We start from the raw sequence: 72,089 nt of genomic DNA on the forward strand, positions 1-72,089 counted from the left end.
AAAGTTATCCTCCAACACCAAATTGTTCTATATGGTCCACATAATGTTCAGAAAAGTCACACCATTTTGAGCCTCAGGTTTGGGGGAGAGGGGGGACAAATCGGTAAATTCGTAGTTTTTTACGTTTGTCGTCAATATTTCTAAAACTATGCAGTTTAGCATGAACAACCTTTTATACAAAAATATTCTACATAAAATTTGAAATAAAAAAGGCCCTATGCATAATCCTTCTAAAATGAACGGTTCCAAAGTAACGGAGATAGTATATTATAGTCGGTCTCGTCTCGCAAATAAATGTCATGTAGTACCTATGCGAAGCCCGGATTTTCACCACTAAATTTAAAGCAAATCAATGCCCCCACTCTCCCGCGCCCGTACTCACCTTCTTCGTCTTAACATCCATTAGTCTATTGCTTAGTGCCGGTGTGTTCACGGCACCGCTACACCCGTTTATCGGCATTTCGGTTTTTGTGTGTTTATCGTGTGTTATTTTTCCCCAGGATGTCGTCCTCGTTACGAAGACACTCTTCCACCGACCAGGATGTATTATCGGAGATTCTAAGGTCGGTAAAATAATTTGATATAAGATTAAAACGAATTGAAAACGAAAGACGTTCTTTTTCGCCACGCCATCGTAGCCGATCCAGGCATAGATCGCAAACACGGCGGGATCGTTCGTTCTCTCGCCGTTTGAGTTCATCTGACCGCAGCGGCTGTGGCGCCAGCAACGACCGCCGAGGTAATCGTGCGAGAGTGAGACGGATGAAGGGCTTACGTCACCGTCGCCGTGTGCTGTCGTCTTCTTCGTCCTCTGTTAGTTCTCCGTCAAGGGGAAGAGAGGAGTTAGCGCAATCGAAGGTAAATAAACATAAACAATGAGGGGACCAGATTCTGGTGGATAATGTTGATAGTAAGTTGAACTTTATAACGGTTTTTAGTTATTGACATATTGTATAATGCTCTCGCGCTAATAATTAGGGAGGTAGGCAGGAGTTTTCAATCACATAGGGAGCGTGAAAAACCGCTATATTACTCAGCCGTTTTTAACCTTGATTATTGGCTTTAGATATAAAGCACTAATATGCAGAGTGATTCGTACCAGTATACAAGATATATTGCAAGATTATGCCCTAGTGACGGGGCCGTGATAAAGACAGTGAGTTCTTATCACTACAGAGTTTATTTTGCTTTGTTTTGCCCTCGGGTTTGCCCTAGTGATGGGGCCGTGATATAGACAGTGGGTTCTTATCACTACAGGGTTAATTTTGCAATATTCCGCCCCAGGATGGGGTGGTGATTTTGGGCAGTGGATTCGTATCACCTGCGCTTTGCATATTTATGCTGTTTCTTGGCCTTTAGTGCTAGGGTAGTATAAACACTGTGTTTTATTGTAGTTTGGCAAGGGTTGCCTTTTATTTTATTTGCAATATTATTACCTTAGTGAAGAAATTCAGTAAGGCTGCTAAGCAGTATTATTTTAAATTATATCGAGAGCATTATATATTCGGGCATTCTCTTGTGGTTTAAATATGAAAATGGTCTATCGACTGCTTCTTTTTGCAGATGTACATATGATCTCAAAACGATTTGCATCCAGTTGGTGGTGTGGATCTCCAAGAGCTCCCAAACAAACAGCTGCAGGCTCTTTTGGGCGATGAGTGTGAAACTCCGATTCTTTTTGCGCCATCATTACATAATGATATTGCCAGCCGCTGGAATGTTATTTTAAGGAAGGTTTTGGACTTAGACAAAAGGAAGGAGGTTATAGCTAAGTATGCTCCACCGGAAAACTGTAAAAATGTTTTGCCTCCTAACCTTAACCTTCATGTTAAAGGAGCATTATCAGACTCGAATGAGAGAAGGGATGCTCGTCTTTCCAGTTTACAGAGCCAGGTGGGTGCAGAAATTGCAGCTATTGGCAAGGTCTTATCTAGCCTTTATGAAAAAGGCGAGGAAAGAGATAAGGAGAATATTCAAGCGCTTAGTGATGCAGGTCGCATTCTGGCGGACGTTCATTACCAGGAGACTATATCTCGTAGAGATCTGGTGTTGTTAAACATCAAAAAAGATGTAAGGGACACGCTTTCAAAATCCCCTCCCGATGAATGGCTTTTTGGTGGTAATTTGGAGGAGGCAATTAAGGCCAAGAAGACCATTGACATTTCCAGCCAGCCGCTAAGATCCAAGAAAGGGGTTATAAAACCCCTTCAGCTTATCAAGAATCAGTCTTTAAACTCTGTGCGTCCACTCAGGTTGTCAAATCGGGGAGCTTACAGGAGTGGACCGCCGCAGCCTCGACAAGCTCCGCGACCAAAGACCCAGTTCCGGAAAAAACCAGATCAGTGGCAGACGAGAAAGGACATGCGTCATTAGAGGCAAGTAAATATGCAGGTCGCTTAAAATTTTTTATAAATAGGTGGAAAAATATTACCAAGGATAAAGTTGTTTTATCTTGGCTGGAAGGTTATTCCATTCCCCTTATAAGTATGCCTAATCAAACCTATGTATGCGCTGAACATAAATGGTCTCCCTTGGAGAGGCTTGTAATAAAACACTCTGTAAATGACCTTTTGTTATCTGGTGCAATTAGTTCTGCATCTCCATGTGAGAATCAATTTGTGTCAAACATTTTTCTAGTGCCAAGAACCGATGGGTCATATAGGCTTGTTTTAAACTTAAAAAATTTTAATAGGTTTGTGAAAACTAAACACTTCAAAATTGAGGACAGGAAAACTGTCTCTAGTTTAATTATACCCAATTGCTACATGGCCACGGTGGACCTTAAGGATGCATACCTGCTTGTCCCGATAAGAGAAGGTCATAGGAAATATTTAAGGTTCTTATTTGAGGGCTCTTTATACCAATATAATTCCTTGCCTTTTGGTTTAAGCTCCGCTCCTTTCGTATTTACAAAAATAATGAGACCTGTTGTATCATTCTTACGAGAGAGAGGCTATACTTCTGTAATTTATTTAGACGATATCTGGCTGCTGGGCAACTCATTTGATGAGTGTTTAAAAAATGTTCAGGCAACCGTTGGGCTATTAGAATTTCTTGGATTTGTGATTAATTATAAAAAATGTTGTTTAATACCATCTCAGCGCTGCACATATTTGGGATTTACATATAATTCTCTCTCTATGTTGTTGGGCCCTACAGATAGGAAACGCAAATATCTAATGGACTGTGTTTTTAAGTTTACTAAGAAAAAATCTTGTAAAATCCGGGAATTTTCTCAGTTGGTCGGCAAACTCGTTGCTGTTTGTCCGGGCATTAAATATGGTTTTCTTTACACTAAAATCTTGAAACGTGCAAAATTTTTAGCTCTTAAAAAATCAGGAGGTAATTATAACTCCTTTATGACCTTGCCCGAATCTATTTTTATTGACTTAAGATGGTGGACTGACCACTTACCTCTGGCGACCACTTAACACTTAACTCGCCAGAGGTATTGAATTGGTTCGTTTTTTCTGATGCGTCCTTGACAGGATGGGGTATATATCGAAAAGACTCCAAGTGCAGCTATGGGTTTTGGTCGGAGGCTAAGGCTCACTTCCACATTAGTTACTTGGAATTGCTGGCATTATTTTTTGGTTTAAAATGTTACGCGGGACATTTAAAAGATTGCCATATATTGTGCACAGTTGATAACACAACGGCAATGGCCTATGTTAATCGGATGGGTAGTATTCAACATCCTAACCTTAATGCTCTTGCCAGAGAAATTTGGCCGTGGTGCGAGCAGAAAAATATTTATATTCGTGCTGCGTACATTCCATCAGTGGATAATGTGGAAGCGGATATAGCCTCTCGACAACTTAAAATAGAAACGGAGTGGAGCTTGTCTAATTATGCATTTCATAAAATTGTAGAAACTTTTGGTGTTCCAACCATTGACCTTTTTGCTAGTCGATTAAATAAAAAATGCAAAACATTTGTATCTTGATTGAGGGATCCAGAGGCATGCTCCGTTGATGCTTCGCCATATGTTGGCAAGGCCTGGAATTTTATGCTTTTCCGCCTTTTTCTTTAGTACTTAAAGTTTTGCAAAAAAATGTTTGTGATCAAGCGGAGGGTATTGTTGTGGCACCCTTCTAGCCCTCTCAGCCATGGTATCCCCTGTTTTTATCTCTATTAGTTGGAACACCTCTAATTTTCGAGCCATCTAACGACTTAATTTCTTTTAACAGAACTCCTCACCCACTATCCATGACCTTTCCCTGGTGGTCGGGAGGTTTTCCTGGAAGCGCTCAGGTTGAAAAAAGTACCAACCCAGTCATTGGATATATGTGTCGCCTCCGTTACAACTGCAACCATTAATCAGTATGCGTCTGGTTTAAAGGCTTGGTGGGAGTTCTGTTAGGCAAAGAAACTGGATCCTTATACTGTGGACGTCGCGAACGTCTTAATATTTTTATCCGAGCTTTTTAATAAGGGGGCCTCTTATAGCTTTTTAAACACCTATAGATCGGCTGTCGCACACATTTCTGGCCCAAGATTTTCGCTTAAAACGATTTTGTAAGGATGTTTTAGGTCTGAGACCTACGCGTCCCACGTACGAGTTCTCTTGGGATCCTGCGCAAGTTTTGGATTTTGTCCGTAGCTTAGAGAGCAGCTCAATATCATTGGAGTTACTTTCGCTAAAGTGTTGCATATTATTGGCGTTAGCTACAGGACAGCGCATTCAGACATTACATAATATTGAGATTTTGAATATTCAGGTTTTGGACAAACAAATTTGTATTAAGGTCCCCAGTCGCTTAAAGACTTCAGGTTATTATAATAAGTCCCAGCCTTTGTTAATTATTCCATTTTTTGACAATGATATAAATATTTGTGTAGCTAGAACGCTAATTGCTTACTTGGCAAGAACCCGAGAATTAAGAGGTTCTTGCCAGTACTTATTCATAACTTTTAAGAAACCTTATCATAGAGCCACAAGACAGACCATAGGGCGTTGGTTAAAAAATATCTTAAACTAGTGGGATAGATAAGCAGAGTATGGGTCGTTGGGGCCAGACGGGCAAACTCCAACTCAGACGTCCATAGCACTCCAAGCCCCGCCCACCACAAAGCCACGCCCATCGACCAAAGCCACGCCCACCGACCAAGCCCACCACAAAGCCACGCCCACCGACCAAAGCCACGCCCGCCCGACCAATGATCGCCCACCACAAAGCCACGCCCACAGACCAATGGGAACAAAACCACCGGCAAATGATCGCCCACCGACCAATGGGAACATAGTCACCGACCAATGATCACTCATCGACCAATATCCCGCAGCATCGCCCAAGGATCAATGAGATGAGCACTTACCGAACAATGAGAACGTCACAAAGGTCTCATCTAGCCTGTCTCTTCTTCTTATAACACGGATGTAGTCCAGAAAGCCAAATAAAGTGTCCTCTTATCCATCGGTCTACCCGATCCATGTAGCACCTATCTGCCATCTGCGCTGTTATTGGTTCGTTTATTACATGTAAGACATTAGCAAAAGAGCAGCAATCACAAAGACATTAGCAAAAGAGCATTATAGCATGTCTCCGACCTGACTGATTATATATTGTTGGAAAGCGGAAGGAATATGTTAACATGAAAAACAAACGCAAAGACATTGCCAAAACGACACTATATCGTATCTTCGTGTCTATTGGTCCAATTCGTGTGAATATGGTCTCGTTGGGAAAAAGAGGGGACAGTGAATATGTTACCATAAAAACAAAGATGTCAGCAATGCCAAAACAGCACTATATCTTCGTTGCTATTGATTTTAGCGCAACAGACGTTGAAGGAAAGGAGAAACATGGCAACACTGCCAAAACGGTGATATATTTGTTGCTATTGGAGATATTTTGACCTGTCAAATTAATGAGGATTCCACGTCTATTACAGTTCTTCATCGTATCATACAAATCGCCACCTGTCGGCTGCAACATGTAACTATGCCCGAGCCATCTAGAAGAGCGTATACCATTCTTACAGTATGACCAATCCATCAAACATCCGATCACAGTTGATAATCTCGTCATACAAATCGCCACCTGTCGGCTGCAACACGTAACTATGCCCAAGCCATCTAGAAGAACGTATACCATTTTTACAGTATGACCAACAAACATCCTCGATCTCCCTCTAATCATACATTCCTACAATGAACATATACCATTCTTACGCTGTGGCCAAACCTGCAAACATCTCATGTACAAGTCTTTTCAGAAAAATGCGTATTATTTTTATGTAATTGACTGAATAGTTGCATACAATATTTTATCTACGGCAAGCCGGGTAATATTATTGTTTTTTTTTTACAGTTGATATTTTACTTTTATAGTTAAATAATCGTCTATTCAATATATAGGAGGCTACATTTGTCATCTAGTTTTATGTTTATATGATATATAAACCTTCGGTGTAGACTACTATGACGTTCCTCCACTCATGCAAAATTCACAGATACACGATAGAATACTATGACGTTCCCCCACTCCTGCAAAATTCACAGATACACGATAGAATACTATGACGTTCCCCCACTCCTGCAAAATTCGCAGATACATGATAGAATGAATAAAGCAAAAATCAGTATCATTCAATCAATCGATGAAGCAAGATGGAAAAAATTGAGTTGTTCAGAGGTCCGAACGCAGTCAGAAAAATTAAGCAGTTAAATGTATATGATATACTTATTGATCAATGGATGACAAACACAAAAGTTACCTGCTACATCCTTTATGTCAGCGGAGTACCAGCATCATTTGTACTCCTATCGAAACGTGACTTTGATCCACTTGGACAACATGATGTACCAAGAGTATTAGAATACGTATACACTTTACCTAATCATCGGAGAAGAGGATATGCATGCAAACTTATACATCACATAAAGAAAAATAATGAATTCACTGCGTTCTGCTCCAACGAAGAATCTGAACGGCTTTTTTTAAAAAGCAAATGTATTAATCATGGCTTAATGAATTATAATGTAATGTTTAGATATCCATAATAAATTTATATAAAATATATCTTGTCTTATTTCTTACACGGTTAATGTACTTGTAAATAATAGATGGTGTAGCTTACAGTGACAATACATAAAGATGCATGAATCTCCCTCCAATCATACATGAAACTGTCATGGTTATTAATCCTATTTGATATCGCCCAATAGAAATATGGGGTATAATAAAATGAATGAAGAGATAAAGAAATGATAAAAATAAAACTTCTTTCATTTATCCACTCACTTATGCGGTTAAAAAAAACCTTAAAAAGGAAAAGCCGTCGGTTGCTGCTATAAAACGCAGGAGTAGCATACACATGAAAAACACCTCCATCATTGTTTACATACAAAAATAGACTAACCTATATTTGTGTAAGCATCAATTTATATATAATCCCATAAAACATACGATATAGTGCCAAAGAGGCCTTATACATAACATGTTGTTAAAACAGACGTCATAACGTAATTTGTCATTCAAAATCCTGTAATTTGAGGTGTCATACGATAAGATTCACCATACAATGCTAAAAATATAAGATAGAGGGCCAAAGGGGCCTTATACATAACATGGTGTTAAAACAGACATCTTAACGTAATTTGTCATTCAAAATCCTGTAATTTGAGGTGCTACATGATAAGATTCAACATATCAGGCAAATAATATAAGATATGACGCCAAAAAGGCGTTATACGTGACATGTTGTTAAAACAAACATCATAACGTAATTTGACATTCTAAATCCTGTAATTTGAGGTGCTACATGATAAGATTTGACATATAATGCGAATAATATAAGATAGAGGGTCAAAAAGACGTTATACGTGACATGTTGTTAAAACAGACATCATAACGTAATTTGTCATTCAAAATTCTGTAATTTGAGGTGCTACATGATAAGATTCTACATATAATGCGAATAATATAAGATAGAGGGTCAAAAAGGCGTTATACGTGACATGTTGTTAAAACAGACATCATAACGTAATTTGTCATTCAAAATCCTGTAATTTGAGGTGCTACATGATAAGATTCTACATATAATGCGAATAATATAAGATAGAGGGTCAAAGAGGCCTTATACATAACATGTTGTTAAAACAGACATCACAACGTAATTTGTCATTCAAATCCTGTAATTTGAGGTGCTACATGATAAGATTTGACATATAATGCGAATAATATAAGATATAATGCCAACAGGCCTTATACATGACATGGTGTTAAAGCAGACATCATAACGTAATTCATCATTCAAAATCCTTTAATTTGATGGGTCACACAGTGATTTCTGATTATCCGTTCAAAAGATACATGGTGCATTGCCATAACGGCCTAAGGGATAACTTGGTTGAACTGTAAATGCTTATTTATTGTTATTGACGTTAAAACAAAACCATTGGCATAGAAAAATCTCTTATCGCAGTTTGATCTCTAGCAAATCCTAATTCGCTCAATTTTGCACCAAGTGCTCCGTGCAATATATCATTAGAAAGGTATTTTCATGTATATTAAGAAAATCACTGACCAAGTGTGTTACGGTCATTATTTATGGCTGAAAACAACAAAAAACGACAAATTCTCAATGTACTATATTGATACAAAATGTACTTTTATGGTACCAAAAAGGCCTTATACATGACATGGTGTTAAAGCAGACATCATAACGTAATTCATCATTCAAAATCCTTTAATTTGATGGGTCATACATTGATTTCTGATTATCCGTTCCAAAGATACAAATATTTGTACAAAATTACGAAAAATCAAATATTTTGAAATATTTACAAAAATATTTTAAGTTGTTAACATGCCGGATGCGTATGGTTGATAAGAAAGAATGTAGACGTTATTTTTGCAACAACAATAAGCCGCTAAAGATATAACAAGCCACAATGCTAAAAGGCCGGATGGAGTTGGTTGATAATATATACCCACAACTGTTATTTGTGTAAATGTTATCGTATATTTTTAAAACCACAAGGTCTTGTGTTTTGCAAAAACACATTCAAACATTTGATCACGTTCATGCTGCGTGAATTTCGCCTATAAATGCTGAAACAGACGAGCATATACCATAGTCGACATCTGACAGTTTCTACAGTATAGTTGCAGTGTTCAGTGAAAGATATTCAATTAAGGTAAGCGATTTTGTTGTTTATTTTACATATGGTTTTTTGTGAATTTATTGGTTTGCTATTTTGTTAAATAATTCTGATGTACATGTGTTTCTTTTTATCTATGGGTAATACTGGTTTTAATTCTCTCTTCCCAACTTGTTTGCAGGTCTTCTAGGTATTTATGATTCTTGTATCTATATATACTTCTCTTAAAATAAAATGTGTGTACTATAGGTGATTTTATTCTTATATTCAATGTGATTTATTATAAGTAATTTTATTACTTGTTTTTAAATATCATAGGATGTATCTGTCGCTAATATTTTTAACTGATTTTACGTTTTATCCCTAAAATAATAATAGCTGTTTATGACTCATTTCTACTGTACTTTTTTCATCTTTTAATATTTCCTTGTTACATAAATAAATGAGGTAGGTTTTTACATTAAGATAATCATATTTTACTATTTAGTTCTTATTTTCTAATACTTTCATGGTCTAGAATCCGCATATGGCCCAGAATCGGTATGCCGATACGTGGCCACTTTCATGCACCAGAATAGCCATGTGGCGCAGAATCGGTATGCCGATACGTGGTCACTTTCATGCACCAGAATCCGCATATGGCCCAGAATCGGTATGCCGATACGTGGTCACTTTCATGCACCAGAATCGCCATGTGGCTCAGAATAGGTATGCCGATACGGGGGCCACTTTCATGCACCAAAATCGCCATGTGGCCCCGAATCGGTGGTATGCCTAACCCCGGACACTTTCGTTTTCAAGAATAGTAACTTTTTATGATACATTTAGCGCGGTACTCCGTCTTCTTTTAGCACATTTTTCTTGTTATCTGCAATAGGATAATAGTATTTTACCGTTTAGTTCTTATTTTCTAATTTGAATTATAAATATGTTTTATTTCATGTTTTTTTTTCAGGCATGTATGATGCAACACCTGTCCGTATATTTCTGAACAATTTTATGATTTATTTCAGTATCTTTTTATGCCGCATTCTACCGTACTTTTGTTTTTCAACAATATACAATCAAGCGTAGCTGTCATATATATTTTATATACGACCAAGCGCAGCTGGTATTTATTTTTAACAGTGTGATAATAATCGTGTTGCATTTTCTATTTTATGTACGACCCAACTTAGTTTTATTTTTAAAAATATATTGACAATCTTTGTACTGCATTGGGTTAGTAAATAAGAAACAGTATGCGTTATTTTTATTTCATACTAGTACATTATTACAGTTTTTAATTAAAAACTAAATGCCCTAGTCGATTTATTTTAACATTTTTATCCATGGGTTCAACGGCATAATGGTTAAACGATGATGTCTCGTAATCTATGCTTGTGCGCTGTTTAAATTGTCGGTCAGAGCGTTCATCACTCTTACGATGTTTTTTCTCAGTTTTCCGAACATTTTCACAGGGGCTTCGACGCATGTTTGAGTTATTTTTAAACAAAGGTTTTATGATCTTATTAAATTTATCCGGGAATGCTTGATGCCTCAAATATCCTCGGGAATCTCTATGAACACCTGTGACTTCTAATATTTTTTTTTATAGTTTAGGCTATCATTTGGTGTAAAGTCTTGAGGATACATATAAAATTATAAAAGTAAATAGCCCACAAGTAGCCTTGTACTTGCTATCGTTAATCAGTATATTCTTAGGAGCAAATTTGATTTCCGTATCACCCATTAGCCATTTATCAGTTTTCCAAACATAGTGTGGACCATAAGCTCTATCAAGGTCTGGTGAATGATGCCAATATTTTTGAAGGTGTTCATCTTCTTCTTCATCTGTGCTTTCTTCATCCTTCTGGCGCATATTTCTCAAACGATTGTTTTGGTGTCCGCTGGTCTCTTCATGCTTCTCTGTCTGATGTGAAGTTTTCAGATAATTGTTTAGTTCTCCAAGAGGTTCAGTACTAGGTGTTAAAACTGTTTTGAGTTGTTGTTCACGTTGCATTATTATTTTGAGTGAATTATACTTTTTCTAATAACTTAGCAAGCTGCTTAACACGATGTTCACCGTTAATTTTCTTATATCTGAATGCCGTTTCTCTAGTTAACACCTTTATCTATATCCGCTGACTCGCATCTGACATATAGCTAACATGCATCTGGCATACATCTGACTTATAGCTGACATACATCTGACTTGCATCTGACTTGGCGCTAACCGTTAAATTATCGCTGTATAACCTCATGACATAACGCTGAATCATAGTTTACTTCATGCAGTAATCACGTGACAGTACTCAACAGAACGTCACAGTAACTAACAGAACGTGACAGTAACTAACAGAGCGTTACGTGAATGACGTAAATCACGTGACAGTACTCAACAGAACGTGACAGAACGTGACGTAAATCACGTGACAGTACTCAACAGAACGTGACGTAAATCACGTGACAGTACTCAACAGAACGTGACAGAACGTGTCAGCACCTAACAGAACGTGTCAGCACCTAACAGATCGTGACGTAAAATAACGTGACAGAACGTGACGTAAATCACGTGACAGTACTCAACAGAACGTGACGTAAAATAACGTGACGTAAATCACGTGACAGTACTCAAAAGAACGTGACGTAAAATAACGTGACGTAAAATAACGTGACAGAACGTGTCAGCACCTAACAGAACGCGACAGAACGTGTCAGCACCTAACAGATCGTGACGTAAAATAACGTGACGTAAAATAACGTGACGTAAAATACCGTGACGTAAAATAACGTGACGTGAACGACGTAAATAACGTAACAGTACCTAACTCTCTCTATCTCTCTCTCTCTCTTTCTCTGCTATCACACTTTCTTTGCGCTCAACAACCTTTTTGCTACAAGCATCAATGACGTACTTCCTATTAACAAGTGATATATTGTTTGTAACAATATAACCTAATTCTTTAATTATTCGTTTTATAGCTAAGTAGGTCATTGTCAATAACTGAGTTGTATATAAAAAACAATTACTTCAAAAATTTATTTATTTTTTCCTAAGTATCTTTGCTACAGTAATAAAAATATTTTTTCGTATTTCCAACAGACCTGCAGGAGCCTCTTTAAAATAGGCAGTCGTCGATTTGATTTTCTGAAAATCATGATAAATATTCTACATTTTTATGTCTTCGCCGCTTTTACACATAAACATTCCTTTTTTCATCGTAAATTCTATTTGATGAGGTAGATGATGTTTTGTAATTGCATCTGTTGGGTCGTATACTATTTCATTATGTTCATTCCAGAAATGGGGCGTAATTACAATTCCATTTGAGTAGAACTTTGCACCTACTACCACCTCTGTCGTTATCCCATACTGGCTGGCAACTTCATGAAATATTAAACTAGCCGGTAAACACGCGCCTGCGTAGCTGGCTCGGATAAATTCTTGCTCGATACATGTCTTAATCAAGTTTAACTGAATGTGCTGTTTCATACTGGAGCAACTGCTGTGCCTGCTTTGACTGTTATTCGATGAATGAAAACTTGTTGTGTTATCGAGTGTGGTAGTGATGAATGTGGTGGGAGGTAATCAAGAATTTTAAGTGTTTCCATATAAAATTTAATATAAGTTGGTAGACAGTGTTTATAGTACTTGTTATATCGGTATTATGTTGGTAGTACTGATACTTTCATGTATCTCTCGTAGCATAAGTAGGGAAAAATGTATCCAAGTTCAATAAATGTCTTAAATGCAGCATTTTTACATTGATTCTTATGGAAGAACAAGCACAAATTCACACATTTCAGGGGCCTTTTAAGCTACCATTTAGTTTTCCGTCCGACTAGAAGTATATTTAATACCTGACTGTCATCGCAGCTCACGCTTGCGATGTGCATCGCCCCGCCTTCTCTCCTCTGACGCGAGTCAGAGGCTCCACCCGTCGAGGTTTTGGAATTCCCAGCTTGCCGCACGCGTCACAGCGACGCTTCTATAAAAGCTGGCGGTTCCAATCCTCGACATCTCAGTCCGCAGTCGTCCTCCGGCCTGCACGGGCTTGCCCGTCAGCCTGGGGCGCTGCACCTGCCTTCCCCGACTCTGTGGTCTGGGGTCACTCTACAGAAAGCAGTTGTTTTATTTAATAGCAGTAGTGTTCTCTTTTAGGGTTCAGTTTTAAAATGTAAGAAAGCACTAGCTTTGGCCTGGTTCTTTTCAGATCCAGCCAAAGTCTCTAGAAGTAGCGTAGCAGTATTTTATTTTTAGGTACAATTATTTTAATGTAAGAAACGACACTGAGTTATTGTTAGAACTCAGTGTCCCCCTTTGCACTCGTCTTTTTCAAGGCCTGGTGCATTTTCCCATTACCTTAGCCCTGGAGGGCTGAGGCGTAGCTGATGACCAGCGAAGCCGTGCCATATTTTGTAAATGGACGAGGATACGGATAGGCCGGGGGTGAATTGAGTAGCTCCTTGTATGGAATAAGTTAGAGACCCAGACCTTTGCCTAACTTATTCCCCCTATCCGTAACATGGCGCCTAACTAGTGGATCAACCCTCACACCCGACCCTTGAGATTGAGAGTCACACCAAGCCATCCGGCTGAGTTCACCTGGAGGTGGACTCAAAGATGACAGCGGGGAGGCCATGTTAGAGTGCCTGGTAGGCCAACATTCCGCCTCATCAATGGATCCTGCGGGAACCAGATGTCTTCGGTGTGCCAGGTCGCCGACGAGCCAGACTTCGCCCGAAGTCGGATGTCCCCCAGAAGCCAACGAGAGTCCTCGGAGTAGCCGTTGAGTCATATCTCCTGGCCAGGCGCCGGTCACACAGCACCAAATGCCGCAGGCAGGACTCACCTACAACAACCCGTTGGAACATGGTAGATGGGAGAACAGAGGACCTAGGAGGAGCTGAACTTCGAGGGAGCTGGTACATTGACGGAGCGTTTACGTAGGAGCAAGAGATGACGTTCAGACCAACGACGACCCCAGAAAGCTGTCTCATGTGAGTTTGTGATTTTCAAAGACTTTTTTTAATTGTATTTTCTCTTTTACGTTTTTTTACATGTATTTTAAAATTATTTTCGACTTAATAAATTTTATTCTAGCCACAGAGTCTCCAAAGGAGGGGGGATGTCATCGCAGCTCACGCTTGCGATGTGCATCGCCCCGCCTTCTCTCCTCTGACGCGAGTCAGAGGCTCCACCCGTCGAGGTTTTGGAATTCCCAGCTTGCCGCACGCGTCACAGCGACGCTTCTATAAAAGCTGGCGGTTCCAATCCTCGACATCTCAGTCCGCAGTCGTCCTCCGGCCTGCACGGGCTTCCCCGACTCTGTGGTCTGGGGTCACTCTGCAGAAAGCAGTTGTTTTATTTAATAGCAGTAGTGTTCTCTTTTAGGGTTCAGTTTTAAAATGTAAGAAAGCAATAGCTTTGTCATTCAAATCCTGTAATTTGAGGTGCTACATGATAAGATTTGACATATAATGCGAATAATATAAGATATAATGCCAACAGGCCTTATACATGACATGGTGTTAAAGCAGACATCATAACGTAATTCATCATTCAAAATCCTTTAATTTGATGGGTCACACAGTGATTTCTGATTATCCGTTCAAAAGATACATGGTGCATTGCCATAACGGCCTAAGGGATAACTTGGTTGAACTGTAAATGCTTATTTATTGTTATTGACGTTAAAACAAAACCATTGGCATAGAAAAATCTCTTATCGCAGTTTGATCTCTAGCAAATCCTAATTCGCTCAATTTTGCACCAAGTGCTCCGTGCAATATATCATTAGAAAGGTATTTTCATGTATATTAAGAAAATCACTGACCAAGTGTGTTACGGTCATTATTTATGGCTGAAAACAACAAAAAACGACAAATTCTCAATGTACTATATTGATACAAAATGTACTTTTATGGTACCAAAAAGGCCTTATACATGACATGGTGTTAAAGCAGACATCATAACGTAATTCATCATTCAAAATCCTTTAATTTGATGGGTCATACATTGATTTCTGATTATCCGTTCCAAAGATACAAATATTTGTACAAAATTACGAAAAATCAAATATTTTGAAATATTTACAAAAATATTTTAAGTTGTTAACATGCCGGATGCGTATGGTTGATAAGAAAGAATGTAGACGTTATTTTTGCAACAACAATAAGCCGCTAAAGATATAACAAGCCACAATGCTAAAAGGCCGGATGGAGTTGGTTGATAATATATACCCACAACTGTTATTTGTGTAAATGTTATCGTATATTTTTAAAACCACAAGGTCTTGTGTTTTGCAAAAACACATTCAAACATTTGATCACGTTCATGCTGCGTGAATTTCGCCTATAAATGCTGAAACAGACGAGCATATACCATAGTCGACATCTGACAGTTTCTACAGTATAGTTGCAGTGTTCAGTGAAAGATATTCAATTAAGGTAAGCGATTTTGTTGTTTATTTTACATATGGTTTTTTGTGAATTTATTGGTTTGCTATTTTGTTAAATAATTCTGATGTACATGTGTTTCTTTTTATCTATGGGTAATACTGGTTTTAATTCTCTCTTCCCAACTTGTTTGCAGGTCTTCTAGGTATTTATGATTCTTGTATCTATATATACTTCTCTTAAAATAAAATGTGTGTACTATAGGTGATTTTATTCTTATATTCAATGTGATTTATTATAAGTAATTTTATTACTTGTTTTTAAATATCATAGGATGTATCTGTCGCTAATATTTTTAACTGATTTTACGTTTTATCCCTAAAATAATAATAGCTGTTTATGACTCATTTCTACTGTACTTTTTTCATCTTTTAATATTTCCTTGTTACATAAATAAATGAGGTAGGTTTTTACATTAAGATAATCATATTTTACTATTTAGTTCTTATTTTCTAATACTTTCATGGTCTAGAATCCGCATATGGCCCAGAATCGGTATGCCGATACGTGGCCACTTTCATGCACCAGAATAGCCATGTGGCGCAGAATCGGTATGCCGATACGTGGTCACTTTCATGCACCAGAATCCGCATATGGCCCAGAATCGGTATGCCGATACGTGGTCACTTTCATGCACCAGAATCGCCATGTGGCTCAGAATAGGTATGCCGATACGGGGGCCACTTTCATGCACCAAAATCGCCATGTGGCCCCGAATCGGTGGTATGCCTAACCCCGGACACTTTCGTTTTCAAGAATAGTAACTTTTTATGATACATTTAGCGCGGTACTCCGTCTTCTTTTAGCACATTTTTCTTGTTATCTGCAATAGGATAATAGTATTTTACCGTTTAGTTCTTATTTTCTAATTTGAATTATAAATATGTTTTATTTCATGTTTTTTTTTTCAGGCATGTATGATGCAACACCTGTCCGTATATTTCTGAACAATTTTATGATTTATTTCAGTATCTTTTTATGCCGCATTCTACCGTACTTTTGTTTTTCAACAATATACAATCAAGCGTAGCTGTCATATATATTTTATATACGACCAAGCGCAGCTGGTATTTATTTTTAACAGTGTGATAATAATCGTGTTGCATTTTCTATTTTATGTACGACCCAACTTAGTTTTATTTTTAAAAATATATTGACAATCTTTGTACTGCATTGGGTTAGTAAATAAGAAACAGTATGCGTTATTTTTATTTCATACTAGTACATTATTACAGTTTTTAATTAAAAACTAAATGCCCTAGTCGATTTATTTTAACATTTTTATCCATGGGTTCAACGGCATAATGGTTAAACGATGATGTCTCGTAATCTATGCTTGTGCGCTGTTTAAATTGTCGGTCAGAGCGTTCATCACTCTTACGATGTTTTTTCTCAGTTTTCCGAACATTTTCACAGGGGCTTCGACGCATGTTTGAGTTATTTTTAAACAAAGGTTTTATGATCTTATTAAATTTATCCGGGAATGCTTGATGCCTCAAATATCCTCGGGAATCTCTATGAACACCTGTGACTTCTAATATTTTTTTTTATAGTTTAGGCTATCATTTGGTGTAAAGTCTTGAGGATACATATAAAATTATAAAAGTAAATAGCCCACAAGTAGCCTTGTACTTGCTATCGTTAATCAGTATATTCTTAGGAGCAAATTTGATTTCCGTATCACCCATTAGCCATTTATCAGTTTTCCAAACATAGTGTGGACCATAAGCTCTATCAAGGTCTGGTGAATGATGCCAATATTTTTGAAGGTGTTCATCTTCTTCTTCATCTGTGCTTTCTTCATCCTTCTGGCGCATATTTCTCAAACGATTGTTTTGGTGTCCGCTGGTCTCTTCATGCTTCTCTGTCTGATGTGAAGTTTTCAGATAATTGTTTAGTTCTCCAAGAGGTTCAGTACTAGGTGTTAAAACTGTTTTGAGTTGTTGTTCACGTTGCATTATTATTTTGAGTGAATTATACTTTTTCTAATAACTTAGCAAGCTGCTTAACACGATGTTCACCGTTAATTTTCTTATATCTGAATGCCGTTTCTCTAGTTAACACCTTTATCTATATCCGCTGACTCGCATCTGACATATAGCTAACATGCATCTGGCATACATCTGACTTATAGCTGACATACATCTGACTTGCATCTGACTTGGCGCTAACCGTTAAATTATCGCTGTATAACCTCAGACATAACGCTGAATCATAGTTTACTTCATGCAGTAATCACGTGACAGTACTCAACAGAACGTCACAGTAACTAACAGAACGTGACAGTAACTAACAGAGCGTTACGTGAATGACGTAAATCACGTGACAGTACTCAACAGAACGTGACAGAACGTGACGTAAATCACGTGACAGTACTCAACAGAACGTGACGTAAATCACGTGACAGTACTCAACAGAACGTGACAGAACGTGTCAGCACCTAACAGAACGTGTCAGCACCTAACAGATCGTGACGTAAAATAACGTGACAGAACGTGACGTAAATCACGTGACAGTACTCAACAGAACGTGACGTAAAATAACGTGACGTAAATCACGTGACAGTACTCAACAGAACGTGACGTAAAATAACGTGACGTAAAATAACGTGACAGAACGTGTCAGCACCTAACAGAACGCGACAGAACGTGTCAGCACCTAACAGATCGTGACGTAAAATAACGTGACGTAAAATAACGTGACGTAAAATACCGTGACGTAAAATAACGTGACGTGAACGACGTAAATAACGTAACAGTACCTAACTCTCTCTATCTCTCTCTCTCTCTTTCTCTGCTATCACACTTTCTTTGCGCTCAACAACCTTTTTGCTACAAGCATCAATGACGTACTTCCTATTAACAAGTGATATATTGTTTGTAACAATATAACCTAATTCTTTAATTATTCGTTTTATAGCTAAGTAGGTCATTGTCAATAACTGAGTTGTATATAAAAAACAATTACTTCAAAAATTTATTTATTTTTTCCTAAGTATCTTTGCTACAGTAATAAAAATATTTTTTCGTATTTCCAACAGACCTGCAGGAGCCTCTTTAAAATAGGCAGTCGTCGATTTGATTTTCTGAAAATCATGATAAATATTCTACATTTTTATGTCTTCGCCGCTTTTACACATAAACATTCCTTTTTTCATCGTAAATTCTATTTGATGAGGTAGATGATGTTTTGTAATTGCATCTGTTGGGTCGTATACTATTTCATTATGTTCATTCCAGAAATGGGGCGTAATTACAATTCCATTTGAGTAGAACTTTGCACCTACTACCACCTCTGTCGTTATCCCATACTGGCTGGCAACTTCATGAAATATTAAACTAGCCGGTAAACACGCGCCTGCGTAGCTGGCTCGGATAAATTCTTGCTCGATACATGTCTTAATCAAGTTTAACTGAATGTGCTGTTTCATACTGGAGCAACTGCTGTGCCTGCTTTGACTGTTATTCGATGAATGAAAACTTGTTGTGTTATCGAGTGTGGTAGTGATGAATGTGGTGGGAGGTAATCAAGAATTTTAAGTGTTTCCATATAAAATTTAATATAAGTTGGTAGACAGTGTTTATAGTACTTGTTATATCGGTATTATGTTGGTAGTACTGATACTTTCATGTATCTCTCGTAGCATAAGTAGGGAAAAATGTATCCAAGTTCAATAAATGTCTTAAATGCAGCATTTTTACATTGATTCTTATGGAAGAACAAGCACAAATTCACACATTTCAGGGGCCTTTTAAGCTACCATTTAGTTTTCCGTCCGACTAGAAGTATATTTAATACCTGACTGTCATCGCAGCTCACGCTTGCGATGTGCATCGCCCCGCCTTCTCTCCTCTGACGCGAGTCAGAGGCTCCACCCGTCGAGGTTTTGGAATTCCCAGCTTGCCGCACGCGTCACAGCGACGCTTCTATAAAAGCTGGCGGTTCCAATCCTCGACATCTCAGTCCGCAGTCGTCCTCCGGCCTGCACGGGCTTGCCCGTCAGCCTGGGGCGCTGCACCTGCCTTCCCCGACTCTGTGGTCTGGGGTCACTCTACAGAAAGCAGTTGTTTTATTTAATAGCAGTAGTGTTCTCTTTTAGGGTTCAGTTTTAAAATGTAAGAAAGCACTAGCTTTGGCCTGGTTCTTTTCAGATCCAGCCAAAGTCTCTAGAAGTAGCGTAGCAGTATTTTATTTTTAGGTACAATTATTTTAATGTAAGAAACGACACTGAGTTATTGTTAGAACTCAGTGTCCCCCTTTGCACTCGTCTTTTTCAAGGCCTGGTGCATTTTCCCATTACCTTAGCCCTGGAGGGCTGAGGCGTAGCTGATGACCAGCGAAGCCGTGCCATATTTTGTAAATGGACGAGGATACGGATAGGCCGGGGGTGAATTGAGTAGCTCCTTGTATGGAATAAGTTAGAGACCCAGACCTTTGCCTAACTTATTCCCCCTATCCGTAACATGGCGCCTAACTAGTGGATCAACCCTCACACCCGACCCTTGAGATTGAGAGTCACACCAAGCCATCCGGCTGAGTTCACCTGGAGGTGGACTCAAAGATGACAGCGGGGAGGCCATGTTAGAGTGCCTGGTAGGCCAACATTCCGCCTCATCAATGGATCCTGCGGGAACCAGATGTCTTCGGTGTGCCAGGTCGCCGACGAGCCAGACTTCGCCCGAAGTCGGATGTCCCCCAGAAGCCAACGAGAGTCCTCGGAGTAGCCGTTGAGTCATATCTCCTGGCCAGGCGCCGGTCACACAGCACCAAATGCCGCAGGCAGGACTCACCTACAACAACCCGTTGGAACATGGTAGATGGGAGAACAGAGGACCTAGGAGGAGCTGAACTTCGAGGGAGCTGGTACATTGACGGAGCGTTTACGTAGGAGCAAGAGATGACGTTCAGACCAACGACGACCCCAGAAAGCTGTCTCATGTGAGTTTGTGATTTTCAAAGACTTTTTTAATTGTATTTTCTCTTTTACGTTTTTTTACATGTATTTTAAAATTATTTTCGACTTAATAAATTTTATTCTAGCCACAGAGTCTCCAAAGGAGGGGGGATGTCATCGCAGCTCACGCTTGCGATGTGCATCGCCCCGCCTTCTCTCCTCTGACGCGAGTCAGAGGCTCCACCCGTCGAGGTTTTGGAATTCCCAGCTTGCCGCACGCGTCACAGCGACGCTTCTATAAAAGCTGGCGGTTCCAATCCTCGACATCTCAGTCCGCAGTCGTCCTCCGGCCTGCACGGGCTTCCCCGACTCTGTGGTCTGGGGTCACTCTGCAGAAAGCAGTTGTTTTATTTAATAGCAGTAGTGTTCTCTTTTAGGGTTCAGTTTTAAAATGTAAGAAAGCAATAGCTTTGGCCTGGTTCTTTTCAGAACCAGCCAAAGTCTCTAGAAGTAGCGTAGCAGTATTTTATTTTTAGGTACAATTATTTTAATGTAAGAAACGACACTGAGTTCTTGTTAGAACTCAGTGTCCCCCTTTGCACTCGTCTTTTTCAAGGCCTGGTGCATTTTCCCATTGCCTTAGCCCTGGAGGGCTGAGGCGTAGCTGATGACCAGCGAAGCCGTGCCATATTTTGTAAATGGACGAGGATACGGATAGGCCGGGGGTGAATTGAGTAGCTCCTTGTATGGAATAAGTTAGAGACCCAGACCTTTGCCTAACTTATTCCCCCTATCCGTAACATGACATTACGGTATTTTCTTCATTCTGTTTCAGATATTCCTAGCGTTCAGACGTGTGCCCTGGTAAGTTTTATATCGTTCAGAAGTGTGCTCTGTTGAGTGATAAATTTGAATATTTTTGATTTTGTCGAAAACAATTTTTTGAAATTTTTAAAACATATTTAGAGTTTGGGTTCTAAATTTTTGAATTCTAAGTTTTGAATATTTATTATTATTTTATTACTTAGTGTTGTTTGATTTGGTCAGTTTTTTTTTAATAATTTCTCATCCTTTAATAACGAAAACATGAACAAATTCTTAGTCACTAAAGATACATCTAAGAAAATTCGTAAATTTGGCCTCCAGGGACGAACTCTGGAATTTAAAATCAGGGATGTGCCGCAGAGTGAGGAACCTGTGGGATGGGTAAAGAAGGCCATCGAGGGGATTGTACTTAAGGGAACAGAAGGTTTGGAACCAACCGATCAGGTCGGTTTCACTTTTTGCTCGAAAGACTTTGCCAGAGGTCAGGGTTGGATGAGGTTCAGGCCTGCCTGTGAAGTGACCGTTGATGATATATGGGATAAGATTAGTTCCATATATCAGAGTAATAGCGCTGGCCTCAATACCGAGACATTTTGTTTGGGTATTACGACGGTAAAAATGCCCGCAGGAAAAGGTCGGGGATATAATTATAACTCCTTTAACGAAGAGTGTTTGAAACGACGAGGAATTATTGTTATTAAAAACAAGGATAACCTTTGTTTACCTCGTGCTCTTGTGGTTGCTAAAGCTCACGTAGATAAGGACCAAGAATGGAAGCAGGTACGTCAAGATATTGGAAAAAAACAAGGACAAAGAGCCCATCAACTGATTGAAGCCTCTAACGTAACAATTCCTGCCGAAGGGGCTGGAATACCCGAACTTCAACAGTTTCAGGGATACCTCATAGATTACAAAATTGTGGTGTATTGTTATGGCAGCAAGGGTCGTGACGTTATGTTCTGTGGTAATACTAATGGTCCCGCATTAAATCTTTTGTATCACGAAGGACACTTCAACGTGATCACCTCGTTGACAGCTGCTTTTTGTTGTATTTATTATTGTGAGGAGTGCCACCAGCCGTTTAACAACAAAAACGACCACAGGTGTGGTGGTACATGTTTTAGTTGTCGGCGTTCACCAGCTTGTTCCAAGGATGTTGTTAAAATTCCTTGTAGTGAGTGTGGGCGAACCTTTTACGGTGGGGCATGTTTCAATGCTCACCTAGGATCGGTCTGTGAGAAAATCAAAAGGTGTAAGACCTGTTACAAGATCTACACCAAAAGTCATGTCTGTGGTGAGGTCTTCTGTAAAACTTGTAAGAAAAATTGTCCGTCAGATCATCTTTGTTACATACAGCCCGATTCTGGTAGGCCACCGTCAAAAGATTTTCTATTTATATTTTATGATTTGGAAACTCGTCAAGAAACGGTAATGCCTGATGGTTCACTTCTTCAAGAACCTAACCTGTGTGTTTTTAAACAGTGCTGCGACAAATGTTTGGAATCCGATACCCGCATGTGTACACAATGTGGTGTTCACCTGCAAGTTTTAAAAAACAACCCTATTGAACGGTTTATGGAGTTTGTACTTAATCAACGTAAGTTATTCAAAAGAGTCGTTGTTATGGCCCATAACGGTGGTGGCTTCGACCATCAGTTTGTGTTAAATTATATTCTAACAAAGACTGATATTACTTCCGATTTGATTATGCGTGGTACAAAGTTGGTGTCAATGGCTGTTGGTAACGTTCGTTTTCTTGATAGTCTTAATTACTTTCCAATGGCGTTGTCTGCTCTACCTAAAGCTTTTGGGTTGACAGAGTTGAAAAAGGGATATTTTCCACATTTGTTTAACAGAGAGGAAAATCAATCTTATGTTGGACCTATGCCTGATCTTAAATTTTACGATCCCGATAATTTAAAAGATGATGCACGTGACAAGCTGATCGCGTGGCACGTTGAAAGAGTAGATGAGGGATACGTTTTTGATTTTCAAAAGGAAATTGTTAAATATTGTATTAGCGATGTTGAGATTTTGACTAAGGCTTGTCTCACTTTCAGAAAACAGCTGATGGATACTTCAAATGTCTGCCCGTTTTTCGAGGCAACAACTGTTGCATCGACTTGCAACAAGGTATTCAGGCGTAATTTCTTACAGCCTGACACTATAAGCCTCATTCCAAAAGATGGCTATCGTTTTAAGGATAATCAGTCTAAAATCGCTTTGCAGTGGTTATTGTGGGAAGAAAAGCAACGCTGTATTGAAATTCAGCATGCTGCCAGAGGACCTGAAGCTCTTATTGGAAATTGTAGGGTGGACGGTCTTTACGAAAACACTATCTTTGATTTTCAAGGTTGTTATTATCACGGTTGTCCTACTTGTTACCCTACAGATAGAACTGCACCCCTTCATGACGATCCTTCAGATTGTATGGAAAATCGTTATGAAAAAACAATTGCTAAGGTTAAGCATCTCAGATCAATAGGATATGACGTGGTTGAAATATGGGAATGTCAATTCCGTAAAATGCTGACGGCCGAGATAAAGTCGTATACCGAGGGGCATCCTCTTATGGCTAGCTTACCTTTAAATCCGCGACAAGCTCTGTATGGTGGTCGTACAGGCAATACTGTAGATATTACAAGTGTAAAGATGGTGAAAAAATTAAATACGTTGATGTTTGTTCGCTTTATCCGTGGGTATGCAAGTACGGAAAGTTCCCAATCGGACATCCAAAGAAAATATATATTGGACAGGAATGCAATGCTGTAGACATTACTGAGTTATCTGGATTAATAAAGTGTAAAGTGCTTCCTCCTACAAACCTCTATCATCCTGTTCTTCCTACCAAGATGAACAGTAAATGTATGTTCGTTTTATGCCGAAAGTGTGGAGAGGACTTTGAGGAAGAAGAGTGTGAGCATTCGAATGATGAACGGGCTCTAACAGGTACTTGGGTGATTGAGGAGGTAGTGAAAGCTTTATCAAAGGGTTATAAAATAATTGAGACCTATGAGATATGGTCCTATGATACTTTACAGTTATCGAAATCTCAGAAAGGTCTTTTTTCCGATATGATGAACAAATTTATCAAAGTGAAACAACAAGCTTCAGGGTGGCCGCGAGGATGTGCATCGGATGAGGAAAAGAGCCGGTACATCGAGGAGTTTCTTCAGAGGGAGGATGTCAGGCTGGAGTTTTCCGACATAACGGAGAACCCTGGTCTGAGGTCGTTGGCTAAGCTTATGCTCAATTCTTTCTGGAGTAAGTTCGCTCAGCGAGAGAACCTCCCTAAAACATCCATAATAAACAAGCCTGGAGAATTTTTTGCTATGTTGATTAATCCATCCATTCATGTTAATACGGTGATCCCTGTAAATGAGGACACACTGGTTGTTACGTGGGAGTATGTGGAGGAGGCGTACTCAATGTCGTCAACAGTTAATGTTGTTCTGGCATCATACGTTACGGCTCTGGCTCGTCTCAAATTGTACTCTTATCTGGAGATTATTGGGTCTCGGGCAAAATATTACGACACAGATTCGTGTATTTACCTTTCCAAGGCTGGCTTACCTGATCTCCCAATAGGTGAGTGTATAGGTGACTTAACTGATGAGTTGGGTGGGGGGTATATTTCAGAGTTTGTTTCTGGAGGGCCTAAAAATTACGCATATAAATACACTTTGCCTAACGGTGAAGAAAAAATTTGTTGTAAGGTTAAAGGTATTTGTCTAAATTATGAGGCATCTAAATTAGTTAATTTCGATACCATTAAGAAGATGGTACTTATGAAGTCTGACCCTGTTTCTGTGGTGACTAAACAAATACAACGGACACAGGATCATTGTGTTATCACAAAAACCCTTGAAAAAAAATATAGACCAAACTCAGCAAAAAGAAATTTTTTTGACGATTTTACATCCTTACCTTATGGTTATAAAAAACTTAAAATTTAAACTATGGCCCAGACTCAGCTTTTTTTTATTTTATAACACTATACCTTTTTAACACACACAATCAACATTTTTAACTAGTAAGTTATATATTAATAGATTACTTTTGTTTTGTCAACAGTGGATGCTTTTTCCTCTGCGATACAACCGATCGTCTGTCACACTGAAAAGTGGGTTACTAAAAAGTTGTAGTGAGTTGTCGTTTGTCCTACATGATTAAACATCTTTAAAAGATGTTCAGTTAAGACCATTAAAAGATATCTGATATAGCCCACTGGCAAATTAATGAGCCGTTCTGGTTAAGTCCGTTGCTCGTGTAGCCGCTCATTATAAAATATGGCAATCAGATCATAAAAAGATGTCTGCTGAACCACATAGATTTAGTTAGTTTAAAAAGATGTTCAGTTAAGGTCACTAAAAGATATTCGTTATAAAAATTGTACTATAAATAATGTTAATAAAAAGATACCTGCTGAACCATTTCCGGTATTTTTAAAATACAATAAACAGTTTTCGGCTATGAACCACTTTGTGATTTTGTAACATCATTACAGCTTTGCTCGTTACTTACTAGAAGGTGGGGCAACAATCGCTTGTTCTATGCTATCACAAATATATATTGAATCAACATCACATTTGATTCCTCTGAGGAAATTTGGTGGTTGTAGGCCTCTAGGGGATGGTGTCCACGATAAAACACCAACGAGGTATGTGTTGTACCTCATGGGTGCCTTGGAAATCAACACGAGTAACCTTTGTTTCAGATTATCCTTGAAAAAAATCAGCACGCAATTTGGAGCTATGTTAGCTTTAACGTGAAGACCTTTACGACATGCTTTTTCTTTACGACAATACTGTTAGATATGTCTTTATACATTAACAAAAGTTTTTTTCTACCTAGGTATACTCTAAGTGTATATAATTTTTTTCTCAATATATCTGATACATAATACCTTTAAATATGGTCCTCCTTTTGGAGTATAAAAAGGACGGTCGACTTTTAACCCGCACGGATGCACGCCCATGTACCTTTACGAAGGGAATTGTACATAAACCTATAAGCTGATCGTAATCCATATCTGCAAAGTATGTTGTCAGCTTGGGTTAGTATATACAGTGCATTCCGTATGTTTTATAAACATGATCAGGGGAAATTGTTGTCTAATGGCTATTAAAGAACCGTCTATGGCCCTCATATATTCTTATCGCAGATCTTTAATATCAAACTGTAAAAAACAATAATATTACCCGGCTTGCCGTAGATAAAATATTGTATGCAACTATTCAGTCAATTACATAAAAATAATACGCATTTTTCTGAAAAGACTTGTACATGAGATGTTTGCAGGTTTGGCCACAGCGTAAGAATGGTATATGTTCATTGTAGGAATGTATGATTGGAGGGAGATCGAGGATGTTTGTTGGTCATACTGTAAAAATGGTATACGTTCTTCTAGATGGCTTGGGCATAGTTACGTGTTGCAGCCGACAGGTGGCGATTTGTATGACGAGATTATCAACTGTGATCGGATGTTTGATTGCAATTAGCAACAAATATATCACCGTTTTGGCAGTGTTGCCATGTTTCTCCTTTCCTTCAACGTCTGTTGCGCTAAAATCAATAGCAACGAAGATATAGTGCTGTTTTGGCATTGCTGACATCTTTGTTTTTATGGTAACATATTCACTGTCCCCTCTTTTTCCCAACGAGACCATATTCACACGAATTGGACCAATAGACACGAAGATACGATATAGTGTCGTTTTGGCAATGTCTTTGCGTTTGTTTTTCATGTTAACATATTCCTTCCGCTTTCCAACAATATATAATCAGTCAGGTCGGAGACATGCTATAATGCTCTTTTGCTAATGTCTTTGTGATTGCTGCTCTTTTGCTAATGTCTTACATGTAATAAACGAACCAATAACAGCGCAGATGGCAGATAGGTGCTACATGGATCGGGTAGACCGATGGATAAGAGGACACTTTATTTGGCTTTCTGGACTACATCCGTGTTATAAGAAGAAGAGACAGGCTAGATGAGACCTTTGTGACGTTCTCATTGTTCGGTAAGTGCTCATCTCATTGATCCTTGGGCGATGCTGCGGGATATTGGTCGATGAGTGATCATTGGTCGGTGACTATGTTCCCATTGGTCGGTGGGCGATCATTTGCCGGTGGTTTTGTTCCCATTGGTCTGTGGGCGTGGCTTTGTGGTGGGCGATCATTGGTCGGGTGGGCGTGGCTTTGGTCGGTGGGCGTGGCTTTGTGGTGGGCTTGGTCGGTGGGCGTGGCTTTGGTCGATGGGCGTGGCTTTGTGGTGGGCGGGGCTTGGAGTGCTATGGACGTCTGAGTTGGAGTTTGCCCGTCTGGCCCCAGCGACCCATACTCTGCTTAGATACTAACACCTTTTCTGCTCATAGTACCCGGCATGCGGCTACTTCGGCAGCGGCTAGAAAGGGAATTAGTTTCGATACCATAAGACTAGCTGCTGGTTGGTCGGAACGCTCAAGAACGTTCGCTACGTTTTATAATAGACCGTTAGCGCCCGAGAGCTCATTTGCTAGAGCTGTCTTTTCTTTGGAATAATGGTTAGGGATAATTATTTCATATTTTTCTTCATTTTTGTAGGGTATTTAAGTTTAGTTGCCTTTTTGTGTACTTTACATTTTGTTTCCAATGTTGTTCCTTTGCTATCAGGGTAATAAATGTTTGAGTTACGTTTGTTGCAAAATTTCTTTAAAGATCTACATGACATTTATTTACGAGACGAGACCGACTATAATCACAAGATTAAACGAACTTACCTAAGTGAAGTTTGATCTTGATTATAGGAAGGTCTCGTCGAATTAAATAAAACCCATCCCTACCCAAATTTAGCTATCCCCTTTTGATTTGCAACAAGAGACACGAGCTTTTAAAATGACTGATGGATGTTAAGACGAAGGAGGTGAGTACGGGCGCGGGAGAGTGGGGGCAATGATTTGCTTTAAATTTAGTGGTGAAAATCCGGGCTTCGCATAGGTACTACATGACATTTATTTACTTCGACGAGACCTTCCTATAATCAAGATCAAACTTCACTTAGGTAAGTTTGTTTAATCTTGTGATTATAATTGGTCCAAAAAAAGCCCCAACCCAGACATCCAAAGTAAAAGTTTTCCTCCAACACAAAATTGTTCTATATGGTCCACATATTGTTCAGTAAAAAGTTACACCAATTGGAGCGTCCGGTTTGGGGGAGATGGGGGAGAAGTCGGTAAATTAGTAGTTGTTTTAGGTTTTTCGTCAATATTTCTAAAACTATGCGTAAATTATGTTCTATACTAAAATTTTCTACATAAAATTTAAAACAAAAAAGGTCCAATACATAATTGTTATACATTCAACGGTTCCAGAGTTACGGAGGGTGAAAAGTGGAGGTTTTCGATACTTTTTATATTTTTTGGGCAATTTATAATATTATAACTGATGAAAGAAATTTTTTTGTAAATAAAATTTGCTATTTCAGTGGCCGATAGTATGTTGTGGCCACAACATTTATGTATAGAACCTTTTTTGTTTTAAATTTTATGTAGAACATTTTTATATAGAACATTGTTTACGCTAAAGCATAGTTTTAGAACTATTGACGAAAAACGTAAAAAAACCACTACTTTACCGACTTCTCTCCCACCTCCCCCCCCCCCAAACCGGACGCTCAAAATGATGTAACTTTATACTGAACAATATGTGGACCATATAGAACAATTTGGTGTTGGAGGAAAACTCTTACTTTGGATGTCTGGATTAGACTTTTTTTGGACCAATTACACTATACTACCTCCGTAACTTTGGAACCGTTCATTTTAGAAGGATTATGCATAGGACCTTTTTTTATTTCAAATTTAATGTAGAACATTTTTGTATAGAAGGTGGTTCATGCTAAACCGCATAGTTTTAGAAATATTGACGAAAAACGTAAAAAACTACGAATTTACCGATTTCTCGCCCCTCTCCCCCCCTAAACCCGACGGTCAAAATGGTGTGACTGTTTTCTGAACATTATGTGGGCCATATAGAACAATTTGGTGTTGGAGGATAACTTTCACTTTGGATGTCTGGGTTATGCCATTATTTGGATCAATTTTATATATAAATTACATGGCAAAATGGGTAGCAGTGAAATAGGGTCTATTTTATATTGGTTTTTGAAATCACTTCCTACTACAGTCACTGAATTTGTTGTGTGATACCTGTGGCGGCCAAAACCGAAACCAGAATTTCGCAGCAATATTACTGCATAAGGAATATACTATATTCCGTAAAAAGTATAGTAAATTAAAAAAAAATAGAACTTAAGATCTTACGTGTCTGACCACTCGCATATGGAATGTGACTCGATACATTCTGCCATAGAATCGGCCAAAAAGTACAAATCAGCATTTACAATGAATGACTGGGTCGACATTTTTTAAAGTGCTAGAAGTCCAAAGGGACAAAAATAGAAAAAGGGGATTATGAAGTAAATTTGCTTAAATTTAATGACTTTTATAACCTTTTATGAAACACGAAGATCAGAGGGTAGCTCCATCAGGTGATTATTCGCTAGTTTAAATTGGGATGTAAGAAAAGGAGCCATCAGGCAATAACCTTGAAGGTATATTAGGTATGTCAGACATGAATACTTTTCCTAATGTTCAAATAAGTGCTGAATCTACTAACTACCACAATGGGAGATTTTTAGCATGTGGATCTGAATGTATTAAGTCTAAAATCGGTCGTAAACGTAAGTTCAAATCTGATAAAATGTATATTGATTATCTCTCGGATTATGATTTTTCTACATTTGTTGATTGTTGTTGGATTTTTGCAACACCAAGGAAATATTTTTACACTGGTTTTACACTTCTGAAGCTAGGAATAACTAAAGACACTTTTCACAACTAATATTTTATTACAATAACACAAACTTTTGGTATTAAAGTAATTTTTGTGTGGGATCGGACACACGCCCTACTTTCCCGTTTTTTATTATCTTATTATTCTATATAACAACACCTTGGCAACGAACTTTTTTTTTGAATATTGCGCCTTTGTGTACACTTTGAATTATAGAACATAAAAACATAGAAACATCTTTGTGAAGTGTACACAAGGCGCAAACCACTAAATAAAATATTGAAACAAAATATAGTTTTACTAAATATTAATGTTGGGAATTTATTTCTCCAACATGCTGGGGGGCCTTGGTTTTGATACCAAAACAATATATTCCACCCCTTTTTTTTGCACATTTTTTAAAGAATTTATTGCTTATATAAGTATAAAACTTTTACAAAGTTTTAAATTTAAATAGAAATAGTTATAAAGTTAAATTTTATTTATTATTATAAATTGAAAAAAAAAAAAAAAAATAATTTAAATTTGTTCATCGTTAATTGGAAGAACAGCAATTTTTGTGACAGAACGTAAGTATGTTCCCTTTTTAGTTTTTACTTCCACCACTCTTACCTTTCCGTCTTTACCAGGAATAACTTTATTAATCCTTGCTATAGACCACCCAAAAGAAGAAACATTGTCCTCCTTTACAAGCACAAGCATGCCTTCTTGTAAATTTGGCAACGATTTTCTCCATTTAGGTCTGTTTTGAAGTTGTGTTAGATAATCTTGGTACCACCTTTGCCAAAAATGCTGCTGCATTTGAACACACAACCTCCAAAATTTTAATCTATTTTCAGGAATCTCAGTTAAATTAGTTTCAGGGAAAGTTGTCAAAGGAGCACCTATTAGAAAATGACCTGGGGTCAAATATTCTAAGTCAGAGGAATCATTATTAATTGCCATAAGAGGCCTTGAATTTAATATTCCTTCAACTTGAGTAATCAAAGTATTAAACTCCTCATATGTTAAAATATTATTTCCCATCACCCTTTTTATATGATATTTAGCACTCTTCACCCCGGCCTCCCATAGACCCCCAAATACTGGAGAATAACTTGGGATGAAGCAAAATTCAATTTTATCATCAAGGCAAAAGTTGTTTAACTTAATGTTGTCGTTTAGAAGTTTTTGAAGTTGATTATTTGCTCCCTTGAATGTGGCACCATTGTCACAAAAGATCTTGGATGGTTTACCCCTTCTAGAAATGAATCTTTTTAATGAAGCTAAAAAAGTATCTGTTGTTAGATCAGAGAGTAACTCCATATGAATTGCCTTCACAGAAAAGCAAACAAACAATGCTATATATGCCTTTGTCGTTATAGACTTTCTAATCCGTGACTGTTTAATTTGGAAGGGACCACAGAAGTCTATACCAACATTCTGAAAGACCCTCGATGAACGTACCCTTTGTTCAGGAAGAGATCCCATTAACTGTTCACTGCACTTGGCCTTACATTTAAAACAGGTTACGCATTTGTGCAAAATCCTTTTAATTTCTTTAGTGGCACTAATAATCCAAAAATTTTGATGTAATGAACTTAAAACTTGTTTCGGACCTGCATGTAAAAGTCTTAAGTGCTCTCTGTGAATCAAGAGATCAGTGATATGATTGTTTTTGGGAACGATCAAAGGATGTTTTTTATTAAAAGAAATATCTGAGTTCTCCAGTCTACCACCAACTCTTAACAGTCCCTGAGAGTCCAAGAAAGGATATAAAGAATTTAAATTAGACTTAATTGCTGTGTTGTTGGTTAGACATTTTATTTCCTCAGAAAAATGAAAACTTTGTTCATACTTAATAATGGTTTTAAGGCTATTTTCTAGTTCTACAACTGTTAAACTTCCAGTAATCTTTTTATTTTTATTTTTTATATTATTTACAAATCGTAGGCAATAAGCCACTATTTTTTGAAGTTTTGTTAAGCTAGAGAATTTTATGAAGAAAGATTCTGGTTTGACCTTAGCTAAAGTGACAACTTTATATTCAGGCAAATGGTCTGGAGTAGAAAATGGAATTTCAAAGTGCAAGAATTCAATATTTGAAAGAATTTCAGGACCATTAAACCAAAGATTGTTTGAATTAATTTCATGAGGTTCAAGTCCACGAGAAAGACAATCTGCTGGATTTTCCTTAGTGTTTATATACAACCATTTAAATTCGGATGTCATTTCTTGAATTTTAATAATTCTATTGGCAACATAGGGATTCAATTTCAAAGGTTCGGATTTTATCCAAGCTAAGACAATGTTTGAATCTGAATATAAAAATACCTTACTGACTTTATCTTTTAACAGTTCAAAAACCTTGTGAGATAGTTTTGAAAGCAACAAAGCACTGTTCAGTTCAAGTCTTGGCATAGTTAGTTTTTTGTTTATAGGAACAATCCTAGATTTGGAACAAATCAAATTTACATGTACTTTATTTTCAAAAATAGTCCTCGCATAAATAACAGCTCCATATGCAATCAAGGAGGAGTCACAAAAGCCAACTATTTCAATATGAAGAGCACCAGTAAAGTTTAAATTTCTTTGGACAGTCACTGTGGGCATGCTCATTAAGCTTTCAACAAAATTTTTCCAAGTGTCAAGTAACTCACTGGAAATTATAGCATCCCATTTGACCTTACTTAACCAAAGTTTTTGCATAATTACCTTAGCAGCTACTAAAACTGGGCCCACTAATCCCAAAGGATCATAAAATTTGGAAACAAAACTGAGAATCTGTCTTTTAGTTACACATTCATTTATATCAACTTTTGGACAACTAAATTTAAAATTATCTGTTTTTGTATCATAAGTCAATCCCAGAGTCTTTACCGTTAAATCGTTTTTGCTGATGTTAATTTCATCAAAATTTTGTTTATTTTTAGGAATATCATTTAAAATTTGTAAATTATTTGAGCACCATTTGTGCAACTCGAAGGACCTTAATTTGAGCAGCGAGATAAGTTCATTTTTTAGTTTTATCGTTTCTTCGATTGTGTCACACCCACACAAAATATCATCAACGTAGGTGTTATTAAGAAGAGCTTTAGAAGCCAAAGGATAGCGTTTACCTTCAGTTCGGGCTAATTCTACCAAACATCTGGTAGCTAAAAAGGAAGAACTTCTTAAACCATATGTTACAGTTTGAAGTTGAATACATTGTAAACTGCCATTTTTCTCTCGCCACAAAATATTTTGTAACTGGCAATGGTCTGGATGTACCAAAACCATTCTATACATTTGTTTAATATCTGTCAAAAGGACGTAATTATATTTTCTAAAAAGAACAAGAATATCGAAGAGCTCATTTTGAACTACAGCACCATTATAGAGATAATCATTGATGCATTTTTTTTTTGATTTCATGCTGCCATCAAAGACTACTCTTAATTTTGTTGTTTTTTTGTCTTCACGTATCACTGGATGGTGAGCCATGAAGTATAAAGAACCACTATTTAAGTCATATGTACTAAGACTTACTATTTTTGCATGCTTTAGAGCTAAATATTCATCAATAAAACTTTTGTATTGAGAGTACAGCTCAGGATTGACTTTAAATCTTTTTTCTAGATTTTCAAAGCGTTTTAATGCTACAGAAAATGAATCTCCTAAATCCAAATCAGGTAGATTTTGTTTTAATGGTAATTTAACTTGGTATTTATTATTTATTACTTGCAAAGAATTTTCAAAATTAATCTCACAAGCTTCCTGCTCTGTCGAATATTCCGGAAAAATTTCTGGAACCTTCTCGGTTTCCCAAAATTGAGAAACAATATTTTCTAAATTATTTTTCATGCTTAAATGAAAAGCAGAAAAATTACAAATTTGTAGTGATGGAGCAGAACCACTAACTATGAACCCAAATAGAGTATTTTGTAATATAATCTGGTCTACTTGTATTTTATCGGAGAGCAAAATATGAAATGAAATATTTGCCCCAAACAATATATCAATTGTGCCAGATTTATTGAAGTCATCATCAGACAATTTAATATTTTTAGGAATATTTAAATTTGAAACATTGAAATTTGTTTGTGGTATATCACTAGTAATTTTATCAACCACAGAACATTTTATATTTGTGCTATAATCAAACACACATGACTCAATTTTTAAATTTACAGCCTTTTGCACATTGGTAATATTCTCAGAAATACCTAAGATATTGACATTATTATTAAATGTTTTTAAGTTTAATTTACTTACCAATCTACTTGTTACTAATGATATTTGAGATCCTGTATCCAGGAGACCTCTGGCAGTGATATAATCACCCCTTTTTGTTCTAATTTTTACCTTCACTGTTGGTAACAGAACATTATTAATGTTTTCATTTATTGAACCAAATGTAGTCACCCTATCGTCTGCATTACCACTGTTACCCTGTCCAGTGCTGTCTAATGGAGTTTGTCTGTCCACATGCAGAAGAGAATTATGTTCTTTTCGACAAACTGAACACCTGAAACTCATTTTACACCTACCAGGATGATTATTCAAACAAATTCGACAAGCCTTATGACTGTCTATAAAAGACACTCTATCATTTACTGAAACAGATTTGAAACTGGAACAATTATAAATTTTATGGCCTGAGGATGAACAAAAGCTACACCTGGTTTCTAATTTGACTTTACTTGTAGCCAAGTGAGTTTTTTGATACCTTTCTTTGTTAGTGCTATATTTTTTATCTGGAGTGGTTACAGTTTCTAAAGCTGTAGCCCTATTTTCAATATAAGATAAGAAATCTTTTAAATTTGGCAATTTTGAGTTGTCCCTATCAATTTGAAATGATCTATTAGTATAGTGATCTAGTTTTTTAGTTAAAATGCAAATAAGGATCATATCCCAACTTTCTACGGGTTGCTTTAAGTTTTTTAGTGCGCCTAACTGCTGTCTCACTTTACTAATGAACTCACGTAAGGCGGTGGAAGTTCCTTTTTGAATGGAGGGAATGTCAAGTAGTGAATAAATGTGAGAATTTATTAATATTGTTTCATTGTTATAACGGTTATCTAACATTCTCAATGCATCATTATAAGAGTCATTTGTTAGAGGTAGATCATTTATTAGGCTTCTTGCCTCTCCTTCCAAATGATTCTTTAAATGAAAAAGTTTTTCAACATTTTGCAGTGACTTATTTCTATCAAAAACAGCTAGAAATAAATCTATAAAAGGTCTATAACTTGTTAAATCTTTGCCGTCATAACAAGGAATTTCTATTCGTGGAATATTTGAAGAATAAAAAGAATTATTTACATCTTGTGGATTAGTACTTACGCTCTGTATTACTGTTTTTGAGAGTTGACTATTAATTTTAGCTAATGTGTCAAAGTATTCCTCTCTAATATTATCAATGGAATCTGCATACCCCTGTTCACAACATAAAATTTCACAATGAAGATCTTGAAGTTTATTAAAATTTTCTATTAGTAAGTCTTTCCTAGTTTGTAATTGATTAATTATTAATTCAGAAATTTCTTTGTCCAAATGTTTTTCAACAAACCTTGTAATAGTTTTAATAGACTGAATTTCTTGAGATTTTTTAGTTTTTAGCATTTCAATATCCTTTTTAGCGGGCATTTTTTTTTTTTTTTTATATGAATCTACCTAAAACTTAAAAGGTAAAAAAAACTATTTTAAATATCAAAATAACAAAAATGTTGACGATTATTTACAAACCAAAACACAAACAGTCAATTTATTTAATTTTGTATTCACTGTCAATGTCAGTTTTCTGTCACTTCATATATGATCGATTTCATAAAACATCGATTATTTCTCTCGATCGCTTGATAACCATTCGACGTCGGTCGTTCGCCCTCTTTTACATAGATGGCGCTATTGTATGAGCTTGACGTTTTACAAAATTAATTTTTTAATGATTTTTCTTTTTTGTAATTTCTTTTCTAATAATTTCTTTTTTGTTCAATAATTTCTTCTTTTTTTTTATTAGGTGTGTTTCTTACCTTCTGGAAATTGAGTAATTCCTAGCTTCTTTTTATATCCGGCTCGACTGGATCAAACTTGATGTTGGATTTTTGCAACACCAAGGAAATATTTTTACACTGGTTTTACACTTCTGAAGCTAGGAATAACTAAAGACACTTTTCACAACTAATATTTTATTACAATAACACAAACTTTTGGTATTAAAGTAATTTTTGTGTGGGATCGGACACACGCCCTACTTTCCCGTTTTTTATTATCTTATTATTCTATATAACAACACCTTGGCAACGAACTTTTTTTTTGAATATTGCGCCTTTGTGTACACTTTGAATTATAGAACATAAAAACATAGAAACATCTTTGTGAAGTGTACACAAGGCGCAAACCACTAAATAAAATATTGAAACAAAATATAGTTTTACTAAATATTAATGTTGGGAATTTATTTCTCCAACAATTGTGGTAAAAGTTCAAATTCAGATGAATGGTTAGGGGTAATTTTTTCTGATGATTAGGTATCGCCAAAGACACGATCAAGAAAAACGATCACGATCAAATAGAAAACCAAGTCTAAATCTAAAAAAAGAAAGTCTAAATCTAAACCAAAAGTGTACAACAAACTGCACAACAAAGTGTTTTACTGATACTGATGAAGATACGATAGCAGAAAAGGGTTTAAGAATGAAGAAAAAAAATTGAGGAAGGAGCTTTCACAGAAAAGAGCATCCTGACAACAATATGAACGAAAAGATGACAAGATTATTAAATCCAAATCTGTTTAACCAAACCCTTGCATTGAGAAAAGATGCGGAAACAACTATGAAAATATAGGTACTGAAAAAAGTCAAAAAGTATTTGATCATTTCTGGGGAGTCACTGCTAATCGTCGAAGAGATTGGTTAGTTAGCCTAAGTCAAAAAGAAGATATAAAGCATAAACGGACCGATACAGGTAAACGAGAAGCAACCTATAAATATCATATAAATGACGGAGAAGGAAGGAGAGTTTTTTGTTTCCAATTCTTATCGGCCACGCTAAATATATTGTCAAAATATATCTACCACACTGTTAAGAACTCTTGGGATTGCGCAAAAGAGGATTTACGTGGAAAACACCTACCACTGAATAAATCCAAAGCTACTATACAATCAGTTTACACTTTCATGAAAAGTTTACCAGTAATACCATCTTATTATTGTCGCCACGATTCTACAAGAGTGTATTTATCACACGAACATCAAAATATTACTAATCTATACCGAACATACAGCGAGAGAGTGTACCGTAAAATAATTACTGAGTAGTTTAATATAGGATTTAATATTCCCAAAAAAGATACATATTTAAAGTGCTTAAAATTAGAACAGGAAAATATTTCAGACGCAATAAAATCAAAAGAAAAACCTGACCATAAAGTTGAGAAAAATGAGAGCTACAAACGCTTTTCTACACATAAAAACATACACAAAACAGACCCTAATACGTTTGTGTGAGTTTTGATTTGGAGAAGGTCCTCCACAACGTGATTCAAAGCTATTATATTATTCACGAAAATTGGCAGTGTATAACATGCTGTCACGGCAAAATGGGGGCGAGCGAAATATCTACTATTTCTAATAGGTATATTATGAAGGTTCACCAAAGGAGTATCGTTAAAAACTTACGTCTTGATTGCCATTGTTTCCATGGGCAAAATCGGAATCGGATTGTATTGACAATAATACACTCCACTTTACAGCAGTGCAAAAACTTAGAAACATTGAAGCAAATCTAAAAAGTACAATTATTTACACACCACCTCAATGGTATACCGTTTCTAGCATAGCACGAAATGATCCCTTTCCTTATAAGTTTGAAGACTCACTTTTGAAGATTTTTATAGGTGGGATTCTATAGCACTGGGAACATCAGTAAAATAAGAATAATAAGTTTAAAAAAAGCGATTCCCTTGAATGTTACAGTCAAATATTCAATGAATAAATCTGCTCAATCGAGTAAGGTTGAACTATAATCGAAGACCAAAGTACCTCTAATGGCATGCTATCAATGACGGCTACCGATAGCAACGACCAAATATAACGATCAGATTAAACTTTGTAAAGAAAAAATGATTCTTGGACATTTCCAAAACGAATTCACTGATCTACCTTATTCCGAAAACAAAAGATGATTTACCAGAATCAGACCTCGAAGACGTCGTTGAGCCTGCTGATGCTGAAAAATTATTTTAACTTTTTATATTTTTGTAATAATTCTGGATTTGATTCCATTTTTAATTGTTTATTTAATAGTTTACCTTATGTTTGATTATTAAAAAATTCAAAAATGTTCTGATTGTTTTTTAAAGTATGGTTTGAAAATATGATGTTTAAATGTGTCTTTCATACGTAATTCTAATGTTGCTAGCAAAAACTTTTAAAAACTTTATTAGATACTATTTTTTATCTACGGTTAATTTTAATAATTTATAGAATGTAAGATACCACTGAAAACTGTGACTTCAAACTTGCAAATAATTGTAACATTTATTTTTAATTTGTATTTTTACATTAGATTTACCTTTATAATTGCTGAGTACAATATTGATTATAATAAACTACTAAAAGATCAAGTAGTTTATTTTATTTACTTCCTCTTTAACCCATTATAGACCCTATTTATAGAGTTCTACAAATTTTATTGTCTAAATTTAAAGAAAAGTTTACGCTGCATATTTTTGGCTGTAATAAACTGAATTATAGATTTTGTTTGATTATAACTTCCATTCAATAAAAAAAATAATAAACATTCGACAAATTTGTTGACGTTATCTTCATTTTCACATAATAATAAATGTTTCATTGTCGCACTTTTTTATCTTTTAATGGGTTATTATTATTGAGTAAAGGATTATTAAAACCAATAGTTATAAATAAATCTGGGAAACACACAGTGCTGAACCTTCACTATAAAGTATTATTTTACTGTTATACAAACAGGTCACTGGTACTTAAAAATATATCTTAACATTTTCAAGTGTGGCAATATGCCATGAAACCAGTACATATTTCAAATAAGAAATTTATACATTTCACTGATCATGCATGTGGTATGGATCAAGCCGATACGATTCAAAGTAAGGCCTGTTATTGATATGATAATTACTGTATATTATATTCTTTAGTTTTCTAGTTAAACCATTTTCCTGTTTCCAAAACATCAATGATTTTCGAATAGGTTATATTTCTTAAAATACGGTCAAAACTGTGTCAGGTTTAGTCAGTTTTAACAGTTGCGATAATAAAAATCAGTCACCTTCAGTATTTTTTTCCAGTTGATGGTAAAAAAATATAGTCGGTAGGTAACTTTTTCCTGGTTGCGATTTAGCAGAAAATATTACTAACCGCCACTATTTCATAAACTATTAAAAAAATATATAGTCTACAAATGATAGTTTATAAAGTATCTAAACTGCATTTATAATTCGTTGGAATTATGACAATAAAACCACTAAATCATGTTATGAATTTTTTTTTCAAAATTTCATCCTTTAAACTGCTCTATGGTTTGTTTTTAAACCAAGATAAGTAAACTAAAAAGACAGATTTACGCCCAAGAAAGTCACTAGAAAAATCACCAAATACATCCTCTTTTTTGGTTGATCATATCGGCCTTCGACGGTAATCCATACATATTATACAAGGTGATTCAGTGAAACGGTACGATTTGACAACGCTGCTGACGATAAAATAGAGGAGCCGCAGGCTTACAACGTAAACGTTGTGAATCTAGAGAGTGGAAGTTTAGTTATGGAGGGCTGGTCTTTTAAACAACGCGCATTTGCTGTGAAAGCTTATTACAAAAATGGTGAAAGTTTTGTGCGTGTACAACGAGTATTTTGTTTACCCTACCATTTACCGCCCCGCGCTGCAGTTCCATCTAACATGGCTATTAAGACTTGGGTTAGGAACTTTGAAAGTAGTGGTTCAATATCACAGAAAATAGGTGGTTGTGTTAGAACTGCTCGCCACACTACAGAATATTGAAGTGGTGCCAAATTCATTACATGCGAGTCGTCACAGGGATCTTCGAGCACAAGCGTGTAATGAATTTGGCACCGCTTCAATATTCTGTGGTGTGGGAGCAGTTTTGACACTGCCCCCTCTTTTTTGTGATTTTGAACCACTGTTTTTTTGCAATGTTGAACCACTGGTTTCAAAGTTCCTAACCCAAGGTTTCTAACTTGGTCTGTGACGGAAGGGGGCAGGGGGGTAGGGCAAATGGTATTGTAAACGAAATGCTTCACCATTTTTGTAATAAGCTTTCACAGCAAATGCGCGTTGTTTACAAGACCACGCCTTCATAATTACTAAACTTCCCACTCTCTAGATTCACAACGTTTACTTCGCAAACCAGCGGCGCCTCTATTTTATCGTCAGCAGCACTGAATCATCCTTTATTATATTAATACGTCGCTAAAGAGTTCTAAAAACAACTGTTTGGTTTGTTATATAAAAGTAGACAACAAATATAAAAATGAAAGAAATTACGCAGAAAACCCAAAAAATCGCCGATATAACTCAATTAACCTATGAAATGACAGAAGTGTCAAAATTTCATAAATGTCATTAGTGTCAAAATTTTATAAGAGTGAAGTAAACTTGCCTGAGGTTGGACCAATTACAAACAAGCATTACGGCGCGGTAAATTTGAATTACTCCTCTTGGTTTAAAAATAGACCATAGTGTCTAATGTTAGCCAAATGCCGCTTTGTCATTTTTGCCTTTCAGCCGTCGAATTTAAAGTCTATCTTCCCTTTTGATTCAGAGTAAAACTTCGACCATCATGTGTTGACGGATCAAGACACTTATTCCAGTTAATCAAATCATGTTTGACATGACACACTACCTGAAATGGTTCAAAAAATTATATATCCCGTTATCCAACGTAATGCATTTTTCGCTCATCCGGAAAATGTATTGTTGTTAATGCTTACCTATGAAGATCTGAAATACAAAGAACTTAGCATACTACGTATTCTAAAAGCGAGAAGTGAAGGTAGACAAACGATACGGGAGTTTAATATCCCTGTGCTACGCTTTAATGCCGAACATTATTCGGAGATGCTATCTTGGTATAAAGTAGGTACAACTGAACCACCAATGACAATGAAGATGGATATGAATCTCGATTTAATAAATCTAGTATAAATACTGATTTTCCATTATTACCTTGTAATACTCAAGCAGTAAAACGTTGCGTCTGCTTAGCAACTAAAGCGTCAACTGCAGTGTGTGGTCAGAGTAATCGCGATGGGTTTATTAAAAACAGGATTCAGTCAAGACAAATGTTGACACGTTTTGAAAAAAAAATGTGACTACTTTAAAAATAGAAATGAGTAATATTAATCAGTTTAGTTACCTGCTAGTTTATTTTGAAGTTATTGTTGTATTTTTCACGATTCTGAACTTAAAGTCAATAAAAATGTTATTTAACTAAATACCGTCATTTTGTTCCAGTTTGCTATTGTTCAGGTCTTTTGACGATCCATTAAACGTTAAAATTTCAATTTGAGAATTGTAAGGTTATTCCCTACAACCTTAAGCAGCATAATACAATATGTGCTATGAATAATAAAAATTAGCTAAGAGGCTGAAAGTCCATATTTATATTATCAAATATATGTCGTTCCTTTGAGGTACCTCAGGATATACAATCACCTACAGTAAAACCTGTCAATAACGGTCACTAAAAATGACAGAACTATTGGCCGATATAAAAAGGTGGCCGCTAATACCAGGTTTTGTAGTCCACAAATTTTGGTTTGGTGAACTTTGAAACTGGCCGGCTAGTTCAGGTGGCCGGTTTTGATAGGTGGCCGTTAACACAAGTTTTACTGTATTTTATTTTTTGTATACTTGGTTTTGATTATAAGAAGCATATATTTTCAACTATGACACAACGCTATTCAACTTTATTTACTTTCGTTCCAGCCTATTGTACAAGCTGCCCTCTAAATTCAAATAATTTTATTTTGCCTTCCTAGATTTTTCTGTTTCTAGTGCTCTAAAAACAGGATGGAATAGAATATTACTCACAGAAATGAGAAAATGTTTCGGTGTTACCAATAAGAACAAAATGTCGAAAAAAGATTTTTCTATTGTCATCAGAGACTTCGGGTAAAATATCTAATGCCGGATATCATCGTTCCGGGATTTGTTGGTACGGGTTCTTTCCCAGTGGACCAAAGTAAATTTCCAGAGGACCATTATGAAGCAAATTTCGTTATCTTGGTACAAATCTACTATTAAAAAATATACGACTTCCGAGGAAACATTAACCACAAATTGGAAAATGCTGATACAGTCAAATGACTTCCGATTACAACGTTTCCATGGACGAATCAACAAATGATAATGCCACTAAACGAAATGTAAATGATTTTTTGCTAAATAAATTAAAGACAAATGTAGAAAGTTGGGTTACTCGGGTTAAATAAGATAAGAGAACAATTCGCAAACCAAAACAAAAAAGGTTCTAATGAAAAATATTTCGCAAAGCGAATCCGATACCAACGAAGATTTTAAAAAAGAAATGCAAAAGAATATGAGCTAGAGCGATAACGATATAAGATTGAATTATGATAGCGACGATAATACGCTTGGACATTTTTTAAAAGGACATGTTAGTTGTTCGCAGAAAAATACGATTGAATTAATGCGAGAAAAAGCGCCTTAATTGGCAACGGGTAAGCCATTCACTGCAATATTTCACAACTATCAGGCAGCAATGATAGTTGCCAAGATTTACTTAACCCTGCATTAAGTACAGTTGTAACCCAGACTGTCATAAAAGTCCTGTTATTTTTTTTACTATTGGCGATAGGGTAATGCGTTTCAATTGCTGACTCATTAAGTGCTGTTGTTTAACACGTGCGTTGTTTTTGGGGTTCAGCTGTAAAGTTTGTTTAGCAGAAAATAATTGACTTTTATTAGTGCGGTCGTAAATATTAAATTTATCTGACTTGGCCCATTGTTAGACCGGTTCGGAGCGATAAGCAAACGAGGTAGACAGAGTTGGTCTTGTGACAACACTAACTAGACGGTATCGGGTAGAGCGGTAGCGGGTAGGTACCCCTCTATGATCCCGATAGAGAGTAGACTTACTTCAGGGATTTAGCGTACGCGAGCTCTTGGTTTTTCCTTTACTTCCTACTTAGAGGAAACCAGGCCCTAACCCCAGTATTATCCTATCCAAACCCCAAATTCCTTCCCTAATATACTCCCCACCCACCAACCCATCTGGTCAACGTGATGGAATTGCTGGAACGTCAAAAGGATTGCTGGAATTGGTTGCAGAAAGCCCAAAACCGACAAAATTGGAAGAAATTAGGGGAGGCCTATGTTCAACTTTGGATGCAGAAGGCTGGATGATGATGATGATGATAAGTAGTTAAAAGAAGAGGCGAAGGGTATGTGGACTTACATTCAGGCAACAGGCTCTATTATAAAGGCAATGAAGACTATACATACGGTGGAGTAGGTTTCTTAATCAACAAGAAGAGAAAATCACAAATTCAAATAATTGACAGCATCTCAGACAGGGTTACATACATGATTTTAAAACTAAATCCGAAAACCAAATTAAAGATTGTGCAAGTTTATGCTCCAACTGAAAAAGCAACTGACGAAGAAATAAATACTTTTTACGAAGATCTTAAAAAAGCTATAGACACCAACAGAGAATCCAAAATAATAATAATGGGAGATTTTAACGCCAAAATTGGAAGTAAGATTGAAGACTCTGAAAGCAAGATGGGAAATTTTGAATTCGGCACAAGAAACAAAAGGGGAGAAAAACTTATGGAATTCCTGGAACAAGAAAACATATATATTATAAATCCTCCTCTATCTTTTCTCCTTCGTAAGGATGTACTGGCGTCATGTCGGTTTTTTGACTAGATGGTGTTCTACCAGCAAAACACGTGTCAAGGTTGCTAGGAAAGTTTCCAAGAATTATAAACAAGCCAGATTGCGGAAAATAAATTTTTTGTGCTAAAAAGTGCCTTGTGGTGCCCACTGTGGATTGAGATATTGGTTAGTGCCATCCACCTCTGTGTTTTCCGGTTCTTTAGAAAAGCCAAGTGATTTGGGTGTGACCTGTAGTCATTTGCAATGGGCCTGTCATCAACTGACTTGCGCGAAATTAAAACAACAATCATCAATATCTTCAATGAAAAATTTCTTCAGGAAATCGTCGAAAAGGAACAACTCAGCGGTCGAAGCAAAATTTGAGGAACGGCTTTCTGCTCAAAGAAATGAAATTGAATCACTTCGTTGCATATATCAGGAACTGCAGAAGGATAACTTAGTTTTGCACAAAATATTAGACTCACAGGAACAGTCACTGCGCAATATGAACGTGCGCATATTGGGAATAAAAGCTAAAAATGGTGAAGATCTTCGTTCTAAAGTAATTAACTTATTTAATAGTAAATTAAAAATAAACATTCAAAATAGCGACCTAAAAAAGTGCTATCGTGTTAATGATAAGAATCCAGGTAATAATAATAATAATAATAATATCTTATGGCATTTTTGCCGGGGAGATCCTTTCGGATTGTTCCGGCGCCATTTACATATTTAACCCTGTTTCAAGTAACTAGTGTCGATGTACACTAGCCCAGTGGGACCGACGGCTTAACGTGCTCTCCGAGGCACGGTGAGACAACTCGTATTATTTTTAGAAATGAACAATTGTGTGTCTTTAGCAGGGCTCGAACCCACGTGCACTGGCGTAGGAGGCCAGCGATTATGCCGTTACGCTACGGCCGCTCACCATTCTTTATTAGAATCCAGGTAATAAGCCGGCTGCAGTGTTGGTGAGGTTTGCTTCGGATACAGCTCGTCTATCTGTGCTAAAGAACAAGAAAAATCTGAAAAACTCGGGCATATCTATTAAAGAAGATTTGACAAAATCGATGTTGTTACTATCAAGCCATTAAGGCTGTTTCATTTAAAAGTGCGTGGGTGATTAATGGAAATGTTTATGTTAATTGTGAAAATGTCGTTCATAGAATTTCGGATGAATCCCATATTAATCGATTAAAAAAATAGTTCTGGTGATATATCAATCTTGTTTACTAATCAAAACTGTAAGTAATAATGGATTTTCCTTTTTATATAGTCCATGTTTTGATAATTTACTACCAAATGTGGTTTAACATCCAGTTTATTTATCTTCTTGTTTGTTTATAATCTTATTTAATTTTCATTATAAGCTGTTCTGGCAATGTGACACATGTGTTTCATATTAGCTAATAAAAAGCATATTTAGAGCCGATATAGTTAAACGTAGGTTTTAAGCTATTTTTGTCACTTATAAAATAAATAACATCAACTATATAATGGCAATAAACAATTTCAGAATTGGTCATCTGAATGTTAGCTCTTTATTTTCCAATTTTAATGAATTTAAAAATTTAATTGAAAAAAAAGATTGTGATATTATACTGTTATCGGAGACTTGGTTAAATGCTATGGATAATACAGCTGTTTTTAATATTCCTAACTATCACTTTATTAGAAAAGATCGTCTAGGTAGGCCCGGAGGTGTGGCGGCTTACATGAAAACACAGTATTCCGTGGAAATTCTAAATTTCGATTTTTATATTAATGCGCAACTTAAGTTTTTGGTAATTAAATTAAAAATATTGAATAAAACTTATGGAATATGTGTGTTTTACAAGCCACCTAAGCTTAATTTTAATAGTTTAATTCCTGATCTGGAGTATTTTCTGCAGATACTATTTCTGATCATAAACTAACCTATTGTGACATAAGCTTGCGTAAAGTAACTAAAACACCCAAAATTATAAAACATCGTTCTTTTAAGCACTTTAGACTGGACAACTTTTTACTCGATTTACAACAATTGCCATGGGATGATATAATTTATGACAATAATATTGAAAAGAAAGTTGAAATTTTTAATAAGTTAATTACAAGTTTATTTGATGTTTATGCACCTTTTAAAGACTCATTAGTAACTAAACCCAAAGCTCTATGGCTAACGGAAAACATAAAAATGATTTTAAAACAAAAACTTTTTGAGTTATTAAAGAATTTGTCTGTTTAAGGGCGGATTTCTCATAACTACGTTAATCTACAGTTCAACTGACTGCGGTTCAACGGTGATCTTAGGTTATTCGGTTATATCCAATTCTCATTGGCAGTTCAGTCGTGGTTCACGTTCTACGGCTTAATCTTCGTTGGCAATGCAAAAATCCCTAGATTCTAGTAAGTTTATTGGTAGGTTGGTAGAAGTATGCTTCATGTTGGTAAGGGGCGACGTGAAATTTGACATGACAGTTTAAATTAAATTTATTTAATTAGGCAATCCAAACCACGTGATTTTTAATGACAGGGCGTATGGCAGGCAATTCAGCGTTGCCAGAGTTGTTAAAATTGTACCAATTTGATACAATTAACAACCAAACTTTTGATACTAAAGTCTCCTAAAGTAAAAACCTAAAATTTTGTGACATAAGAAATTTGCTTCAAATAATATTGAACGACGTTTTTTTAAGTTTTTGTACAAAATGTGTTGGTTTAGTACTTTGTGTCACTATTCCAGTCATTCCGGTGCATTTACAAAAATTTCTCTGGCAACACTGCACACAAGCGATTTTATTGGATACTTTATTTAAATTAAAATTTCAAATTTAAGATACAATGTGGTATTACTAAGTACCTAAAATAATAAAATATATATTACCCCGATGATTTTACCTAAAATCTATTTTAGGGATGCTCAATATTATTTTTTATTAAACTTATAAAACATAAAATTTGTTAACCTAGCTTTCTTCAATCTTCCAAATTACTTAGTTAAAACTTTTTAACTACTTATTAAAGTTTATTGACGTAAGCAATATTTGTTACTATGTCACAGAAGTATTTAGCAATACTTACATGGACATATAATACGAAAATTACTTTAAAATACTAAAATAACACTATACTATCATATGCCTTCAATGTATTGCATGCCAATCGCCAGACATATTGGAATAGTTTGACAGATCGTTGGATTCCCTAATTACAGCGTGGTATTGTTTATTTTGTTTGCGTGTTTGTGATTTTATTAAAATGGCGAAACGCGTTACCAATTTTAGCAAAAACGAGGAAACTCTACTATTAGATTTAGTACTTAAATATAAGGACATACTTGAATGCAAAAAAACCGATACGAGTAACAATAAAATAAAGTGGGAAGTGTGGATGCAACTCACTAAAGAGTTTAATTCCGTCAGTGGGGAAACGACGAGGGATGTAAAAGGACTTAAAAACAAATATGAGAATATCAAAAAACGGACCAAACAAAAATTTGCGGGTATAAAGAAGTACGCAAGTGGAACTGGCGGGGGTCCACCACAAAATCCCGTTTTTACAAACACCGATGAGGCTTTACATGAGATCATAGGCCCGCAAATTACTGGTACACAGTCCAGTTATGACTACGATTCGAAGGGTATGTATATATTTTTCCATTATATTAGTTTAAAACCTTTTTTAAATAGGTAGCATGTGTTCACTTGCCATTGCTGCAAATAATGTGTTATATAAAACTATAAAAGTTAGTGTGTGTCATGCAATGAACTGTCAGTGTAATGAGTAGTATTATTGATATTTTGGAATACTTATCCAATTTTAAAAATATTTTTTTATTATAGAAAGAGCAATGCCAGGACACGCCACCTTCAAAAGTCTGGACAGCCTGTCAAACTTTCTTCCTTCTACAAGTGGTATGTATATATGTATTTTTTATTCACTTCACACTTATGTTCAAGGTAAAGGTTTTTTAATTAGCACATGTTCAGTTGCAAGTAATATGCAGGGGCTTAGGATCACACAAACGTAACTACAGTCGGAAAAATGAAAGAATACCCATGAACGAACATATAAAACACGCTGTATTTTCCTGTCACTGTGTCACACAAAAAATTGGCCAGCGCAAGTACATGTAATAATTATTGTTACATGTACTTACGCTGGGCAATTTTCTTTGTGACACGGTGAGAGGAAAATACAGCGTGTTTTATATGTTCGTTCATGGGTATTCTTTCATTTTTCCGACTGTACATTTTATTTTCTTTATTTCTGTGTACAGACATATCAGGGTTGAACATTATATGTAAATAATGTAGATATGCATTTGCAAATCAGAACGAAAGAAGGTGAATGTACGTTCATTTGAATCTTAAATAGGTTGAAGTTTGATATGTCTGTCTGTACACAAAAATAACGAAAATATTAAAAATGTAGTTACATTTGTGTGATCCTAAACCCTTGTATGTTATATGAAAATTAGCCAATATACAACTGATATTTTGGAATACTTACTCAATTTTAAAAATGTTTTTTATTGTAGAGAGAAAAATGCCAGGACCTTCCACTTCCAAAGGTCTGGATAGGTTGACAAACTTCCTTCCTTCTACAAGTGGTATGTATATATGTATTTTATTCACTTCACTTATGTTCAAGATAAGGTTTTTAATTAGAATATGTTCTGTTGCCATTATTGCATGTAATATGTTATATGAAAGTTAGCCAATATACAACTGATATTTTGGAATACTTATTTCAATTTTAAAAATATTTATTGTTGTAGAAAGAACAATGACAGGACCCTCCACCTCCAAAGGTCTGCAAAAGCCATCAACAGCCAGAGGTATGAATAGGGAGGAAAACTTGCTTACTTCTACTAGTGGTATGTACAGTTACGATCACTGAATAGTTTACACCCTAATTTTTATATTGTAATACTGTAAAATTGCAGTGTCATACAGATCTGATAAATGTCAAAGTCAGTAAATTTTAAAAAGTCAATACTTCTCAAAAATTTTCGCGTGTTGAAAAATAAAATAAAACAATATCAAACTCCTCCAAAAATCTCTTTTGTATGCTTTCCATTTTGTTAATTTTTTTTATTTAGCTTAATGCCTCGACAACTAATGGCCCTTGGCGTTTTTGTTAAATTTTATAAAATATATTTATATTATTTTGATTTTTTTAATTTTAATCAACCTATTCTAGATACACCACTGGTAACGTCACTTTGACGTAAAAGATGCATTTAAACGAGGTAAAATTTAAAAAAATCAGCTCCTAGATACGTAAGCCTGTACTGTAAACTATTCAATGATCGTAACTGTACATATTTGATTCATTTCACTTATGTTTGAGATAAACGTTTTTTCATTAGTATATTGATGGTTAAATACTGAAAAATCATAAGTCAAAATCTACAACTTTTCAGGAGAGTGAACAAACTTTGCTGCTTAGTGCATGTTTTTTTTACTGTATTTATTTAATTATTACTTTGAAACAAACGTGCCAAAACTGTTCGTTTATTCAGAAACAGAACTGTTTCTGAGTTCACCTGTTCATCAGAAAAGAAAAAAAAATGTGTACTAAGCAGAAGTTTTTTGGTTCTCCTGAAAAGTTGTACATTTTATGTACCGTCGTGTAAATTGTATTTAACTGTCGATATGTTGCTGTTACTGCATGTAGTTGCTAATTTTCATTTAATTATGTTACAATTTTCATTTAACATATTACGTTAGATGAAAATTAGCATATTATGCCCTTTAACATATTGTTAAATGAAAATTAGCCAATAATAATATTGATATTTTGGAATACTTAGCCAATTTTAAAAATATATTTTATTGCAGAAACAGAAATGCAAGAGGCTAAAGGTCTAAATAGGGAGGAAGATTTGCTTTCTTGGACAAATGGTATGTAAATATTTGATTCGTATCACTTATGTTTAAGATATAATATGTTATGTAACCCTTTCAGTCACCATGTTCATTTAAACAAACATAAATTTTTTTGTGGGTATTTATTTCACATGTGCGACGCTTGAGTCACCATTGTCATTTTGACAAACATAAATTTTTTTTATTGAGTTTATGAGCAAGATTTTTTGTTTATAAACCTTTTAAAAAATCATATAACTCAACTTCCAAGTTTTATATTTTTATCTTTGCAAACAAAAACTCATTCCGGAAAGGGTTCATTAGTATATATGTATGTTGCTGTTACTGCAAGTAATATTATGTTAAATGAAAGTTAGCTAATAGGTATTAATATTGATATTTTAGAATACTTGTTTAATTTAAAAATTTTTTTTTTTTCAGAAATAGAAGAAATTTCTTTTTTGGTGGGAAGCAGCGATGAAGATATCTTTAACAATGAAGATATGAACGAAGAATATATTATTATAGACGAGCCCATTAAAAACGAAAATCGCCAACAGAATGACCCTGGTAATTTACATTTAGTACAGTAATTTTAGTTACAGTAATTTTTCCATATTATAAACAAGTTGGTTTAAAATGTTTCGTTTACAGAATCTCTTATTGGCCAAGAGGATTGGTCAACATATACTCCAAAGATGCTAAAGCAGAAAAAAGCAGAACCGCTTCGTTTAGGTAATACTTAAATATTTTTAAACTTTAGTTTTTTAATAGGTAGATTACTGAAAGGTTTAAGCAGTGTTTGCCTGAGTATGTTAAGGATCGAAGAAGATTGAATTTTAGCTCATAATATTCATTTTATTTTAATATTATTTTCAAGAAAAATTCATTTTTAACTTGTATTATCGTTAGCATAACATCCAGTAAATAATTAAAAAAAAAAGAAAAACAAATAAAAAACAATTTAATTCATTAATTGTAAAAATTTTCCACTTGTTACAGGGACCAAAAAGAATTTAAAAAATACAGTGGCGAAATGAGGGCAAGCCAAGGAGGGTCATATACGCCAACAAAACTCATGCCTTAAAGCACAGCATGAAAGGAAGATGCTGATAATGGGAATAGTGGCCAAAAAGAAAATCACGATGATGGAGGAGGAAGCAGCACGGAATAAATTGGAACATGAGAAAAGAATGGAATTGATGGAGAAGACAATGGCACTGATAGAACAAGAAGCAGAAGAAAGAAAAGACATAATGAAAAAATATTTAAAAAAATAAAATTAATAAAAATTATTTGAGTACATTAATGTGTTTGTAGTACCCATCCCTATAATTTTTTTAAACTACCCAACCCAGTTACTGAATGCTACTTTAAAAAATGGCATGCATTGTAACACACGGAAATTTACTATATCGGTTCACTAAACTCGGACACAACAGGCTAGGGAGTTTAGTAGGTAATGTTTATGTTTTTGGCCAATTTTGCCAAAATTACAAACTATTTAGTAATTATTAACCATTTAGTAATTATTTTTTTTGCCAAATTACTTACTAAAATCACTAGCCAGTTGTGTCTGAGTTTAGCGAACCGACTATAACAGTAATTTTGTATATTATGTAATTAAATATTTCAATTTTTGTGTTAGATATAAATAACATTCAAAATGTTTTAATACAAAATGATTTCAGTTTATTCCTTGGTGGGGTTACACAATTGTAAATATAAAATAAAAAAACTGGGTTCAAAAAATTTTTTTATTTATTTATCAGGTAATATAAATACAGAGTAGGAATAAATGTAATAAAAAGAAAATATTTAAAATGAGAAGACTATATTTGTATTATAATTATAAAATTAGCCATAGAAAAAAATTATTATAATATTTTAATATATACAGGGTGTCCGATTAAGTCGGCACCATATGGGAAACTTTTTTAATTTGATGAAATAAGTTATTCTTTGTATGTAAATGACATACTCTTAATTCTTAACGATAAAATCATTGGTTTTAGAGATATTTAAAATTAAAAACGAAGAGGCATAATACATTAATCAAAATAACAGTGCCATTTCATTAACTTCAGATATCTCTAAAACTAATAACTTTACCGTTATGTATGAAGAGTATATTTATTTATTATTATACGGGATAACCCCATTAACAGTTAAAATTTACAATAAAACTTAGGATTTAAAACATAAATAATTACCTATAGTATAAAATCACTAATAAAAGTTCACTACATACCAAAAAAAAAAATCAAGTGTACCAATATACAGTCCATCTAATTTACTTACCGTTGCACATCATTATCTACGTTAGAGATCTAAGTTGACATTGCTGCCCAATTACAAAAAATTCTTGAATTCATTTTAAATCAAATACATCACACAATTTTTGCGGAAGTGGATTATACAGCAGAACAAATTAATATTCAATGTAAATAAATAAAAACTTTAGAAATAGAAAACAAGAATGAAGTTATAATCTTACGTTAAAGTATATAATAAAAAAGGTAAATATAATGAAAGAAATACTTATAGTAAAGAATATAAACAAATATGAAGTGTCATCACCACAACTGTCAAATAAATGTTACCAATTTATGCCTAAATATCACCTGCATTCGATTATAGTTACAGTGTATTCCGAACAAATGTGCTTCATAAAAACGCTGTATAATCCATTTATACAAATTAAATGAAACATATTATTGTGTATTTCTTTAAGTTGACAATAATAGAACTCTTTAAATATTATTTCCACGCGTATATAATAAAATATGTCTAGTGGCTGTAATGCCAGTGTACTCGGCAAAGTGCAAAAAAGAACACACCTGCCGCCTAAATATTTTGTGTTGGTATCATGTGACGTCACGGGCTATGACGCGGATGACGTGCAACGGTAAATAAATTAGATGGAGTATACATAATATCACAAAGCAGAAATCTTTTTCTAGAAAATTATAACCCACAAAACAACTCTTTTTCATGGACTAGAAAAAACTTAGTTAATTTTCAATCAAACTATCAAAATAGTTAATTAACGATAACCTCACTGTATTATCACGATTATGATTGAACATGTTTATTTCATTTTCTACAAAAGTTTCAGCTACATATTGCTGGAAAAATGGTATCTCATCAGGCATATTGTCATTGTTTGCCATTGCAATATTATGCAATACAGCACATGTGACAACAATGGCTTCAACTTTTGTAGATTTCACACGAAGACCATATGCTAACACAGGGAATCTTCTCTTCCATACCCCAATGCATCGTTCAATTGGATTTCTTGTGCGAATCTGCGATTCATTAAACAAATTTTCAGCTGGAGTTCGTGGATTTGCTAAAGGAGTAATAAGATAAGGTTTTATGCCATAACCACTATCTCCTACAATAACTGAATTTCCAAAATCACCATTTTCAAATTCTTCTTTGATCCTCGAAGATCTGAAAATATGCGAATCGTGTGCACTTCCAGGCCAGCGACAAACAATATTTTGAATATTCAACTCACTGTCACAAATCAGCTGAAATGAAAATATATATATATATATATATATATATATATATATAGGTATATTTATATAATACAGTGATGAGTGTGCTAATAACCGGCAAAACAACGCAAAAGATGGAAAACATAATACATTGCGAAACAAAAAGAGATGGAACTAGTGGAAATGGAAATGATCGTTATAAATGTACAAGTTAACATTACATTACATAGTTTCACACCTTTAAACGTCTGTGACAGGAGTATTTTATAAAATTCACAGTGACACTTGTCATACTCTTCCGATACGTCTAAAGATGGGAAATTATGTAATGTAATGTTAATTTATTCATTTGTATCAATAATTTCCACCTCCACTAGTTTCATCCCTTTTTGTTTCGCAATGTTTTATGTTTTCCATCTTTTGCGTTATTCTGCCGGTTATTAGCGCTCTCATCACTGTAAATATATATAAACATAGTTACAATTTATATCGATTTGTGGCAAAGTAATGTAAGTGACATTTTTGGTGAATCATATGTTTTTCCATTAAACTAACACTATTATTGTTTAGAAGGAACTGCCAAAGTGTAGTAAGTCTATACATATGTATATTATTATGTAAGTCTATACATAATACGTAATATTATTATGTATAAAGAAATTCTAGGCTTACTACACTTTGGCAGTGCCTTCTAAACAACAATAGCATTAGTTTAATGGAAAAACATGATTTTCGCCAAAAATGTCTCTTACGTTACTTTGCCAAAAATGTATCAATATGTTAGATATATTGGTATACCTGAATGTTGAAAGAAAAAAAATTTTTCCTGTTTCTGTAGAGTTCTGCTGTGTCACCTCCAGGAGATTGTATTCTTACATGTGTGCAGTCAACAGCCCCAACACATTTTGGAAATTTAGCGATTGAATAAAAACCATTTTTTACTGTTGACATTTGTTCCTGTGTTCTGGGCATTTTGATAAAATTATTTGCACGTATCGCAATTGCATGGCAAACTTTATGCACTGCCCTGCAAACACTGCTTTCACTAACACCATGTAAGTCACCAGACACTTTTAAAAAACAACCTGTTGCTAAAAATCTTAATGCAACCAGAACCATTTCGCTTGAAGTTAGTGCCTCATTCCTAAAAAAATAATATATTATAACTACTCCTGTACTAATACCTATTTGCAAAGAAGTATAAAATATTATATTCTATTATTTACCTGTTTGTATTGGAAGAAATATCCTCCGATATCATATCCACAATCTGTTCAACACATGCTTTTCCCATTCTGTAACGATTCCTAAATTCGGTATCATCCCATTTTTCAAATTGATTTTCACGAGTCCTATATACACGTTGTCTGTTAGGTTCCAACAATTCTTCAACTACTTCCAAAAATTCTTCATCGTCGCTCGTGAAATCCATTATAATATATCTTCTATTCTCAACACTACTTTTTAAACCAAATAAACACAAACAAATATGTTTAGTTATAATATCCACAGCAGATCTATTTTGTAATAACAAGTAAAATTAACAATAATAAAATAATAGGTTATATTTATTTATTATGACAAGACAGCGTTTCATGTCAAATTGAAATAATACTACGCATGCGTAAACCTTTGGTTCATCTGAACTCGCCTTGAACGGCCGAATTTCACCGTTCAAATTGAACGCAGTTTAAACCACCAAAATCGCGTGAACGGGAATTGAGAAAGACGATTTTGACTTTTAACTGTCGTTCACCAAAAGTTCAGGTTAAACTGGAGTTGAACTCGATATGAGAAATCGGCCCTAAGAGCACATGCGTGAAGTTACGGGTGATAAAAAGAACATATTAATTAATTGTATGTTACTAAAATATTATTTTTATATTATTTCGATATTAAAGTGTATTCGAATATGTCAAATGTACCCATTATTGGACACCCCCAATTTCTGGACATATTCAGTTTATAATGAAAACAAAATTCAATTAAATATCGAAATTATATAAAAATAATATTTTACTAACATACAATTAATTAACATGTTCTTTTTATTATCCGTAATTTCACGCATATGCTCTTAAATAGACAAATATTTGATCTTTAATAACTCAAAAAGTATTGATTTATTTTAATAACATGATATAACAAACTTTACTTAAAATTTGTCCCTCTATCGATTTGTGGGGTTATTTTTAATAAAATATTTTTCACCCGCGGGAAGGGGTGGTATTCACCACCAGGGTAAAAGTGCAAATGGCACCAAATCAGTTTTGTTTCTTGAGGTATGCTCTAACTAGTCACCAATTTTCATGCAAATCGATGGAGGATTAACAAAATAGGAGGTGAAAACCTTTAATGACTGCACTAACTTTCCCGTTTCATCCCTTATTGCTACTTCCTGTATCCACTGAGGTGTCAGCCTGAAAGGGGTCATAACTGTCAATATACAATGGACACGTTTCACAGGAAAAACTCCATATTACTTACGACGATGATTTTTCGGCTCTAGCTCTCCGTCTATTAGGTCAAGTTCTTACAATGCGTTCTGTTATCTTAAGGATTTGACAAACAATTATTCTTAAGTTAAATGCGACTATAGTCAATAGTTTAATTGTAAAAGTCTTTATCCTATGGTTTGTTTTTAAACCAAGAGGAGCGATTCAACTTTACCGCCCTGTAATGCTTGTTTGTAATTGGTCCAATCTCAGGCATGTTTACTCCACTGTTAAAAAATTTTGACACTAATGACATTTATCAAATTTTAACAGTATTGGCATTTCATAGGTTAATTAAGTTATATCGGCGATTTTTTGTGTTTTCTGTGTTATTCCTTTAATTTTTAGATTTCTAGTCTACTTTTATTTAAAAAGCAGTAGATTTAGAACTCTTTAGCGACGTTTTAATATTATAATTTAATATTTATGGATTACCGTTGAGGGCCGACATGATCAACCAAAAAAGAATATGTATTTGGTGATATTTCTAGTGACTTTCTTGGGCGTGAGTCTGTCTTTTTAGTTTACTCCTTTTGGTTAAAAAATAAACCATAATTACTTTTAATTCGCTTGATGGATAATGAACAGATTATTGTTACAATTTTGGAAACAGCTATGACCTTGAAAATTTCACATAAACTTATTTACTAAATCGGCATAATTCATAGCTCTTATCAAAATCCAATACCTTAGTAATAGCTAAATATTTTCGATTCTAGATACCAAGTACCAAGATGGCGCTTGTAGATGAAGTTCGCAAGGAACTAAATAAACTCAACAAAAGCGATTTAATTCGTATAATCATTGAAAAAAGTGTCTGATGATCTTGAAATAAGTGATAAAGTGGTGAGATATCTGGAAACGACTGAAAACTTGGACTTTTTTAATCTGACAACGAATATATCGAAAAAATGGTAAGAGCCACACAGAACCGGTGAGTACACGTACATGAGACCTAAAAGTAACAAAAGTTGAGTTAGATGCGTCAAATCGGATAATAAGTGAACTTGAAAGAACGATTAATAATTAAGAATTTATTATTCAACTTTTAAAAAGCCAAACTAATGTTGACGTTAATAATATCAATAAGGGAACTTCTACCAACAACACGAAAAGCGACGTTTCCATCTTCAATAATAAATCCAATTTTCATAAAATTGGTAAAGATAAATGCGTAAGTCTTGAATTGTAAAAATCAATGTAATTAAAATATATGTAGGTAACAATCCATGTATATGAAAAGCTATGTATTTCAATGTCAATTTATGTATGTATCAACAATTATTGTAAACAAAACCCTTTGTAATAGCAAGCGGCGCTAACAACCACTTAGGTTGATGCGCCTCAAATGTAAATAAAAAATAATAATAAATCCTAAAAAGCAGAACACAATGAAGCAGGTAAACAAGAATCCTTTTCAAATCATATCACAAAACAACAGATTGCTACTGCTGCTATCACAAAATGAACGAGATTCAAATTTTAATAAAAATAGGAATAAATGCATTAAAATTGTTGGAGATTGTAACACACATAAAGAAGTTTCAGCGGGTAATAAGGTGTGGGTATATGCCACAAAATACAAAAAAGCCTATACCATGGAGAATATACAAGATTACTTGAAACTACAGTTTCCTGGACGTGAATTCTCATGCACCTTATATGAAAATAAAATGATTGGTAATTTAAAATATTTCAGTGGCGTACTATCTTATTTCTTCAAAAAGTTCAGACAATTACCCGTATGCACGCCAACGATACATATAAAATGCTTAATTGTATGTAAAAAGATGCACAATAAAGACCTCTTAAAACCCGCCAAATTTTATTACAATGTTGCCAGTAGTTTCGGTAAACACGTAAAAAATGTGTAACATTTTGTTTTCTTTAACGCCCTGTATCTTGAAATTTATTAAGCAAACCCCAATAATTTTTCGGTTTTTTACCTATCCTAGTGACGGTGTTCTTTTTTTTAAACACCCTGTATAAGGTTCTATCAAAAAGCCAAAAAAGCGAAACAATGCGGTTTTTTATTTTTAAAAGTACGTTTTACCAATTTTAAAAACCCGAAAAAGTTCAGGGTGAAATATTATGCAAAAATACACGTTATATCAATGGCTTGGTTCCAAATGTGGCTAACTACAATTTTTCCATTTATGAGATATTTACACAGTACACCGCGTAATTATTTTGAGTTTTGCTCCAAATGTGGCGAATTGCATTAATTTAAAAATTGGCGCCAGAATATATAGAACCATTAGTATCTATGTACACAATGAACGTAGTTCGTCTTTCCATTTGTAGCTATTAACACATAGCCACCTTTGGAATGAACATCTTTCGATGTAGGTGAAGTTAGCGCCATTTTTTTTATAAAGCGGATCTAAGTAATAATGAAACTATTGAAAATATTCGTCTAAGAGTATGTAGGACAATGTTTTACAACTCTAGGCATAAAAAAGGAGTACTAAATTTTGCAATTAAAAAACGTTTCCCCAATAGTACTACTACTGAACATGATAGAAGGGGCGGCTATGGAACATCAAAAATACCCGATGAATCACTAACATTTTTGAAAGAACATATCAAAAAGTTTCCCACTATGGCATCTCATTATTGCCGCAAATACTCAAACAGATTTTACTTACATCCAAAATTGAATATTTCTACCATGTTCAAACTTTATCAATCAGAGCGCATGGTAAACAATAAAACTTGTCTCAAAGAATCGTACTCCCGACAAGTATTTAATAATCATTTTAATTTATCATTTCATACACCAAAGAAAGACCAGTATGTGACATGTACTACTTATGAAAGAGCAAATCCTGCAGACAAGCACACGCTACAGCAGAACTACGATTGCCACATACAACTAAAGAACAGGGCAAGAGATAAAAAAAATTCTGATAAAATTGCCGCTGTGTTAAATAACTCAACCATACACGCCTGTAATTTTGACCCGCAACAGGTCCTGTGCGTTCCAACAGATCCGACAAATCCGGTTCTATTTTATTAAACGAAACTTGCTACTTATAATTTTACGATTTTCAATGGAAATAATAGTGGACTGAGATTGAGGGTGGACGTGGGCCCTCAGCAGTGTTGTAGATCGTTAAAAACCTCCTTCCTGTCCTTTTTCTAATAAGAAGAAGAGAACTAACAGATGATAGACGTTAGACATTTTATGTTAAGGGATGAATTTGTATTTTTGTAGTAATCCAATATAATCGTAGGAAATAAAGGATAAATATGAAAGCAGCTTCTTTTATTAATTAGATTAGTTGATGATTAAAGTAAACAAAAGGTTATGGGCCCTGTTCACGGATGAAAAATAATAATAAGGTATCAATAAGCGAATATAGGTTATACACATGTACACGATGGAACAAAGAAAAATGTATAACATTGAGGCCCTAACAGGTGAGAATTACTTATCATGGAAGTTTCGGATGGAAATAATATTGGCAGAAAATGAAGTATTAGAGTGTGTAAAAGGCGAAACAATCACAACAGGTCTAAGCGAGAACGAGATGAAAAAATTACAAAAATGCAACAATAAAGCCAAATAAATAATTAGACTAAGTTTTCACTCTAATGGCATATAAAACAACATAATGCTATTCGACACCCCACCAGAATGAAAACAATGGGAACCTTCTCTGGTTACACCTCCGAGGCTTCTACAATATGCAAGCCATACGGATGCTGAGACTAAGGAAGATGAGGAAATTCTACAATTTACAATTCACGTCCCATCTGCTCAGCGCGGTAAAGTTCTAACGAGAATGGTTCCCTTCGTACCCCAATCAGAATAAATGTAAATCAAAAATGAATAACCATTTTCAATTTCGTTACAAAACGAAAATACAGCCGAACCATATTCTAGTCCAATCAGAGAGTGCAGCAAGCACCTCTACCGGTTTCGAATCTTATTAGTCTCTCATCAGGAGGCACATATGCTGCTCTCCCTGATCCAACCAAAACAAACCCCAGCGTGCAGTCCCGGATTGCAACGAACGAAATGGCATAGATACAAGACTAAGTTTTCACTCTAATGGCATATAAAACAACATAATGCTATTCTACACCTCACCAGAATGAAAACAATGGGAACCTTCTCTGGTTACACCTCCGAGGCTTCTACGATATGCAAGCCATACGGATGCTGATACTAAGGAAGATGAGGGAATTCTACAATTTACAATTCACGTCCCATCTGCTCAGCGCGGTAAAGTTCCAACGAGAATGGTTCCCTTCGTACCCCAATCAGAGTAAATCAATAATTGTTCAATGTGTTTCCGATGCACAGTTAGAGATATTGCGGGACAAACGACAGGCCTACTATATGTGGAAAAGTTTAGAAGAAAAATACGAGAAAAAGGGGCTACCACGACAACTGTTCCTAAAAAGAAAGTTGCTGTCCATGAAATTGAAAGAAGGTGAGTCATTAGAACGACTGATTGGCGAATTTAAGGAAGTCCTGAGACAGTTAAAAGCCACTGGGGTAAAAATTGAAGATCAATATATAATATGTAAATTGCTGTTAACTTTGCCAAAATCCTATGAAACTGTGGTAACAGTTATCGAAAATTTATCGCCTGGTATACTATCATGTGAAGAGGTAAAGAAAAGGTTATTGAGTGAAGAAGAAAAGAGGTGCCTGGGTACAAGTGCAAGTCGAGTAGTTGGTGCTGAACAAGTTGCTTTCAATGTCGACACATCTTGTTATGGGTGTTGAAAGAGAGGCCATTATAAAAGAGAATGTCGAGGAAGTTATCTAAGAGAGTCTGGCAGATTTACATATTTTCAGAGTCAAAGAGGTTTTCAGGATGATCTTAAGAGGAAATGGGTCAAATAGAGGTAACAATTACAGATCAAATTTTCAGAGTCAAATAGGTTTTCAGAATGATTTTAGAGGAAATGGGTCAAATAGAGGTAACAGTTATAGAGGTTCGAGAAACTTACATCACAACAGAGGAATGCATAGAAGCAACTTCACCCAACAGCAGGACGGGTCACATGAGATTGATGATATAACTGATGAAGTGTCAAGGTATATTTTATAACTGAAATAGGTAAAAATGTAGTTAATGGTGAAACAGTGAACAACTTAGAATTTGTGATTCATTCAGGATGTACTGATCACTTACTAAATGATAAAATTATATTTACAGATTTGGTAATTTTGGATAAACCTATAGATATACCATTAGCAAAAAATGGTAACTATTTACCTGCAGTTGGTATTGGAAATATTAATGTTTTTAGCAATGGATGTGGTCGACAAGTAGAATGTAAAATTGAAAATGCTTTTTATGTACCACAGTTACGAAAAAATTTACTTTCTGTAAAACGATTAGAACTGTCTCAGATACTGTAATTTTTGAAAATGGTGTTGTAAAATTAATTAGGAACGGTTGTTTAATAGGATTAGGTAAAATAGATGGTTTATACAAGATCAATTTTGAAGTAGTTCGACAAAAATGTTACTCTGTCCAAAATGACCAAAATAAAGGATTTATTAATGTGGGGCTACGTGTGTGTAGAAAACAAGTGTTATGGTACTGGTACTAAATATTGATGCAACTTGGAAAATATAGAGGATTAAATTCACAACCCATTCGTAAGTGAAACATCAGATTATTATCACAAAAATCCTATAAAAAAGCAAAATAAATATTGTCCTTTTAAATATTATAAACTTTTCATAAGCTTAAAAATAACATTCGAAGCAGTTACTTATAATCAAAAAACAAAGGCAAATTACTTTCTTATCTAAATCCAAATTAAACAATTTAAGTGGTAATACACTAATTAAAATATATACGGAATAAAATAACGGAAAATATTGAAGTTACGAATAATGAAATATTGGATGAAATAAGAAAAGTAAATGTCGATTTAAAAAATTTAATTAGTGCTTTAGAAGTCAGATTAAGTCTACAAATTGAAGAAATACAAAGTAAAGTAAAATATCTAGAAGAAGAGAATGAATATTTAAGGAAAAAATAGAAATATCTGAAAAGTACAAAAGACAAAATAACAGTGATTTTTGGTATTATTCGAGAAAAACAGGAATTACAAATTCATACTATCATTGATCAACTGAACAATCTTCTTAATTTAACCATCACCGAGACGGAAATAAATAATATATACACACTGGGTAGACAAGTTGACAGTCCCATAAAGGTAGAATTCGTGTCATTCCTTACAAAATTAAAAGTATTGAAAAAACGAAGTATTTTGGTTTTGTTAATGCATTACATTCAAATCTGTCCCTCTACTGTCTCTCCCTTTAGCATAATATAGAGAAAAAGTATGATATTGAATACTACTATTTTCTTCCCTTATACCGGAAAGTAAGTGTATATTTTATATTTATACTTATACTTAACATACTTTTGTTGCCACTACATTTGAATGCGTGCATGTATGTGAGTGTGAGGGTTGTAAACCATATTTACGTACATGTTAGTATTTATATGTATGCATAAATATATATACTTTAATATTGGCTTGATCATTACCCTTTGATTTCAACCAGACCACTTAACTAACTCTGGTTTTTTGTTATTTGTAGCATTTAATTTTACTTTTACCGTGACCTGAAGATGCTGTGAATATTGTAGACAGCGAAACCGGTCGTCAGTTGTAAAATAAATTGTTTGTCAGAACGTCTCTCTTTTCTTTACTACAATAGTATGGACTCACACATGCAACCCATTCATTTTTTGAATAATGCAAGACTAGCAACTTTGCTACACCGGTATAAGGAATTAAACATCAAGAAAATGTTACAAAAATCAAAGATCTACTTTAACAACCAATGTCTAAGGCTCAACCTACTACCAAGTTATGCTAAGGGTAGACTACGAGACATCAATCTTAACACTGCAAAAACTAAGCATATACGGATCTTGGGCAGGTATCAGGGAAGAGATAAGGAAATTATACCAGCAAATATACACCATCGACATACAATTGAAAACAATATACGACAACCTACACAGTAAACTAACAACATGGGAGTTCGATGATTGGATGTGCGATCTTCATGGTACTACAGATTTTCTCAAGAACAGACAGTATCGTAAGCTAAACAATAGAATCAGTAATTTAAAATTTAATACACACAGGGACAGTGATAACAGACTTTTAGGTACACTAAATCATAGTAATTTACTTTCATCTAGTAACAATGAAACTGATTTAGAAATAGTTAATGTTTCTTCTAATAGTATTACAAATTCTGTTTTGTATATTAATGAACATTTAGATAGCGATCCAGTTAACAGTCTGAATGAAACATCTGATCAAACTCATAGCAATAACTCATCTTTCTCTAATGACCCAGACGAGATCCTCAATAGCTCCACACAACATGATTTTTATAACCCTTTTAAAAATTATTTTTAAAAATTATTCAACTACCGTTTTCTTAAATAATGAAATTTCTCTACTCCAAAAGGGATTCAAATATAACCCCCCTCTAAATTCTAGAAAACAACACTTAAAAAATCTAGAGCTACTTGGAGTAGAATGTGAAAGTTTATTACAGTCACTTCCATTAGATAATAGCGAAGAGATTAGGAATGGTGTTAAGGTCTTACTTAAAAAAGAAAACTAAATCTTAATCACAGATTTGGTAGTAATTACAGAAATCGTATAGATTTTAAGGATACGATTAAATCAATAGAACAGAAAATAAATGAGAACAACCTGACAGTCACCAAAGCTGATAAGGGTAGCACAGTAGTAATACTAAAGACCACAGACTATATTCAAAAAGTGACTAAATTTATTAATGACTCATGAATTATTATCATAATTAATTAATATCAATTCTTTTACTACCAAAGTTAAAAATTCTATCAACAACGTAACTGAAATCTTTGATAAAAACACAAAGAAGAAACTGTTACCGATCAAAAACATCATTCCTAGACTCTACGGTCTCCTTAAAATACACAAAACTGATATTTTCGAGAATATACTGATTAGACCAGTGGTTTCTTTTTCTGATTCACCAACATACGCTTTAGCTAGTTACTTAAACAATTTTTTAAAATCAGTATATACTAATAAGCTCAATTATGTCGTGTCAAACAATCTAAATTTATCTAAGAAAATAACAACAGTAACCCTCAATAATGGGGACATGCTAATTTCATTAGATGTAACTAATCTGTTTACTAATATCCCTATACAAGAATTAATTAACATCATAGCCGTAGACCTTTGGAATGACGGCTACACCCCAGGTCAGATTATTGAATACACGGAGCTTTTGGGTGTCTGTCTTAGTCAAAATTTTTTCAATTTTAACAACATCACATATGTTCAACCAGATGGGCTCGCAATGGGCTCCCCACTATCACCAATATTAGCCGACATTTTCTTGAACGATCTTGAATCTGATAAAATAATGAAAAATAACCCATTTACGGATTATATTAAATTCTATACCAGATATGTAGATGATACTTTAATAATTTGGAGTGGAACTACTGATATTTTACATAACTTCTTGGACTATCTTAACACTCTCCATCACTCAATTAAATTCACATTGGAGATTCAAGAATGTTCAAAAAGACTAAATTTTCTAGATTTAACTTTGACCATAAAAAATAACACGATTGACTTTGAGATTTATAGAAAACCAACCCACACTGGTACTGTCATCCCTGCTGATTCACATCATCCTATACACTATACAACATAAGTTGTCTGCTTTTTACAGCTATATCAACCGTCTTATTTCAATCCCATTAACACCAACTTCATTTAATAAAGAACTTAAAATAATTCAACAGATTGCAGTAAATAATGGGTATCCTGTTAATTTGATTAATAAAATTTTACACAAAAAAAACAAATAGACTACTAGAATACCAAGTCTATACACAACCTACTGCCGAACAAAGTTGTGAGAAACCATATAGATCTCTCACATACATAGGTGATTTCTCATATAAATTAGCTAATCTTTTCAAAAACTATTGCCACATTGCATTTAAAACTAAAATTAACTTAGTGTTGGTTTTCCTTAATAACAAGGACAATCGTGATAGACTCGAATTTGGCGGTGTGTACAGATTGTAACGCAAATTATATAGGAAGAACTTTTAGGTCCTTCAACATCAGACTAAAGGAACACCTTCGTTATATAGATCGCTCAACAGCAGGCCAATCACATTTTTCCCAGCATATCCTTCGTTCAAACCATATTTTCGATCCACAGACAGGTTTCTCCATACTCCATATTTGCAATAAAGGTTTCAAACTTAATAACCTGGAACATTTAGAAATTTTAAGATCAAATAATAACCCTCAAGGACAAACTTTAAATGCACAGTTAGAACTGGATTATATACCAGCATATTCAGTTTTGATATAAACTATAACAACCCCACAACACCATAGCTTACAACAACTCAATCTTGTGAAATATTTTTTATTTATTTTTTCTTGGTTATTACATTTCAATAACTTATACCAGTTCACCCAAAATAATTTATACACTTTAATTTAATTTAATAAATTTACGCTCCAAATAAATTTCTTAACTCACCACTTACTTCATATCGTCGTCCACACGATAGATTGATTTTTTAAAAAAATCAACTCCACCCCATATGTAAATGTAATTGTAACCGCTACATTATGCTTATGACCACGTGGTTAACCAATTTGGATATGCAAAGGGTTTTTTCTGAAAATTCTAAGTTTTGTAAATCAAATTTTCTTCGTAGACCATCGTATAGGACACACGTGCTGAGCTATTTGACATATAACTGAATTATCCATCATTATCTACAAACTAAAATTAAATTAGACTCAAAGCCTTGGTACGGAAACTTGATCTGTATCGACCGAATTGCGTGCCAAATGGTTGAATTAACAGAATTTGTGATTACAGAATTTGATCAGACTTGGATGTCATTGGTAACTGCATGAATTAAAGCTGCACATGTTTTTTGAATCCCATTTAAATACAAAATATTCCCATTCAGACTGTACTAGATCGCTGAACACGTGTTTTATTATGAACTCAAATATTTTCTAAGATCTACTACAATTTGGTTGATTTCACATACCGTAAAAACCGTAAAAATTTAAATTTCAACTTACCGGTATTGTTTTCGTTATAATAGGAACTCACTCGCTAGGGGATTTTTCAAAGGAGGAACAAAATCTAACAACCGATTTTTAAATGAGTTTTTCCCCACCCACCCACTCTTCATATCCGGCTGTAAAACAGATGATTTAACAATCTACCAACTTTATAATATAAAATATTTTTGACAGTTAAACGATACCAACAGAATTTGCTTGAAATTTTTTAAAAAATATTTAAAAAAATTATTTATTTACATTTATTTAGAGTAAATTTCCAGTTATACAGGTCACAATTTATCTTGATTTTCAAATAAATCCATCTGATTTTAATGAGTTTTAAAACCAAAACATTACACCCTGGTTTTTGCTCCTCATTTGAATACAAACCCCCCTCCCCCCCAGTATTGTTAATTATCTGTAATTCATCTTTTGTAACCACAAGTAATTTTCAAATATGTCAGTTTAGATTGATTTCTACACCATAGTATTGCACAAAATTGTATTAGATCTAGCCAATATTATTCATTAACAATATTGTCAAAAAATATATATTTTATCGCAAACTGACAAGACATTAACTTAACCTCTCACTCTCAATGACATTTGAGTTTTTCTTTGTAAATAAACCCAAATTAGAGGAATTTTTACATTTCTTAAAAATCGAAAAGAAATAAGATGTAGTAGTACACAGATTGCTTTCCTCATCAAAAATTCCCAAACTCCTGTTATGTCAATCTCCTTTGTGTGCGTTCGAGAATCTGTTATGTGTTATTTATCGACTTTAAAACAAAAAAATTTTTCAAAACTTTTTTAACTTTACAAAGAAACCATATAAATCAGCTCAACCAGGTAAATTTTTCAAAGATCTTTTGAGATTAACTTTCAATCTACTCAACTATTTATTACATTCAACAGATATTAACATAAATGAATGATTTTTCATATTTGCCTTTTTCTACCTTTTTCTAACTTTAATCTCATTGATGTACAAATAATCATAACTTTATATTACTATAAATTTAATTTCATGTACAGTTACCTTTACACTTGACTTTAATTCTGAATTATTTATTAATGATTTTATTGTTTGACACTTTTAATATTAAAAAAATTTTAGCAAATTTTTACATAATTACATTGTTCAATTTAATTTCAATATCTCCAACAAAACAAATTAAAATATTTTCACAATCACACCACAACTAATACACAACTGACCAATTCTGGTTTAGGAAAATTGCACAACCAATCTTACATCTATTAGTTCTTGAACATCTAGAACAACATCTAATAATCCCGACTAAATTAAAATATACACACATATATAAAATAACATCACTTTATATATAACTAACAATTTTTTTTTGGTTTCACGGTTTAATGTCGTGTTTCCTTACTAATCCCCTCAAGCTCCTGCCAATTATTTTGGTTTTGTTAATGCATTACATTCAAATCTGTCCCTCTACCGTCTCTCCCTTTAGCATAATATAGAGAAAAAGTATGATATTGAATACTACTATTTTCTTCCCTTATACCGGAAAGTAAGTGTATATTTTATATTTATACTTATACTTAACATACTTTTGTTGCCACTACATTTGAATGCGTGCATGTATGTGAGTGTGAGGGTTGTAAACCATATTTACGTACATGTTAGTATTTATATGTATGCATAAATATATATATATACTTTAATATTGGCTTGATCATTACCCTTTGATTTCAACCAGACCACTTAACTAACTCTGGTTTTTTGTTATTTGTAGCATTTAATTTTACTTTTACCGTGACCTGAAGATGCTGTGAATATTGTAGACAGCGAAACCGGTCGTCAGTTGTAAAATAAATTGTTTGTGAGAACGTCTCTCTTTTCTTTACTACAATAGTATGGACTCACACATGCAACCCAATCATTTTTTGAATTATTGATAGATTTAACCACAAACTTCTTACAGTAAATATGGATAAGACGGTTTATGTTCCATTTACAAGCTATAAGAGAGGTCTACCAGATTATAAATTTATAAAAATACAAAATCTGAATATTAATGCAGTAAGTAATACAAAATACCTTGGAGTTCACATCGACTCATATCTACGATGGGATATACACATAAACTAAACCTGTAAAACATTGAGATGTCTGTTGTACAAATTTCGATATTTACGTAACATACTGGATATCCATCATCTAAAGGTTATTTACTATTCTTTGGTAGAATCGCGTCTACGTTATGGAATCCTTAGTTGGGGTGGAGTTGTAAATACACACCTAAACCAATTAGACATTATCCAGGGAAAAATATTGAAATTTATTTACAATAGACCTTCGAGATACTCTAGTAATGATCTATATAGCGAATCTCAAACGTTAGATACAAGACAATTATATATTCTTACCATAATTGCCAATCTATACAAAAATAAACATTTAGTCACACCATTAGAGCATACCTATAATACAAGAACAAGAGCACAGTCCTGTGTTAGATTAAATATTGCAAGGAAAACTATTGGAAAACGAAACTTTGAGTATTTACAAGGAAGAATCTACAATTTGATCCGTGAAATTTACAAAACATACCTAATCACTATAAATTCCCTGAAAATGATTAAGAAATTGTTTAGTAGGTATTTGAAACAAAATCACAGGCAAATGTTCAGCCACCTTTTTGAAACCAATTAATAAATAAAGTTGGTAGTCTCAGATTAAATATATGCATCAATTGTTATAAGCATGAAATATCTCTCCTTTGCAGAAAATTTTTTTATGTCAATTTTTTTTTTAAATAGAATTGCCAAATTAATTAAAATCGCTTAAGAAAAATTCTTTAACTTAATAAAATTGTTAAATTATGTAAAATTGTTTAATCGCTTAAATAAAAATTTAATGTAAGCTCAATATAAATGAACAATATAAAAAAAATTTGGCCCATGCTCAACTTCATTGTTTTAATGGGCTCTTCTTCTTCTTCTTTAAGTACCGTGCCCAAATTTTTAGGCGTGGGTAGCTTCCATAACAATTTGCCGATATCGTTCTCGATCTTGTGCGGCATGTAACAATTGATCTGCTGATAAGCCAGTCCATTGACGAAGGTTTCGGAGCCATGAATATTTCTTTCGACCAATTCCTCTTTTTCCGTCGATCTTTCCATTGAGTATTAACTGCAGCATCCTGTATCTGCTACCTCTCATTATATGCCCCAGATTTTCAAGTTTTCTCTTTTTTATCATCTTCATTAAGTCACCTTCGCCTTGACCTACTCTGTTTAAGACTTCTCTGTTTGAAATGCGTTGAACCCAAGATATTCTGAGCATTCTACGATACGACCACATCTCAAAGGCTTCTAATTTGTTCATCATGTTAACCTTCATGATCCAGGTTTCACATCCATATAGTAATACAGGATACACATAACATTTTAGGAACTTGATTCTTAGTTGTAAGTTCAGCTGAGAGTTGCTCAGAATAGATTTAAGTTTCATAAATGCTCCTCTTGCAATTTCTATACGAGTTTTAATTTCTTCATCCGGATTTAGTGTCTCGTTTATCCAACATCGTAGGTATTTAAAATGGTTAACTTTTGTTATTGATTCATCACTGACAATTAGTTGCATAGGGCCGACGTCTTGTTTACTAACCACAAGTAACTTTGTCTTTGTTGCATTTATGTTAAGTCCGTTATTGGAGCATTCTCTAGTGACTCGATCAATAAGGAATTGAAGATCTTCGATATTTTCAGCCATGATCGCGGTGTCGTCTGCATATCTGATGTTGTTAATAGTTTCTCCCCCGATTCGAACTCCACATTGTCCTTCCAAGGCTTCATTAAAAATTATTTCTGAGTATACGTTAAACAAAGTTGGGGATAACACACAACCCTGTCTGACACCTCTTTGAATGCAAATTTTGTCTGTTTCTTTGCCGTCTACCAGAATGGAAGCTTCTTGATTCCAATATAGATGTTGTAAAAGTCTCAGATCTTTATCATCTATTCCAATCATTCCTAAATATTCAAACAACCTATCATGTTGAACTCTATCAAACGCCTTCTCAAAATCTATAAAGCAAACGTAAATTGGTTTCTGTACTTCCCATGATCGTTGAAGTAATGTTAACATTGAGAACAAAGCTTCCCTTGTTCCCAATCCTTCTCTGAAACCGAATTGTTTGTTTCCCATTGTCTCTTCATATTTCTGCTTGATTCTATTAAGAATTATCTTAAGAAGTAGCTTGAGAGAGTGGCTCATGAGACTAATTAGTCTAAAGTCTTTACATGATGATGTATTAGGTTTTTTTGGGAGTGGAATAAATGTAGACTCCAACCATATCTGTGGCATCATTCCAGTCTCGTATATATGGTTATAAATGTTTGTTAATTGTAAGACATTGTCGTCATCCAGAAGTTTGAGCCAGTCTGATGGTATTTGGTCAGGGCCTGGAGATTTCCCATTTTTGCTCTGTTTGATGGCTTTCTCTACTTCCGCTTTTAAAATACTAGGACCAGTATTCGTATACTTCGTGGTGTTAAGTGGTGGCCTCGTATCCAGGAAGAGCTCTTTTATATAGTTAGTCCATTCTTCCTTTTTTTCATCCAAGTCGAGAATTATGTTACCTTTGGAGTTTCTCATAAAGTGAGGAGTTCTTTTTCTCTGAGTGTAGGTAATTTCTTTAAGCTTTTTATGTATATTAAACTCGTCATGTTTTCTTTGTAGTTCTTCCATTTCACGACATCTTTGTTCCATCCAGTCCTCTTTTGCTCGCTTAACCTCGTATCTTATTTGTCGATATATCTCTCTATACCGAATCTCGTCTTTGTTTTTCCAATTTCTTCTTTGTTGAATAAGGTCTAGTATTTTATCGGTGATCCAATCCTTTTTCTTTATTGGGTCTTTTTCTGGTTTCAAAACTTCGTTTGCTATGGTGACCATGGCGGAATTCATGATATCTAGATTTTGACCGATATTTTCTTGTTTAGATCTTTCTAACTGTTTTTTAATCTCACGATTTATCTTATTTCCGAACTCATCTGCTATTACGGCATTTCTTAGGAGTCGAGGATTAGGTTTCTTCTGCGTTGTGGGGGCTTTTATTCTTTTTAGTTTTAGTTTGAATCCAGCACAGAGCAGATTATGGTTAGTTGCTGCGTCTGCACTTGGGTATGTTTTTGCAGATGTAATACTGTTTCTAAACCTTCTATTAATGATAATGTAGTCAATTTGATTTCTGACTATCTTTCCCTCTTGATCAGCTGGAGATTTCCAGGTATATAGTCGTCTTTTAGGTTGCTGAAACAAAGTATTTGCTATAATGCATTTCTCTTCTTGGCAGAACTGTACTCTTTGCCCTCTTTCGTTCCTATCTCCAAGTCCATACTTTCCGGTTATATCCTGTGTGATTTCGGCACCAAATTTTGAGTTGAAGTCTCCCATAATAATTGTAGCTTCATGTTTTTTTGTGCTCCGGAGAATTTGTTTAATTTCGCTGTAGAATTGCTCAATTTCTTCATCTGGTTTGTCAGCTGTTGGTGCATAGACTTGTATTATATTAATATTCAGCAGTTTATTTTGCAGCTGAATCATCATGATACGATCATTGAAGGGGACGAAATTTCGGATACAGTTACGAATCTCTTCTTTAACAATGATTGCGACTCCGTTACGTCTGGGTCCTTCTGCCTTTCCCGAGTGGTATACAATGTATCCATTACTCTCAAATATGTTTGACCCTAAATATGTTTTAATGGGCACTATTGTTTATTTACCTTGAACAAAGTACAGAACAATTAAATAATTGTAATATTAAATTAATTATTGTATTGTGATGTAAGTATAATATTGTATTATTATTAATTGTATACTTTCATGGAAAATAAACGTTATTCGTATTATTATTATTATTAGATGGCATGAAAGGTTTTCACATTTAAATTTTAAATCATTAGAAAAATTAATTAAAAAGAATTTAGTTGTTGGAATAAACAAGGACATAAATATTGGCGGGGTGAATTTTTGTGAACCATGTGTACAGGGAAAGTTTTCAAGGTTACCTTTTTCAACCAGGACAAAAAGTAATAGAATTTTGGAAATAATTCATTCTGACGTGTGCGGGCTAATCAGTCCACAAACAATT

At 34.7% G+C, this 72,089-nt stretch overlaps 3 protein-coding genes across 5 annotated transcripts; 2 read left to right on the plus strand and 1 right to left on the minus strand.

Moving 5' to 3' along the window:
- Positions 1-9,034: 9,034 nt before the first annotated feature.
- On the plus strand, positions 9,035-26,041 carry LOC126891309 (uncharacterized). Its single transcript, XM_050660487.1, has 3 exons — positions 9,035-9,145; positions 21,280-22,735; positions 25,777-26,041. Exons 2-3 carry the CDS (start codon positions 21,531-21,533, stop codon positions 26,039-26,041), a joined length of 1,470 nt encoding a protein of 489 aa, XP_050516444.1. The 5' UTR covers positions 9,035-9,145; positions 21,280-21,530.
- Positions 26,042-46,292: 20,251 nt separating this feature from the next.
- Positions 46,293-51,094, plus strand: LOC126892673 (uncharacterized). 3 transcript variants are annotated; one of them, XM_050662313.1, is made up of 8 exons: positions 46,293-46,357; positions 47,794-47,865; positions 48,492-48,563; positions 48,732-48,830; positions 49,798-49,860; positions 50,266-50,394; positions 50,479-50,559; positions 50,827-51,094. In XM_050662313.1, exons 1-8 carry the CDS (start codon positions 46,336-46,338, stop codon positions 50,862-50,864), a joined length of 576 nt encoding a protein of 191 aa, XP_050518270.1. In that variant the 5' UTR covers positions 46,293-46,335; the 3' UTR covers positions 50,865-51,094. The 3 variants fall into 3 exon arrangements, with proteins under 3 accessions (XP_050518270.1, XP_050518268.1, XP_050518269.1); XM_050662311.1 differs by lacking the exon at positions 46,293-46,357 and adding an exon at positions 47,158-47,591 and having other exon boundaries at positions 50,827-51,092; XM_050662312.1 differs by lacking the exon at positions 46,293-46,357 and adding an exon at positions 47,159-47,591 and having other exon boundaries at positions 48,732-48,791; positions 50,827-51,092.
- Positions 51,095-51,641: 547 nt separating this feature from the next.
- LOC126892671 (putative nuclease HARBI1) lies at positions 51,642-55,137 on the minus strand. Its single transcript, XM_050662309.1, has 3 exons — positions 54,560-55,137; positions 54,132-54,477; positions 51,642-53,363 (listed from the first exon to the last, which is right to left on the minus strand). The coding sequence occupies exons 1-3, from the start codon at positions 54,763-54,765 to the stop codon at positions 52,839-52,841; spliced, it is 1,077 nt and encodes a 358-aa protein (XP_050518266.1). The 5' UTR covers positions 54,766-55,137; the 3' UTR covers positions 51,642-52,838.
- Positions 55,138-72,089: the final 16,952 nt, after the last annotated feature.

The sequence above is a fragment of the Diabrotica virgifera genome, chromosome 9 (assembly GCF_917563875.1).
Source record: "Diabrotica virgifera virgifera chromosome 9, PGI_DIABVI_V3a".
Taxonomy (NCBI): domain Eukaryota; kingdom Metazoa; phylum Arthropoda; class Insecta; order Coleoptera; family Chrysomelidae; genus Diabrotica; species Diabrotica virgifera.

Bases quoted from the DNA above. Each gene is read 5' to 3' on its own strand.
- LOC126892671 (XM_050662309.1), bottom strand. From the start codon at position 54,765: ATGGATTTCACGAGCGACGATGAAGAATTTTTGGAAGTAGTTGAAGAA. The intron at 54,478-54,559 runs GTAAATAATAGA...TTATTTTTTTAG, and splicing joins ATTTCTTCCAATACAAACAG to GAATGAGGCACTAACTTCAA. The intron at 53,364-54,131 runs GTATACCAATAT...TTTTCATTTCAG, and splicing joins TTTTTTCTTTCAACATTCAG to CTGATTTGTGACAGTGAGTT.
- LOC126892673 (XM_050662311.1), top strand. From the start codon at position 47,210: ATGGCGAAACGCGTTACCAATTTTAGCAAAAACGAGGAAACTCTACTA. The intron at 47,592-47,793 runs GTATGTATATAT...TTTTTATTATAG, and splicing joins TTATGACTACGATTCGAAGG to AAAGAGCAATGCCAGGACAC. The intron at 50,560-50,826 runs GTAATACTTAAA...CACTTGTTACAG, and splicing joins AGCAGAACCGCTTCGTTTAG to GGACCAAAAAGAATTTAAAA.
- LOC126891309 (XM_050660487.1), top strand. From the start codon at position 21,531: ATGAACAAATTCTTAGTCACTAAAGATACATCTAAGAAAATTCGTAAA. The intron at 22,736-25,776 runs GTGTGTTTTTAA...ACATCATTACAG, and splicing joins CTTCTTCAAGAACCTAACCT to CTTTGCTCGTTACTTACTAG.